This window comes from Phyllostomus hastatus, unplaced genomic scaffold (genome assembly GCF_019186645.2).
Source record: "Phyllostomus hastatus isolate PE091 unplaced genomic scaffold, TTU_PhHast_1.1 phas_scaffold_345, whole genome shotgun sequence".
Classification (NCBI taxonomy): Eukaryota; Metazoa; Chordata; class Mammalia; order Chiroptera; family Phyllostomidae; genus Phyllostomus; species Phyllostomus hastatus.
This window is the reverse complement of record NW_025334024.1, coordinates 24,197,201-24,264,429: the sequence shown is the minus strand read 5'-3', so window position 1 is coordinate 24,264,429 and position 67,229 is coordinate 24,197,201. Positions and strand designations below refer to the sequence as shown.

The 67,229-nt window shown below is 57.0% G+C and overlaps 5 protein-coding genes across 5 annotated transcripts; 3 read left to right on the top strand and 2 right to left on the bottom strand.

The window, feature by feature from the left end:
- The first annotated feature begins 673 nt into the window (after positions 1-673).
- Positions 674-2,815, top strand: CCL17 (C-C motif chemokine ligand 17). The gene is made up of 3 exons (XM_045819141.1): positions 674-790; positions 1,930-2,047; positions 2,525-2,815. Exons 1-3 carry the CDS (start codon positions 721-723, stop codon positions 2,622-2,624), a joined length of 288 nt encoding a protein of 95 aa, XP_045675097.1. The 5' UTR covers positions 674-720; the 3' UTR covers positions 2,625-2,815.
- Positions 2,816-11,834: 9,019 nt separating this feature from the next.
- On the bottom strand, positions 11,835-24,545 carry CIAPIN1 (cytokine induced apoptosis inhibitor 1). The gene is made up of 9 exons (XM_045818492.1): positions 24,441-24,545; positions 20,212-20,386; positions 19,386-19,538; positions 17,937-18,013; positions 16,292-16,460; positions 14,911-14,984; positions 14,069-14,184; positions 13,334-13,415; positions 11,835-12,832 (listed from the first exon to the last, which is right to left on the bottom strand). Exons 2-9 carry the CDS (start codon positions 20,366-20,368, stop codon positions 12,722-12,724), a joined length of 939 nt encoding a protein of 312 aa, XP_045674448.1. The 5' UTR covers positions 20,369-20,386; positions 24,441-24,545; the 3' UTR covers positions 11,835-12,721.
- Positions 24,517-37,980, top strand: COQ9 (coenzyme Q9). The gene is made up of 9 exons (XM_045818491.1): positions 24,517-24,674; positions 26,839-27,007; positions 28,127-28,262; positions 33,076-33,218; positions 33,505-33,589; positions 35,020-35,124; positions 36,398-36,553; positions 36,893-36,946; positions 37,267-37,980. Exons 1-9 carry the CDS (start codon positions 24,605-24,607, stop codon positions 37,300-37,302), a joined length of 954 nt encoding a protein of 317 aa, XP_045674447.1. The 5' UTR covers positions 24,517-24,604; the 3' UTR covers positions 37,303-37,980.
- Positions 37,981-39,799: 1,819 nt separating this feature from the next.
- On the top strand, positions 39,800-45,971 carry POLR2C (RNA polymerase II subunit C). The gene is made up of 9 exons (XM_045818742.1): positions 39,800-39,945; positions 40,118-40,167; positions 42,078-42,146; positions 42,264-42,316; positions 43,526-43,654; positions 44,058-44,109; positions 44,331-44,499; positions 44,638-44,712; positions 45,236-45,971. Exons 1-9 carry the CDS (start codon positions 39,860-39,862, stop codon positions 45,378-45,380), a joined length of 828 nt encoding a protein of 275 aa, XP_045674698.1. The 5' UTR covers positions 39,800-39,859; the 3' UTR covers positions 45,381-45,971.
- Positions 45,972-46,141: 170 nt separating this feature from the next.
- On the bottom strand, positions 46,142-53,993 carry DOK4 (docking protein 4). Its single transcript, XM_045818741.1, has 8 exons — positions 53,655-53,993; positions 49,756-49,863; positions 49,502-49,616; positions 49,107-49,226; positions 48,825-49,014; positions 47,983-48,121; positions 47,680-47,803; positions 46,142-47,561 (listed from the first exon to the last, which is right to left on the bottom strand). The coding sequence occupies exons 1-8, from the start codon at positions 53,718-53,720 to the stop codon at positions 47,443-47,445; spliced, it is 981 nt and encodes a 326-aa protein (XP_045674697.1). The 5' UTR covers positions 53,721-53,993; the 3' UTR covers positions 46,142-47,442.
- Between the last annotated feature and the right edge of the window lie 13,236 nt (positions 53,994-67,229).

The following is a 67,229-nucleotide window of genomic DNA, read 5'->3' as shown; positions in this document are numbered from 1 at the left end:
CGGCCTGGAGGGGGGGGGTGCTGCCTTTGGGGGCATGTGGCTTCCCAATCTGTCAAATGCAAATCTGGACTAAATGATGACTAAAAACTGTCAGACTCTGGCCTTTTCTGTGGTTCAGGGGAAGGCCCTGAACTTGAACTCGGGGGATGGCCCACCAGCAAGGCTGTCTGGGTCTCAGGTCTTTCTCAGAATGGGATGGAGCCGCGGTCCTCCGTGAGGCCGGCGCGTCTCACAGGGAGAGGGGGTCTTTCCACACCCCGAGCCCCTCCGGACCCCGGTTACGCCGCCTTTGTTGTGCCCCGTCCGGCCGTCCTGCTCCCCGGGGCCCCGTGCACCAGGGGGCCTCGGAGCAGGACGAGTCTGGTTGAGGATGACGCTCTCTGTGTGCTTCCAATAGAGGAACCAAGAAATAGCCCTGCAAAAAGGAGAAGTGCCTTGCTGTCCTGACCCCCGGACACACATCCCACCCCACCTCTGTCCCCATTCGGCGGCCCGTTCTGTGGAAAGCCACAAACATTCCAAACCTGGACTTCCACTGAATCATCCCAAATTCTTCGAATTCCACCGGTCCAGGGAAAGATGGGAGGAACAGGTGGTGGGAGGCGGAGCCAGATCCCCAAAGAGGTTAAATAGGTCACCTCCTCCCCTCGGCTGTCATCCTGTCTCCCCCGAGCAGAGGGACCCACGCTCAGAGACCGTCTCTGGGCCACCGCCAGCACCATGACCCCAGTGAAGATGCTGCTGCTGGTCACCCTCCTCCTGGGCGCTGCCCTGCGGGACGCCCATGCAGGTGAGGGCAGAGGAGCGGGGCGGGGTGGGGCGGGGCACCCGCTGAGGCCCCGGCAGCAACGCGCACCTGTTTGTGTGTTACTTGCCCCTCACTTGTCCCTACAGGATTTTGAGGGAGGCATTCAGAGGACAGTAATGACGAAGGTGATAGAGATCAGGAGGAGGAGAAGGAGGCCCCAGCGCCCGCCCGCCCGCTGGGGGACTGGCTTGGGGAGGAACCAAGGCTCCCCTCTCCCGCCCCGAGGCTGTGGCGTGGTGACTGGGGCTGGGACCTGAAGGCGGAAAGTGAGCAGTTCTCAAGGAGGTCCGCCAGCTTGTGTTTAGTGAATAGGGTCTTCCACACCGTGCAGGAATCAGCATAAAAGCAGGAGAATCAGTCCCCAGAGGATGTGAACACAGAGGTTTTTGACATCCACTTGGGAAAGGGAGGCGGAAGCCAGACACGAAGCTGGCGAGCGCCCGCCGCGCCAGCCAGGGGCAGCGCGCGGGCGGGCTCTGGGGGGCCGGCCTCCTTCCACCCTCACTTCTGCGAGCCGCTGCCCCCCGCCCACTTGCTCGGCTCCCGGGGTGAGTTGGACCAGGCGACAGCTCCCCCTGTGGCCAGAGGGCCATCGGGGCTTCTCAGAAAACACACTCTCACTGCCTCCAGTTTACCTTTTGCCAGCGCTGGGTATTTGCCATGCAGATGAGGAAACGGAGCCCCGTTCAATCACCTGCACAATGGGGGCGGGGTAGCACCTGCCTCCAGGTGTCCAGGTGTGCAGTGAGGCCTGGGTGAGCGGCTGCAGGGACCGGCTCCACCCGGAGCCCGGGTCAGAGTGAAGGAATTGGTGCTGATGCAGGGCTGGCACTGAGTGTGCAGACACACACGCAGGTGCACTCGGAGACACACGTGTGCGTGAGTGTGCACCACTCCCCCGACACACACGGACACACACACAGGCCCTCCCAGGCACGCAGATACGTACCTGTACACACACACAGGGCCTCTGGAAGCCCACGCAGAAATACTCTCACAGATCCCTCCAGCAACACACACACACAGACACACGCACGCAGACCCTGCTCCACAGACAGACAGACACGTGTGCACGGCCACAGACGCTCACAGACGCGCCTACCCCTGCTCTTCCTCCGCAGCCCGAGGGACCAACGTGGGCAGGGAGTGCTGCCTGGAGTACTTCAAAGGGGCCGTCCCCGTCCATAAGGTGGCGAAGTGGTACCGGACCTCGGAGGAGTGTCCCAAGAACGCCATCGTGTAAGTCTGCCCCCTGCCGCCCCCCACCCCCTGGTCCTGGGAGCTGAATACGGGAGCTGCACTGCCTGCGCTGCCCCCTTCATCACCCCGGCCCCGCTCCTGTGTCCCGCCCTGCAATGCCCGAGGGCCCAGGCCCTGGGGTCCAGCCTCTCTGTTTGTTTATGGCAACCCTGAGGCTTTGAGAGAGAGGACAGCCCTGTGTCACACGGGCAGTCACAGCGGATGCAGTCTCTTCCCCTGGCCTGGGCCTGCACACCCATCTAGTGGTTTGGGCAGAATGGGGCAGGTGGGCAGAAGGCCCGATGGCCCTGACTCTCTGGAAGGGTCAGGGTCACTGGGGACAGAGCCTGATGCCCCAGATTTCCTCCTGATTCTGTGTGGCTTCAGCAAGTCCTGCTGGGTGCAGGACGAGGCTGCCCAGGGCTCTGCAGGGCCGCCCCACCCTGACGCCCCTGACGGTTCTCTCCCTCTGTGTAGGTTTGTGACCCTCCAGGGCAAGTCCATCTGCATGAACCCCAACGAAACCAGGGTGAAGAAGGCAGTCAAACATTTGCGGAGAAAACAGGAAGACAAGTGATCCCAGCCCCCAGAAGCCCTGATTTCTCCCTGGACCATTTGGAAACTTCCCGTAGCCTTGGTATGGGCTGCCCCAACCCTCAGCTGCCTGAGTCCAGTGGAGGCCGTTTCAGGGACAAAGAGGACCCTCGTCCCCCCTTCTGAACTGGAACCGTGGCAGGAAAGGGCCCCGATTAAAGTCTGTCTTTCCAAGCCTGGGTCGGCCTGTTCTGTCCACTCCTGGCTGTCACACTGGGGAGGTGGGGGAGGGGGGCGGGAAAACATCTGGTCCTCCCTGTCCAGGTCGGAAAGGGAACCGAGGCTGAGGGGCCCCGGGGCCAGAGGCCCAGGCAGGGGTGGGCTGAGGGGGTCCACGGGACGAGCAGGGCAGGCGCGAGCGAGAGGCTCAGCAGACCCTCCTCTGTGCTATGTGCAGGCAGGTGGGGGGTCTGGGGAGCAACATCTGGGTCCTCTCTGGTCTCGTCTGCCCCCTGACTGCTGGTCTCCTCCCAGACCAGCCCCTGTGCTCACCTGTGATCCCTGGCCTGGTAAGGAGCCGAGCACAACCCCCTAAAGCGTTGGATCCGATTCCACAGACAATGTCCAGGACCCTTCCTTGCAGGGTTCTGCTGAGTGCTGGGGAGCTCCCCAGCCTGGGGGTCCCTGCAGCCCCCTCCCCATCTCGCTCACCTCCCATTGCCAAGCCTTTGCCAGGCCTGGGTCCCTCCCCCAGCTCAACCCCCAGACCCGCTGCCAGGGCCCAGGTCCTCTGCCTGCTTCCGGCTGTCTGCAGTCTGAGCCTCGCCTGGCCCGAGTCATCGCCCACTGCGCCAGCCCTCCTCTCCCTCGCCACCAGGCCGCCCCGCCCGGCCCTCCATCCACAGCTGGGAAACAGTGCCTGCCCAGTTCTCATTTCTGCTGGTTCTGCCACCTTTTAGGGGCTACTGCAGGGCAGCCCGCCTTGCAACAACCTGCTCTCCCATCGACTCCTGTGTGGGTCTGTCTCTCCGTCCTGACTCTACTGTTAGGTTGGGGTGGTGCTCCATGAGCCGCCCTGAGGACCCCACAGCCCATGAACTCAGAAGGATGGAGGTTATGGACCACCACCCCTCGCTCTGCCTGGCCAGGCCCGGCTCAGGGCTGGAGCTCTCGTGGGCAGGGGGAGTCAGTCTTCAGATTCCAGTTCTGTCTCATTGGCCGGGGGCTCATGGCTTCGCTCTCTGGCATGCAGTCTTGTAACAGGGAGCAGCCAAGGAGGGTCCCAAATAGGGATTTGTAATGGGGTCCAGAACACAGGGTGTCCAGGAAACATTAGAAAAAATATATGTATATATAGGATGTCCTCACCTCCACCAGTCTGAGCTGGGGGAAGGGACACATGGAGCAGGAACATTGAGAGTTGTTCTGCATAGCAGCAGCTTTGCAGCTAACCTCTGGCGTGGTCAATTAACACATCTATGACCTTTAACTGGTTTTATAGATATGTTAAATGGCAGTAGCCATGCTTTGAGCCAGAGGGATGGAAGTGACTTCCACCCAGGATGTAACTGGGAGGCAACTCCCCTGATTACAGCCTCTTCATGAGAGCTTGGAGATGATTGGCTCCACGCCACAGGGCCATGCCTGCCCAGACTCATTATGGCAGCCCAGTAGAGCTGGATGAATGGGGGAATGCTGGCAGGTGTAACTGATTGTGGGAGGAGTCGGGAATGGGGCTGCAGAGGAGGATTGGCGCTGGGGTTTAAACCCAGGTGCGGCGGCCATGGCAGGGGACTATGCAGCTTTGGGGTGCTCCCTTTTGCCACGTGGCTTAGGAAACAGGAGAGACTTTGCCTGGAGGAAAAGGGGTGAAAGGACCCCTACTGGTGGGCCATGAGAAGGTGCCACATGGCTTTGGATTAACTGGAGATCACGGCGGGGACACGGCTGACGGTGCCGGAACCGAGGGGCTGCCTGAGCCACGGACTTCTACTTCTTTTCCTGAGACACGGTACCCCGGACTGGGCAGGGGGAGAGGGAAGGACTGTGTGTGTTTGTGGGTGTCCTAAAGGACTTTAGGATTTTAATGAAGACATTAAGTCATTACCCCAAGTCTGTATATTTCTTTGAATAAATAATCCCTTTCCTTTTCACCAGTCTCTGGCATTGAGAGAAGTCTTTCCCTGGCGGCGGGCAAGGCGAACCTAGTGGGAGGGGGTCCCCGGAGCACAGGGTGGGTCCATTCGGTAATAGTGTATCGGTCACCGCCCCCACCCCCGTCTGTTCTGTAACAGTGTTTGGCACCCAACGTGGGGCAGTAATTGCCCGTGGCAGACCGACCCCCTCTGTCGGGGGAGAGGGAGACTTCGGAGTTTTCCCAATCTCTGAGAAGTTCTCTGCACTCCTCCTGAGGGCATCGGCCGCCTAACCACGCCCGGAAAGGTGAAAAGGAAACGGAACGGGGAACAGAGCAGAGAAGTGAAATGGTTTGGTTGAAAACTTGTTTCTGAACACGGTTGGGGAATAATGGAGGTGAGGGTAATGGTTTGGTTAGCGTGCGGCTTCCAGGTTGCCCCTGTCTGCTCACGTACAGTTTCGGGGAGTCCAGGTGGCACTAAGGGAACCTGTACTCGGGTTTGGGGAGCAAGCAAACCCCCAGGCTCTGTAAGCCGAGCCTGCATGTATGTTGGGGATCTCCCAGCAAGCCATGTGGGTGCGCCGCCATTTTGGGTAAAATGGAGGATGAGCCACAGGAGTGCCCCACCAGGGAAGATGGGTTGTGCATGGGTGCCGCCATCTTGGGTGACCCAGTGCGCATGGACGCTGCCATCTTGGGTGATGGGTCACGTGAGGGCTCCGCCATCTTGGAACTGGGCAAGGTGGTGGGCTAAGGGCTCTCTTCAGGTTATGGGCTGTGTGTTGCTGCTGTGTGGGAACTGCACCAGTCAGGGTCTCTGTGCAACTGGTTCTGATAGGGAGGGCTCCGGTTCTGAAGGTCGTGAGCTGGGGTCCAAGGGTGACCATCTGATTTATAGGGTGTTTGCAAGGTCTAAGCTTCAGAAAGCTGCAGGTTGTCCCTGCGAATCTAGGGACTTTTACTGGAAGGTACCTATAATGCTAGGGACTTTTGTCTGCCAGATGCTGAGTTTAAGTGCTGAGTTTAAGTATAGTCCTTCCCAGTGTGGGAAAGGAACAGGGATTAAAAGTGAATGATGGTTAAATCTGGATGGGTAAAAATATGCGTAAATGTTGTAAAAGTTTTAAACCTACAGGAAAGGAAACCTCAACCACTTGTTTTCTGGTTCCATGAGAAAGGAGCAAGTTTCTCCCATTGGTTCTGTTTCTGATCAAAAAACCTCTGTAACTGAAGACCTAGGGAAAGTCGCCTGTAACCGGCTGGGGACAATGTCCTTGCCACCCGGGACCCAGGAAGGGTGGCAAGGACATTGAAACACTCACGATGAGTGTTTCAGCCTGAGGCAAAGGAGTGTGTCTCCGCAGAGACACCAGTGGACGCACCGGTACACGAGAATGCCTCTACCCACAGTGCACTGTTCTTCTGGGCTCTGTCTGCGTTTTGGACTTTGCTCTGAAAAGCAAATTGTATGTGTTTTGTATCTTCTCTGAAAAGGAAACTGAGGGTTCCAGGGAAGGTTAAAACTTCCCACTCTGTAGGAAACTGAACAAGGGAAAATGTAAGATATATAAATGAAGAAGGTATATAAAAGGATATCAGAAGGAAAAGGATTTTCCTTCACACATTGTGTTTTTCTCCCTACCTGATCCCTCCAGAGGTTGGCATTCTGAAGGAGTGAGTGATGACATAAGGTTTCTTTGCATAAATCCATTGAGACCAGTCATCAATGGTGGTTTTGTGAACCAAGACTTTGACTGGAATGTCATGCCAGAAAGAGGCATGTCTGGGTTCTGGTCGTTACCAGAAAGCCCTGAGGAACTGGGATTGACTCACAAAGCTAGCAAAAGCCCACGAGAAAAAGCCTGGTACTTGGGTTGGCTGTGTGGTTTGTGGCAGTCTTTCCAGGGAAGGAATGAAGGTTGCTTTCCTGAAAAAATGGCTAAAAAGGAACCTGTAGGCACAATGGAAGTCTCAAGGATTTGAGTGAAACAACTGGTACAGGCGAAGCCAGATGGCGGATGTGTGGCTCTGCTTCTGTGCCCCGAAGGGTGGACCAGGAAGTCAATCTAAAGGTTCCCTTTGTGAGTTCCAGCAAAGCGGACTTAAAGATCATAAGTGATCGAGGCTGCTCTTGGTGTGTTTATGCAAATGAACAGTCAAAATTAAAAGCTAGACTCAATGTAGTCCCTTTAATAACAATGAGGGTGATCTTAGGGAGAAAAATCGTGGTTCAGGGAAAATCACAATGCTCAGTATTAGACATCAGAAGGGTGCAGCTAATTGTCTTGAAAGTCTGTTTTTCATTTGAAAGTTGAAACTGGGTTTGTAATATCACCAAAGATGTTCAATTTATAGACACAAAGGACCTGTCAAATTGCCATTGTTAAATGTCATTGCAGCAAGGGCCTTGCAACTGGATGTCTTCCCAAAAGACAGTCTCATAGGCACAGAGACTGGCCTGGGGATTGTCGTGTGAATTAATCTGTGTGTTCCTCCTTCTGTTTTCATAGGGCGTATGCCTATGACCTCATTACCTGGGTGATTGGTTGCAAGATAGGCCTCACTTAAGGAGCCCATCTTCATCGCCCCCTGAGACTCGATGGTTTGGTTAAACTAAGTGGTTGGGTTGATGAAGGGTTTGGGTGGTCTGTGGCCTTCACTTTAGAACTGATTTTCCCTTTTCTGTCCTAATGGCTTGGACAGAAAGGGCCCAGAAATCTGAAAGGAGGGAAATCCTAATATATTCCCCTCAGCCCCAGTAAAGTGTAATAGGCCACAAGGGTTTTGGATAGGTGTAGCATGCCTTGTACACCTTCCTCCAGTTAAGCCATTCCTTACCTAAGTCCCTGCCTTCATCATTTAGTGGTTATGATTTAATTATGCTTCCAAGTCTTGCCAAATGTGTCACCTCCAGAATATGACAAGGATGCCAACGGTCCAGTAATGCCAGCCTTTGGACATCGAGCCTGCAACTTCCTGGTGACAGCCAACTGACCTGGATTCTTTGAGGTCCTTAACCTTACAGGAAGGACTCCCTCCGTGCTCCTCCCCCCACCCCTTCAGGGTACACCTGACCCAAGGGTAGGTAGGACAATGTCCATGTCCAGCAGGAAGTAGTTACAAGAAGATGAGACCTTCATCCATTGTCCTTTATATGATTATAAAGGGGTTGTATATCTGAAAGGAGGGATTGCAACAGGGTGCAGCCAAGGGGGGCCCCCAAATAGGGATTTGTAATGGGGTCCAGAACCCAGGGTGTCCAGGAAATATTAGGAAAAAAATATATAGGATGTTCTCACCTCCACCAGTCTGAGCTGGGGGATGGGACACATGGAGCAGGAACATTGAGAGTTGTTTTGCATAGCAACAGCTTTGCAGCTAACCTCTGGTGTGGTCATTTAACACATCTATGACCTTTAGCTGGTTTCATGGATATGTTAAATGGCTGTGGCCAAGCTTTGAGACAGGGGAATGGAAGTGATTTCCACCCAGGATGTAACTGGGAGGCAGCTCCCCCTGGTTACAGCATCTGTGTGAGAGCTTGGAGGTGATTGGCTCCACGCCATAGGGCCACGCCTGCCCAGACTCACGATGTTAGCCCAGTAGAGCTGGATGAATGCGGGAATGCTGGCGGGTGTAACTGATTGTGGGAGTCGGAAATGGGGCTGCAGAGGAGGATTGGTGCTGGGGTTTAAACCCAGGTGCGGCAGCCATGCCAGGTTGGGACCACCAGGTTTTGGCGAGAGTCGGGACCAGGTGCTTTGGGGTGCTCCCTTTTGCCACGTGGCTTAGGAAGCAGGAAAGACTTTGCCTGGAAGAAAAGGGGTGAAACAACTCTTGCTAGTGGGCCATGAGAAGGTGCCACATGGCTTTGGATTAACTGGAGATCAAGGCGGCGACACGGCTGATGGTGGCCGAGGAACCATCAGACTGGGGGTGGAGGAACTTGGTCTTTCTCTTCCCAGGATTTTGTGACCTTATTGTTTTTTTTTTCCAAACAAAACTTTTGCCTCTCGCTGCCCTCCTGTGGCCAATTGTCTCATTGCAGGCTGACCTGGCTCACTTTCCCGAAGGAGCAGGGATAAAACTACAGTAATAATGAAGCTGATGACCTGTATCAGCTGGCTTCCCTGTGACCCCGGGTCTCCTGGGCCACGGGTGGGCTCTTCGCCTGCCCTGATCTCAAGCAATATTCCTCAAACAACTGCCTTGGACCCAGAGTCTCGAGGGCACATCAGTCTGAGTTTTTGTGGGAAAATGTTGTCTGGATCCATGGGGCCCAGTTTGGGGCAGGGGGCAGGGAGTGGGAGTGGAAGAAGGATGATCTTGCAAATCTGGGGGGTCAGTGCGGAGAGGGAGCCAGGGAAGGAGAGCGAGGGTTCCTCACTCTGCAGGCTAGAGCTGGAAAGACTCAAGACACGCATTCATTCCAGCACTTTGCACGACCGTCTGCAGAGAAGCAAAGCGCGTTCCTCCCAGCGAAGTCTTCCTCAGAGGCCCACGACGTGCGTGTGGTGCGTGCGTAGACTCGGAACTGCTGTGAGGACTGCGGGGGTGGAGGGGCCATGGCTGGGGATGCGGGAGACGGGACCAGCCCCCGAGGTGCAGGTTTGCCTCAGGGAGGTGCAGGGCTGCGTTCTGGGCCAGTGGGCATGCCCCCTAACACCCCGGGTTTTACGTGTGGGTTTTTCTGGTTTTGGGATAAAATGCCTTATCAATACAAAATACGTAACGTATATGTGAGAAACACAAGCCAACGATGGGGTAAACGCCTGTGTTTGCACATAGCAGGTGCATTGCGGACCCTCCGCAGACCCGAGTGGACACTTCCTGCGGCTCTGAAGCCGCCACTGCCGTCCTACCTGCTGCCTCCAGAGACAGCCCTGGCCCCGAATTTGGGGTTTGGCGTCCTCCTTGAGTCCCTTCGGCCTGACCCGTGTGTGCGTACATAATATATATATGTGTGTACGTGTAAGCCCTAACAATATACCGATGCATCGTGCGTGTTCTTAAACTTTCAAACTTTACATGAAAGGCGACAGATGTCACACCCCCACTCTTCCGCAAATGGCTTCTGTGGCTCCACATTCCAGGAGATTCTTCCCCGTGGATGGGCACGGCTGTGGCTCCGCGTCCCCCCCCCACCCCACCCCCCACCGCCAGGACGACACAGCTCGCTCCCCCCGCCTCTTGCTAAGGGCCATGAGGATTGTTTCCCGCTTCTCGCAATGACAGACCGTGCCCTGGGCAGCTGTTGCCAGCTTGCCTTCTGGTGCGCGTGTGAGAGAATCTCTCTGGGGCACTGGTTCTCAACCTTGGGCGCACTCTGGAGTTCATTGCCTGCGAAAGCTTTGCAAAAGCCTGACACCCTAGATTCTATTGCAAAAGGTTGCCTTCACCGGTCTTTGGAGAGGAGGGGTCCCAGGCATATTTTTTATTTTCGGAAGCTACTCGGGGGGACTGATTCGCAGCCAGGGCTGGGGCTGACACTAGGGGGTATAACTGCCCAAGCCCACCCCCCAACAGTGTGGAAGAGTCCTCGCCTGGCCCCGCCTTCCCTGACACCTGGTCATGGTTCCCTGTGTAGCTTTCCCCACCCCCATGCTACTGAGGGCTGGCTGGAGGGCCTCTCGTCTGCCCAAAGCACGTGAGGCTGCTCTGTGGGACTCTCCCTCCGGCTCCACTGTCTGCCTGTGTCCTGGGAGCCCGTGACCACGGGTTACCACGGGCCAGGGGCTCTGATTTTGCAGCTGAAGGCGCTGCTCTGGGCCTGGAGCGGGCAGGGCCTCACGGGTCCTCTCCTCACTCCGTCCCACACTCCAGCTCCCAGGCCCCGCCCTGGGCCCTCTCCAGCCGTCTCGTGGTTCCGTTTTGGCTGTCTCCTAACCTCAAGGGGGGTGTGGTCTGCTCGCTGCCCACTCACTGACTGCTTTGGAGCCATTTCAGGGGGAAGGGGAAGCCCCAGCTGTATGCGGGCAGGGTCTAAGCAGGAGACCTTAGAGACTTTACAAGAGTTGAGGTTCCCGGCTCCAGGTCCGACCAGCTGACTCGGGACGCCCACGGACATCGGGTCCCTGCACCTTCAACGGTCCTCAGGTGGCTGGTGGCTGGTGGCAGCGGGTGGCTTTCCCTCACCCAGTGACCTCAGCTGTAATGTCTGAGTGGTGGCTGGGACTATTTTTGGCTCTAAAGCCTCCCCTGAGAACTGCCGTCTTCCCAAGTCACAAGGCGTGAGGACTGGCAGTCCCCTCTCACCGCTAATGACGCCAAGAGCAGCGGACAGGAGGCAGCGGCGTCCTCTGTGCCAGCAGGGGCGGGGACCGGAATGAGAATCTGGTCAGCGGGGGCTCGCGGCACTTGCCCAGGCTCTGCCAAGCCCACCCCAGGAGGCTCTCTGGTTTGGGAGCACCTGTCCCCAACCTGCTAGTGGGGATTTCTGCCCTTCACCTTGGCAACTGCAGCAGAAGCAACTCAGAGGCCTGGCAGCTCCAAAAATACTCATGTTTTACCATTAAACCCAGTCTGGGGCTGTAACAGTCTGCTATCGCCACTGAATGAGTTCCTTCAAGTCCAGTGGCTTAACCCCAGGCGTGCACCCTCTCAGGTCCGGGTGGGGGGGGCCGTCCTGGCAGTGAGGATCCCAGACGTGCACCCTTTCAGGTCCGGGTGGGGGGGGGCCATCCTGGCAGTGAGGACGGCCCATGCTGGGCCTCGTTCCCCCTGACGGTGCCTGAGGTCTGCGCCCGGCTCCCCAAGGTGGCTCCCAGTTCTCGGTGCCTGAGGTCTGCGCCCGGCTCCCCGAGGTGGCTCCCGGTTCTCGCCTGTGGACCTCTGCAGACCAGCAGCCGGCTAGAGCCTTGTGGTCCCCCACTTTTACAGGACCGACACTTACGTCAGGCCCACCTCTCTTTGCGCTGACGGCCCACTGGGGACTCTGCACCTGCAAGGTCCCTCCCTTTGCTGCTTAAGGCAACCCGACCACAGCAGCGAGGCCCCGCCACGCTCAGCCCACTCTCGCCCTCGGGAGGGCGCCCACCGTCAGACTGGGGCCCAGCCGCACCAGTGACGAAGTCCACCGGCGGGGATGGAACATGCAACAGCCAACGTAGACTCAAGTTTCAGGGCTAATTCCAAAGAAAACTTTTATTCATTGGTAAGACACAAAAACCCAGGTCTCCCGAACCCACGCACTGTCCCCACCCGCTGGCGAGGTCCACTCCCAGTCCCTGTGGGTAACGAGAACACAGGGTTCCCTGCTGGGAGAGACTTGCTGTGGGTTCAGGCTGCTGCCCGGCTCTTCTGAAGGGGACGGGGGTCCGGTCCTGCAGCGCAGGCCCCCTCTGCGTGTGACAGAGTCTCTCCACAAAAAACAGTTCAGTGCTCTCAGCTGAGCTCGCACGGCTGTGTCAGACCCCCGCCCCACCCCCGACACACGCACGCACGCACACACGCACGCATGCACACACACCCTCTTCACAACTGACAGTGCAGAGGAGGAACACAGGTTTAATAGTGACTGCAGACTGACAGGACAGGGGGCAGCACACCGCCGCAGGGGTCAAGGGGGACGCAGAGGGGCTCCGGCCATGACCACGCAACTCTGCTGGTGCCCTGAGGTCGGAACACACGTGATCTGCATCACCAGGAGTGGCCTGCTGCGCGAGCACCGGCTCTGGAGACGAGCGGTGGCACTTGCTGGGTGCAAGGGGGGTGGGGCCTCGGTCCCAGAGCACCGACGCGCAGCACAGCAGTCTGTGCCCGGGAGAGGGCCCCTCGGCACATACCCCGTTTCCCTATGGCTGGGAAGATGCCAGCCGCCCAGGGTAGCCAGCGCCCCATGGCGCCCTGGCCCTTTGGTCCACAGCAGCACTACACGCCCCCGCCCCCCACGGCCAGCCTCGCTCTGCCTACCAAGGCCCCTCCCTGCAGATGGGTCCCGGCGGGGAGTGGGCAAGTGCAGAGGCAGGGCCGGCCGAGGGGCAGGCGCCGCCCTGGTCGTCACCCTAGTCGTCGTGGAGGCTGCTGGCGCTCAGCAGCACCTGCTCCCCAGGCTTGAAGGCGGGCATCCCCAGGTAGGGACAGCTGGCGCAGCGGAAAGCGTCGCCCAAGTAGCACTGTTGAGAGAAGGGGCAGTCAGATCGGGAAGCTCAGCCCGGAGGCAGGGGCTGCAGGAACGGGACCCCAAATTTTGTAATACGGCCACCGTGGCCGGAAGGAAATGGGTGGGTGTGTCTGTAGATCCAATGGGGCCCCAAACACTACGAGTTTGAAGATCTCTGGTTCCGTGAGAACTACGGTCTGGAGAAGCCCCTTAGGAGACCGTATTTCCACATTCTCAGCAGCTCAAATCACAGCTGAGCGCAGCCCAATGGCTGAGAAACCTCCGGAGGACAGGGACACAAACAAGAAATGAGCCCCCGCCTGGGCACGGGCGCGCTAACCCTGTCTCATGAGACAGCCCCCCTTCCCCGCCGTGACCTGCCCGCCTGCCCTCGTGCAGTGGCTGACTGCCGACACGGGGGCAGTGAGCTCCCACGGCTGGGGCTGGCCTGTGTGTGGCCGAGGATGTGCCCAACACCACTGGGGTCCGGGGACCACCGGGTGCCGACACTCACGTTTCCGCAGGCCGACTTGGGCTGGGAGCTCGTCTGTGCCGCGGACTTCTCTCTTTCCAGCTCTTCGGCCAGGCCACACGTGCTGGGGGGGGGGGGGGAGAGTGGTAGCTGACGGGTGAGACCGCCAGCCCAGAAACTCCAAACCCTGGGGACTTCTGCTGGTCATCCAGTCCCTGCGCCACACAACGGCCCCGCCAGCTCTGCTAACAGTGGCAGGTCCCCGGTTCCCCGGAACTCACTGGTGATGCTCCCCACTGACTGCCCCGGAAGCCGCTCTGACAGGTCCTCCAAGAGGCCAGGCCGGAAGCCCGCCCGCCGGCCCTGCCCTTCCGGGGCTGCACAGACGTGAAGATGCACCTTCCCCGGCCCGGTCAGGTCGGGGCTCCCCGCTCAGCCCTCCACAACTACGTGACGGACTGTCTGGGGGTCTCACAGAGCTGCTCAAACCATCAAACAAGCCAAGAATGACTGGTGCAAGCTTGGAACGGTGACCCCGGGGAAGGGGGAGCGAGACGCAGCCAAGGGAGGATGCAGGAGTGACTGCTGGGGTACCTGCGGTGTTTCTGATTCTGAACCCGGTGACCCTCCTTGGGTGTTCAGGTAATCATTCTCTGAAGTGTCCCTGCCTGACACGCTCCTCCGCAGGCACGACTCACTCCACAACGAACCGTGTGCCTAATTAACTAGAGCACCGTGGCTCCTCGAGCGGCAGCAGCCCCTGGAAGCGGTACTTACCAGTTCTTGCAGGCCTTCCTCTTCTTCCCCTCCCCGCAGGCGGGGGCCCGCAGGGAGGCGGGGTCCGGCTTCTTCAGGTCCTCAGGGTCCAGCAGCTCGTCCGAGTCGATGAGGTCCTGGGGGGTGTTCACAGCTGTTGGTGACTCGGTCGTCACGGTCTCTGCCTCGGAGGGGCCGAGGTGGTCCCGGGCGAGGGCAGTGGGGTTATGCCGTCTGGGTCGAGAAGACCCCGCCATCCCACGGGGGGCTGACCCTCGGGTCCCAGCCGCCCTCCCCAGGGAACTGGCGCACGCCAAACGTGCGCCGGCGGGATGGGGGCGGGGACTGACTCACACCGCCCAGACGGGCGTGTGGGGGGACCGGTGGACAGGCAGCACAAGCCACCACTGCCTGGGCCGGGCGGGAGCAGGCCTACGGCTGGGGTGACACAGACGCTGTGCACTCCTTGACAATGAGCAGACGGCTCGTCTCTAAGTTCTGGGAGCACACACCACAGGCTGCTCCGCCCGCCGCCCTGACTCGGCGGCTGTGGACCGGAGAACGTGACCGCAGGGGCACCGGTCAGACAGGGAGGAGTGCGGCTCTGGAGACCGTGAGTGCTCAGGGCCTTGCCCAGAGGGGCCGGGAGAAGCATCCCAGCCAACAAACTCTCTCCAGGTCTGCACATGCCCGCGGGAGTCTTCAACGTGTCATGTGACGCGCGGGGAAGAGAGATGCCAGGGACAGGCCCGGCCACAGCGCTGGGCTCCCACCCCACGAGCCCCGAGGGAGCCCCCCGCCCCCCGACGGCGCACGTGCACGCCTGCAGCGGGGCTGAGCGAGGGCGCCCGGGGCCGACTCACCGCGCTCTCGTCCTCCATGTCGTTGGCCGAGAGGGTCCAGAGTTTGACGGCCGCAGGGTCCACGGCAGGCTTCGCTGCGCCCCCCCAACAAAAGAAAAACAGCTCTACAAAGAAGCCCTGAGCAAACTACAGGCAAACACACACTTTCCTGCGGGACTCTGTAGCGGGCATACTGGACTGAGTCAGGAGCCCTGTGACGGTCACAGAAGCCACCACCATCAGCACCTGCTTTGTGGCAGACACTCCACGAAGCCTTCCATACCCATCACCCTCTGGGACCCTGCTAACGGCCGCATCACGTAAGTGCCTGCCGCCCTACCTACGTGTGCAGGAGAGACAGCAGGTCAGAGAGTCAGGCCCGCCTCGAAGGCAGGTCTGTCTCCGGTTTTCACCCCACTCCACGCGGCGTTCTCTTCCTTGTCTCGGTGCCCACCCCCAAGCCCGGGGCCAGGGGCGCTCCCCGCAGCCACTGCGGGCGATGGGAGATGGGCTGAGAGGGCGCCAGGAAGCGTCCTAAGTGCAGAGCTTCAGCCCTGCAGACGCCTGCTGCGTACGAGACCACGAGCTCTAGAGCGCATGGGGACAGCGCAACACCGACCGGGGCAGGCCGAACCTCACGCCTCCCGAGTTCTCCCCAGGCCAGGAGGTGGGAAGGGGTGGGGGTGGGGGCGGGGCGGGGTGAGAGCACCCCGGGGGTCAGTGTCAGACCGCCTGCTCCAGCCTTCAGCAGGGCGAACTGCCCACGGAAGCTGGGCTCGCCCACTCTGGACTATGCACCCCAAGGCCAGGATTCCAAAGGGTTTTTTGCAGACGTAGGCTGGGCAGTCAAAACAGAGCGGTGTGAATGTATTTGCTATTTTTGCATCCCTCACGGCTGGGAAATGTCTCTCAATTCAGGCATTGAAGCAGAGACAGGAAGTGCAAAGCACGTAGGGGTGTGCAATTCTCTGAGCAGAAGAAACGTTTTTACAAGTGTCTTAGGATCCTCAAAGTAACAAAAGCCGACTTTACCGGCACACAAGTAAAGGACACACGGGAAGAGGAGCGGGACACTCTCATCCACCGTGACCACCACCAGGAGGCATCCCAAGGACAAACGTCCAAACTCTGGGGCCTGGACAGACCTCACTAACTCAACTGTGTGACTCGGGCCTTCAAAGTCTGGAGGCGCCGGTGCCCTCCAGGGCAGGGGGCTGAACCAGACAACACCCACGCATGGCTCCAGGCTGGGGTCTGGGGACACCCCGGACGGCGGCACACCCGGCACTCTTCCCCTCGCACATGGTGGACTCGGAGGGACCACCAACCCTCACTCTCGTCTCCGGCTCAACTTCTGACGGGCCCTCTCCAGCCTGTTCAGACGGATGTCGTCCAGTCTTACCCGAAGGAGCAGACTTCTTGGCAACGGAAAGCTTAAGTTGACTAGAAGAACCCACTTCGAAGTTGGGCTTTCTGCCTGTGATCTGCACGGAGAGCAGGCTGTCCCCAAGGTGACCCAGGTGCTCCTGGACAGACTGCTTCTCCTCGGCGCTCAGGGGCTCCCGCTGCAGCTGGAACGCAAGACAGCCGAAGGGTCAGGCCGTACCCACGAGACGGTGTCCCGTGCCCCCCCCCCCCCGGGCATCGCGTGCTCAGGTCTGTGTCTTCCGGGCACCAGTCACTGGACAGTGCAATGCACAGGGGGGCGGGACAGCGGGCGTCGCCTCCTGCCTCGTGCAGCCTTCTCACTACTCACAGCCCTGCGGTGGAGTTTTTGTCTATGTTTTTACCTTGAGCCTCTCCCCTGAAAAATCTTAACGCCCTCATTAAATGCCTGTCTCTGAGGCACAAGGCGCCATGCGAGTCACTGCGGGGGTCGCGGTCCTGCTGAACAGGGCCCGAGCCTACAGCGGGGACGAGCCTACAGAGGGGACGCGCGCCACCCTAAAGGCAGCAAAGTGCGTGTCCTCGGAGGAAAAGAACCCCGGGGGAGGGAGATCCTTCTAGGTCCCTTGGGAAGTAGCAGCTGGCAGTAAAAGCAGGAAAATGGGTGGGGGTGCTGTGTCACTGAAACAGTAATAACCTCTGTGTCCGACATGCAGAAAAGCTAACTGAGCCGCAGCCCACCTACGGCACTGAACAGAGTTCCCTCGTTAACAAGACCAAGGGGCACCACCCGAGAGGGACCAGCCAGCGACTGAACAGGCAGTGCACACGTATGGCCTTGTTTACACTGACAAGTGATGCGGGTACAGACGGGGGGGGGGGTGTACCTGCAAATACATAAAAAAGGTCTGGACAGCCAGACGAACAAGTGCGCTGGGGGATCCTCTGCGGGAGAGTGTGAACAAGGACTGGGATGTCACGGTATGTGTAATATTCTGCAGTGTTAGATGGATTTTTATGAGCGTCTCTTGTTCTAGAGTAGAGCACAGAAAGCCCTGGACCACAGACAGACAGGAAGGGTGGGCGGGAGCAAACGGAGGCCCTGGGTCAAGCGGCAAATCGGCGCTACGCTGGCCTCAGGACGTGACGCCGGCCCTCACACAGGGAGATCTCAACTCTGAGTAAGACTACAGAAATATAAACACCTCTATTTAACGGAAACACGTCTACTGAATTATCAAAACGGGAGTTCCCCCTCCAGCCCCCACCAAACATCTGAGGATAACCTCGGAGACTGCCAGCCGGGCCTCTGACGCGCGTCCATCCAGGGACCTGCGCTCCACCCCACCCCCCCCCCCCCGCCCTGCCCACCGCCTCAGTGGCCTGCCCGACCCACCAGCACGGAGGCCAGGACCAGCCGGCCCCCGGAACCCAGCGGCCCCTCCCCAGAGGAGGCTTAGTACCCCCTCCCCCAGGGCTTGTTCTCTGCGGCGCCCCGCAGCTCACAGGCAGAGCACTTCTCAGCCCATTTCCGAGCCTACGTGACCGATCCCCCGCCCTTGGGTCATCTCCCCCGATCCTCCCTGTACCGTCCGACAGACACACAGGGGTCCGGGGCCCGCAGCCCAGGCTCCCAGCGGAGACGGCGCCTCCCGGCATACCTCTCGCACTTCCACAAGGCCGGAGAGAGTCAGGGCCGAACACAGCTTCGAGGCCGTCCTCATTCTGCCGTTGCTGACTGCCAAGAGGGAAACCCCAGTCAATAGCTTTGCAGGTCAGAGCAGGAAAGATAATAAAGGCTCTCTCTCAGCAGCCATTAAAACAGTAATAACCTTTTGTGTTTAATGTTTATGTATTTCAGTGATATTTTAATTTGACTGGCTTATTCACAATTCTCTTACCTATGCTCATAAGTCATGGTAATGGAATATAATAATTCCATTACTATTGTTTCTCATCGCTCCCTGCTTCTTGGAAATGCTGACCCTTTGGGGGTTGTTAGAAAATGACCGAGCATGAGGCTCAGAAACTCTAACGTGACAAGTGCTCTATTCTCGTGTCATGGTCCTGGCAAAAGACACCGTGTTTCGTCACCTGGGGTTGCGTTCCCAGCAAGGAGCACGGGTACCTGCTCTCCGTGTCACGGTCTGTACTTCCACACACACACATCTGACACACTGCAACGTGCTTTTGTTTCTGCTATCTTATTTGATGAAACAACTCATCACCTTTTGATGGAAAGTCCAGTAAAAAAGGCTACAATCCAGAGCTAACTCTTCAACACGTCGCCACTTGGACAAATAAGAGAGGTTTTTATATCCCGGCTTCTCTCACTGGCTCCCACGAGTCAGTGATCCCCTCGTCACCCCCAGACTCCCACCGCCGTTCTCAGGGAGGGCTGGAGGCCCCTCGGCCGCGCCACCCCCGTGGTCATTCCACACCCAGTTCCAGCACCGTACGGAGACCAGAACCCGACACCCTCCACGGAGCCGACCTGAATCCCACCAGCTTTACGTGCACCTGTGTGTGTGTGTGTTGTGTTTCTGCGCAACCGCAGCACACACGCAGGTGAGTGTGCACCGCCACACCCGAGACACAGAACGGTCCACGACCGCAAGGGGCCCCTGCATCCCCCTCACGGCCTCACATGCCACCTCCCCCAATAAGCGCTGACTCGCTCCCCACCCTCTGTCCTTTCGAGAACGTCGTGTGAACGAGGCAGACAGCACGTGACCCTCTCAGAGCGGCCTGCTCGCTCCGCGGAACTCCCCTGAGAGGCGTCCCAGGTGTCACGCACACAGAGCCTGTGCCTGTTTACTGCTGCACAGCCTTCCGTGGCGCGGACACAGCACAGTCGGCCCGTTCACCTGCCGAAGGACCAGCCGTTTTCCGGCAGGCCGTTTCCTTCTGTCTTCCCACCTCCCGGGTCAAGATCACCGTTTCTGCAGACGCGCTGCTTTAGACTTTCATAATAACTTATCTCCTAGGAGAAGGTCCGGCTGTAGGACTACTGATCTCCACACAGCATCTCCTGCTCAGAGAGATGCGGCAAAAACGCCTAAAGATTTGACCCTGCTGAAGTCTAGCCTTTCACATGAGGATGTCCTCACCGACAGCGGTCTCCACCGGCTCCTTCAGAAAAAGACACCCGCCAGGCCGCAGGATCCGGGCCATCTCGGCCAAAATCTCAGCGCTGTGCAGCATGGCGCTTCCAGGAATCACACCCGACAAAATAACATCAAAGCTGGATTCTTTGTGGGCAGCTGGAAGGAAGGGGGACTCTGTCAGCAATCCCCCGGGCCCCACAACAGTCCCCCAAGCCCCCCCAGATCCCCCCCCAGAGCTGCCCGCCTGGCCCAGAAGAACGCACGGCTGCCTGTCCAGCAAATGCTGTCAGACCACTGCTACTGGCCGGGTCACTGGAGCTGCCCAGCTCTCCGTCCGTCTTACTAGTTTCTTTCTTTTTTTTAAATTTATTGATATTGAGAGAGAGAAGAAGGGAGAGAGAAACTTCAATTTATTGTCCCACTTATCTACGTATTCAGTGGCTGATTCTTAGAGGTGCCCTGACCTCTACCTGCAACCTAGGCGTACTGGGACGATGCCCTAACCGACTGAGCTACCCGGCCCAGGGTAATTTCTTATCCTTTAATATGCTCAGGGAAAAAAGCCAAAAAGGAAGCTGGATAAAGAGTAAGCTTTTAAAAATAAATGTGGAGTGCCTAGATAAGAAACACGAGCACGCTTTTACAAACCATCAATACACTCCTGAGTCCACCACATCTCAACCGAAATCAACAAAGGGCCACCCATGACTGTCTCGCGCCACCCAGACAAGAACTCAGTTATTGAGGAATGCCCGAGACACAGCACTCCCAGGGAAACTGGCCCGGCCACCCCACCCCACTGGTAAAGGCACCCCGGGCAGGTACTTACACTGCAACAGCTGGTCGATGTTCTCCACAGACACGCGGCCCTCACTGCCGGTTAGCGCCTGGAGCTCCCCCACCAGGCCCTTCAGAGACTCCGCCGGGGAGGACTTGTCCCAGACCACCGCCACGAACTGGCCAGCTGCGACCCCGAAGCCCGCCATTCCTGCAGCGCTGCAGACCTACACACCACGGGCCAAAAGGAGGGTCAAAGTCGAAACAGAAACAAAAGCGCAATTTCATCCATGAGACACGTCGAGTGGGGTCAGAACCACAGCCTGGTTCTGACCGGGGGATGGCGACCACGTTAGAAAACCGTACTGTCCCGTGACAGTCTGAATTAGTGAGCCCGTCATCCTTGGTGAGAACCTTGCCCTGGCAATCAGGTAAGCAGGCCGAAAGCAGAAAGATCATCTTCCCTTTGATAAGAGACAACCTGGCCTGACACAGGGCGTTCGTTAGGCAGAAGCATGACTCAGCAAGGGAGGCGGGTGGACTGGCAGACGCAGCCCAGCCACGGCTTCACCTTCTGAGAGAGACGAGTTACGACGTTTGGGAAACTGAATGTCTTTCCCTTTCATCACAATATGACCAGTGTATCAGTGATCGATGGTCTCTGCCATGTCTTTCACCTTGAACATCGGCCAGACCGCTCAAAGCCCTTTCCGTGCATCCCCGCAACTGCCCTAGGTGTTCATCCCCTGCTACAGCCAGGAAACTGAGGCCGCTGGCTCGGCCCTGGCCGCACAGCTGCTAAGTGCCATGCGGGTCCACGAAGAGCCGGGGTCTGACTCTAAGTCCATGCAGCTGACTGCGAAGCCCATGCTTTTCACCCACGGAAATTCCCCCCCACCGGCTCACCTTTCTCTTCCACCTGATACTCAGAGGAGTGCAGAATGTGCTCACAGGGAAATCAGGTAAGGAGAGAGCACTCCGCTCGGTTCCTCCTTTCTTCCTTAAACATTAATGCCACGAGTTTCCGACTTCAAACCGCCCCAGTAAAGGACACACAGGCAGAAGCTGTGGCGGGGGCACCAGGCATGGGTCAGTCTTAGGCTGAACATTCTGCCTTCTGCAGGGGCAGCTAACTAAGGACAACCGTGCCACCACAGGCACTCTGGGGCTGGATTTGAGCCAGGCCCACCGCATGCTTCCTTCTTTACAAGGGTTGCCTTCCAATGACTTGCTCTCCTGCCCACAAAGCATGCCCAGGTCACAGCCGGTCACCCCCACCACTGCGGTACTTTGGCCCTGTTGTTCCCCCTTTTCCTAAAGGGGCTAGTTACTACATGCTTTCCTTTCTAGAGCAAAACCGAACTCCTTAGTCTTCTGGATACAGGTCCTCCATGCTCTGGCTCTGGCCCCACGTGTACCTGCCACCTCTCCAAAGGGAATTCCCGCCGTTCCGTGAGACACCTGCCCCCTCCCTAGGCCCTTCCGTGTGGAATGCACACACTGGACTGTCCTGGCCTGACCGCACGTCACCGGGCAAGGACGCCGAGTGCTATCAGACAATCAGGATTCCTTAGTCACTGAATCATGGTTTTCAAATCCCTAAAAAATGCACAATAAAAAACCTTTTCCATGTTTTGTGGTCACAAGACACTGAGAAAGAGTTTCGAACCTAAGGTGAGCAGCTTAGGGTCAATGTCCCAGTTCAGCAGCAGCCGAGGAAGACGGGCATGTGGATGGCTGGGTAATCGGCTGTCAGAAACAAACGACCTGTTTCTAGAATGATGCTGAATGGGGTTCTCCTTCGGGACACAAGAGAGAGACAACAAGCCCCCTGCCCAGCAATGACGGCCACAACCTTGCACAAAGAAAATCCTCATAAAAGAACCAAGGGGCCCAAGCTTAGTTACTTGCTACAGAAAAACAAGAACCCAGACGCCTGGGCCTTTCCAGCAGCCCTTATGGAGGCAGTTTTACGCAGCACAGGTTCTGAACACAGGTGAACCAGGTTCTATCGACCACTAGGATCTTCTAGTTCACAGCTACGTGCCCTGAGTCAGCTACTAGCTTCTCTTTTTTCTCATCTATGAAGGAGGGGCGATACTTTCCTATTTCCAAGGCTGCTGTCAGAAATAAACGAGAAGATGAAAATATACAGAGCACTTGGCAGAGCCTGGCACACAAAGCGCAATAAAATAATGTTCTGAACACAACTCCGAGGCTGCACTTCTTGTCTGCCAGGAGAAACGCGTGGCTTCTTTTTCACTGTTGGAATTCTCCCGTGCAGGAGCTCACTGTAGGACGCCTCGCCCAGCGCTCCAGCAGGGCTGCGCCGGCAAAGCACCGGAATGGAAACGCTTCCCGTTCCCTATCCCCGCAAACTAATCTTCTGTGGCAAGAGGGGGCTCATAAAATACACCGACTCATAAAACATTAACCTCCAAAACACAGACTCGGCCACCACTTTCGGCCAGCATTTTCCTAATGCAGTGGGGGAGAATGTTCTTTTAAATGTCTAAAAGCCAAAGTGATCACACTTGGATGTTTGTCATCATCCGCGTTTTGAGTTGTTTTCAATCTATCTTTAACAATGACAACAACAATAAAAAAAAACAATAGGAAGAACTGTCTGGCACTGAGGTCAACATACTCAGAAGTGTGACTCAGAGCCCAGTTTCACAACTGAGAAGAGGAGGAGGAGAAGTCACTGTCATGTCAGTGGACGTGACTGTTAGGCACCTCTCCTGCCCTCACCGCCTGCCCCGCCCCTCCTCAAAGGTTCCTGGCCGTCAGCGACAGCAGATGTGAGAACAACTTCTGGAGACGCACGTGTTTATCTTTAAGATACCCAGTAAACATCCCATCTTGAGGCATTGCCTCCTCTCCAGGATGAGCGGGGCCAAAAGAAAAAGCTAAGATCGACGTTTGGGTATCAGTTCAAACCAAAAAAACAACTCCTTTTAAGTCAGGTGCATAAGAATATCTGAGAATCCTGACAGTTATCAGAAAAGGAAAATTTAACCAAAACGCACTGCCTGAAGCTTGTGCATGCACACACAGGGACCGAGAGGGGGAAAGGGGGACGATCAGCAAGGAAACAGGATACTCAAAGGAAAAGCAGTGGAAGAGTGTCGCCAGTCAGAAGTGTGTCAAGAGCTAAGGGTCTCAGAACGGATATCCAAGTGCTACAATTTCCACAGAACTTTGAAGATAGTGGGCAACACTCAGAAAAAAATAAAAACTAATGGCGAGATCGGCAGTGAGTGCTTTACTGAGATCCAAAAATATTGATGTGAAACTTAACATCTAGGAGTTTCCCCAGCACTCATGCACGGGAGAGCAAAACCACTGGAAAAGTTGGTAAAGAGTATGCGAAACAGATACAAAGACAAAACTGTAAACACGATTGCAATCTAACTGCAAACACAAATTTTACAGAACGACGGGTTTAGCTCTCATCATCGCCCATCCTTAATCCCAAAGCCATGTACCTCTTCCAACCCCTGTGAAACCGTCCCTGATGACGGACAAGGCAGGGAGGCGCTCTGCACTTATATTTTTTTGCTTCTGGTCCCTGACCTTCCAGAGTCACCCAGAGCTTGCCGCTCAACGTCTAAACGAACGCTGCCAGCCTTTTCTAAATGTGTAAACCCGACACATCACCTGGGGGTATTTGTTAAAAATAAAATGCCTAGACTACGCCCAAATGCACTGAATCAACTCTCCAGGAGAAACTCCTGGGTACACGACTTAGTAACAAGCATCCTATGTGATTCTTCCTATCTGGCAAGTTCGGGAAATATTTGATTACAGCAGTTCAAAACCTCGGAGGTTCAGCAAAGTCACTGGCTCAAAAAGTACAACCTGGAGGTTCCCCCAACGACCGAAACTTCAGTGTGAGGGGAGGGACCGAGGCCCAAGGTCACAGCAGCCGGCTACAGGCAGAAGCCGGACTCAGACCCAGGTCTCCCAGACCCCAACTCAGGACTCTTCGTCCTGACTGTGACGTCCCCGGGGCCGGCAGCGCAGGATAAGAGGCCACCCAGGAAGGACAAGAGGCCCCCGCGCCAAGAGCCCGGGGCAGACAAAACCGGTCCGGCCCCTCACACCGCTTCTCTGGGCAAAAGCCCGCCGTGGTCCTCAGGGAGGTGGCCACGTCTAGGTTCCCGCCAAGGGACGGGACTGGGACTAGCAAATACCCTTTGCTAGGGTCTGGGGATCAGGGTGAACCAGGAGGGGACCGTTGGGGGAGTTCGGGCTCTTGGATCACCGGACAGCGCTTACCTGGTTCTCCCGACTCACTCTCAGCTTCTCCGAAGCTGCCGGCTCCGCGCCTGCACCTCTCGCGAGAGGAGGAGGATCCCGCGGCGCGATCAAGACGGAAGTGGGCGCGCCGCGGTCCCGGTGCTGCCGGTCGCGTCGCCGTCGGCGGCGTGCCCGCTTCCAAGATGGCGGCAGCGGTGTCTGGCGTGCTCGGCCGGGCGGGCTGGAGGCTCCTGCAGCTGCGGTGCCTGCCCGGTGAGGGGGCGGCCGAACCGGGGAGCGGGGTGGCGAGGGGACCGGGTGCGAGGTCCACCCTCGCCGGGTGCGGGGAGGAAGAGGCCATGGTGGCGGCTCGCGAGCAAGGTGAGGTGAAGGGCAAGGGCGCGGACCGGCCGGTGTCCCTGGATTGTTCGGGCGGTCCGGCTGGCTTCTGCCCGCGGTCCACGGCTGTGAGGGCCAGAGCAGCGAATCGGGGCCTGTCACTCCCATTTAGTGGAGCCAGTGGAGCCCGGGAGAGGGCTGTGGGTGCCCAAGGTCACACAGTTCGGGAGTTGCCGAACTCGGACCCAGCCTCCTAACTCCCTCCCCAAGTCCCTGGGCCAGGAACGCTCGAGGGCCGGAGTGGGCAACAGCCAAAGCGAGCACCTATTGCACTGTTTCCTGCCGGTCATTTCCCCACCATCGATAATTCCGTGATATCCTTGTACCACCTATTCCACTATACAGTCGGCATTTTTGTTTATACATCTGAGTTATTAAACATACGGACATTTACTTAAAAGAGGAAACTTCATATCGCTACCATAAATGGAAAACCAGTGTCAATTTCCATAAACGGGATGTATGCATTTGATATGTTAACAAAATACAGAGCCAATAAATAATAAACATTCTCCCATATTTCACCTAAACTCTCATAAATCACAGCGGTTCCTCAGTGTTTCTTTGGAACCTCCCCTGCTGTTTTCAAAGTTTTACGAATATTTGCTCCATTTCTTCTATATGTACCCTAAAATGATGATATTTTACACTTACTGTGCTGTTTCTTTTAAAATTACTGTCCCCTGTGTTAGTCCATAGATTTTTTTAAACGTGTGTCCGTCTGCTGTTTTTATATATAACTCAAAATATGTCCAGTAAAAATAATGCCTGTAACCCAGCAGATCCACTCCTAAGTATTTACACAGGGAAGTGAAAGTGCCCACAAAAAGGTTCGTGCAGATATGTTCATAGAAACTTTACTTACAATAGCCAACACCCAAACAGCCCAGGTGTCCATCAACAGAATAGTGTTTCTTAATGGAGTACACTCAACAATAAAAAGTAACAGCCTACTACTGATTTACACAAAAAATAGGACTCAAGCTAAAAAAATATGTTAAACAAAAGTCTTACACAATAAGGGCATCCTGTATTATTGCACTTAGATGAAATTCTAGGACAGGCAAACCCAGAGTGAAAAATTCAGAACAGTGTGCAGGCAGGGAATACTGGGAAGGAATTAACGTGAGGGAACTTGCTGGGGTGATGATTCCAGATGCGGTTCAGGTCACATAAGGGTATAATATACATTTGTCAAAATTCAGAATTGGCATGTTTAAGACTTTTGTATTTCATTGTATGTGAATGTCACCTCAGTAAAGGAACAGTAAATGAATATTAAACTCTAGTTAATGCTGTGCATGCTGACATGTTCAGAGGCGAAGAATAGTGAGGTCTGCAATAGGTGTGTCACAAAACAAGATGAATCAGAGACTGCAATGGTTAAGTGTAGAGAATCCAGGTGGTAGACATACAGGTATTCATATCACAGTTCTTTCAACCTGCCTGTGTGTTTGCACTTTTTAATACTCCAGTGTTGGGAAAGGAAAAGGTAGTATGAGTCCATCTTAGGAACCACTACGTATTTTCCAAAAGCCCTTGCCTCCAGTGAGTGAAGGGGGTGTTGCAACACTGCAGATGAGAAAGCAGATCGAGACACCATATAAACACTGGGGAGTCAGTACTCTAACTCCCAGTCCAGGGCTCTTGCTGTGATAGATAAATATGAAACATCTTCTAGTCACTTTCACTTTTTGTTTCTGCCCCACTCACATCCGACTAAGTAGAGATTATTGCTCTTAATTTGCATACTTTAAAATTGTGCTCACTGGGATGAAGTGGTTTGTCCCTTACCGCACAGCTAACAAAGGCACAGGCCTACAAGCCAGCTCGTCTGTTTTCTTGTTCATTTTTGTCTGTGCATCATGTCTAAGGGTTGCCAGTTTACCCATGATTCTTGCCTGGGCCCCAGCACTTGGATAAGTGGTTCTGGAGGGGTCTCTGCCCTGTTCTTCCCCTTCCCCGTCCCGTGTACCACTCTAAGCCTCAAAGGGCCTTTTCTGATTCGTGTCCCTGACTGGTCCAGTTTCTGTTTCAGTGTCCCGCTGCCGATCAGCCCTGATGCCGCGTGCCTTGCACGCTTCAGCTCTGCAGCTCAGGTCCTCCGACGAGCAGAAGCAGCAGCCTCCCCCCTCTTTCTCTCAGCAACATTCGGAGGCCCAGGGGGCAGAAGAACCCAATGCGGAGTCTTCTCGTCCACCCCCCAGGTAGGCACCAGAACCCAGTCCACCCATTTCCGGCCACTCTGCACGCCTGGCTACATCCGTTCATCCTCTCTGCTCCCCGGCCCTGTTTTCACCTTTCATCGTTTTCAAGACTACCTTCGAAAGGAAGTTACTATTTTTTAATGAAAATGGTGCCTGTACATTGTAAAACATCTAAACAGTTAAGGCAGAAGTTACCAGAAACACAAACCCAGAAATAACTCTGCTAACACTTTTGTTAATATCCCTGTAGATGTTTCTCTGAGCGTGTTCCATATGTAAGCCTGCGTCCATAACAATGACTAGTTACACTGCACGCTACACATGCTGTTCCAGAGCCTGTTTTTTCCCTCAGCAGTACGTTTTTAATTTCTTTTCACAGTCTATATTCTTATAATAACTGCATAATGTTCCAGCAAAGGACGTCACCAAAATTTATTTACCCTACCTTTTATCGACGAGTATTTGGATTTCCTGCGATACAGTGTGTGATTCTCCCAGCAGTGGCAGCACCGAGTGGAAGGATGTGCTCTGCGAGTGTGACATTCTGTTACAGACCACGTGGGGCCCCACTGCCCTCCAGAAACAGGATAGCAACTTACACTTCCATTAGATATTTTTCCTTCTTACCTGCCACTGAGAAGTTCCTCTAGCTCTGAAATTCGAGTATCCCGGTCACTCTTCTGGTTTCCTGATTAATGTACACTTCATTTCAGTTCAGCATGTATTTTTTGAGGATCTTCCTTGTGCCAGGCCCTCTGGATAGTGTAACCATTGTTTCGGACCCCTTGGATTTCCATCTGGCACAAATACAGATTAAAAACCAGTGCTGAGGGCTGTAAACAGGGAAGTCCAGAGTGCTGCTGGAAAACGTGCCTTCCCCGTGCGCGACCTCCTTGCCCGCCGCTGCCCTTCTCTCCCTGGCCACGTGGGAGGGGGAGGGGGGTAGAACTTTTACTGTGCTGGCATCGCAATTCCAACACGGACACAAAAGTGAATGTTCTCCCAGCGTGTGCTCAGAGGAGTCACCGAGCTCTGGTTTCTGGTCAGGCTCATCTCGCATGCGAGGCAGCAGGCAGTGAGACGAGGTGTCCCCATGTCCCTCTCGGATTTGGGTCTCAGGTACACAGATCAGAGTGGCGAGGAGGAGGAGGACCATGAGAGTGAGGAGCAGCTGCAGCACCGCATCCTGACGGCAGCCCTGGAGTTCGTGCCCGCCCACGGCTGGACGGCAGAGGCGATTGCAGAAGGAGCCCAGGTGTGCACGCTGAGGGTGGGCAGCTGGCGGAGACCAGCCCGGGGAGACGTACACTAGCCGGGGCAGAGGGCCTTGCGCGTCTTCCAGCCCAGCGTGGAACCCCTCTCCGCCACAGGGTTTTCTCTTTCGGGGGGTTTCTTTCCCGGTAAGGTGGAAATGGGTGCATTTTAAAACTATTTTTTGATATAAAAAAAGCGTAAGATGGAGTTGGTTTTTGGGAGTTCGGCTCTAAAGGCAGCTGTTTAGGCGAGAATTGCCCGTGATAAAAGCCACCACACTCATTGACTCCGAGATGCCTCTGCTTGTGACAGGCAGCATTGTCTCTGCCTCATTAAAAAAAAGGAAAATGCTGCCTTTGAACTATGACACATCAGTGTGCAATTCACACCGATTTTTAAAATGGTAAATACGTGCATCTTAGACTCGAGGAAACGTGGTGTGTGGAAGCTCCCAAGGATGCACCGCTTGGGAGACCAGCGCACTGTGTGTTGCCCACTAAGTCTAGGTCAGCGTTCCCTCCCGCGGGGGACTAGACTGCTGCTTTGAACCAAGCAGCGGGCTCACGTTCAGGCAACGTGGCACAGAATCACACGGCACAGCAGAGGCCGTCCCTCGGGAGGCCCGTGAGGGCGGACCCTGGTGGGATTGCAGAACCACGTCTCCCGTCCCAAGCCTGCCTGCCGCAGGGCCCCTGCTCGTGGGATCAGACGACGAGCAACTCCACTGCTTGACTCGGATTTAACGGTTGCTTCTCGTGTCTCTCACTCTCTCCCAAGAGCACGTACGGTAGCCGAAGGCATGTGCATGGAGGGTGCGTGTGATGTGACCCCACGGCGTGCTCGCTGTGGAGACTTTGACCAGTACAGATATAGAAAAGAGCAAAAAAAGTCCCTCCATGATCCCGCTATAAACATTTTAATGCCTGTTTCCATTTTTTTTAAAGAACTTGTCATTTATTCACCATTTATTCTGTAAACAGTTGTTGAGCAGATAGTGTGCACCCGGCACTGTGCTGGGTCCTAGGGACGTCGTCATGGTCAAGGCAGACATGGTTCCGCCCTTGCTGAGCCTCCCGTCCAGTGGCATTAAACACACACACACACACACACACACACACACACACGCTCACAGAGTGGGTGTGGGCTGTCAGGAAAAGGTGCTGTGGAGACGTGCAGTGGCGGGACCTGATCTTGGGGGCGGGGGTGGGGGCGGGGGCGGTGAGAAGGTGGTCGGGAAAGGCTTTGGAACTGCGATCTGAGGAATGCGTTAGGCTTCAGCGGGGCTGGCGGGGCTGGGGACGGACAAGTCTAGACAGAGGAGCACACGTGCGAAGGGAAGGAAGCCTGCTGCCGCAGAACCGAGCGAACCATCGCGCGGAGAGGGAGGGAGAGCGCCGAGCCCAGTGGGGCTGGGGGAAGCTCGGCGGGGGGTCCTGGAGGTCGTGTTGGGGAGTTCGGCTTTGTACTAAGAACAGTTGAAGGTCTGGGATGACATTTGACATTTGAAGACCTTCGTTTTGGCTGCTGGGTGCAAACTGGATTGGAGGCACGGAGTCACTGGGGCTGCTGCCAGCTACCCAGGAGGAGTGAGGGTCTTCTGGCCCAGAGCAGTGGCCGTGAACGTGGAGACAAGTGGGTCGGTTTGGCAGTAGAATGGCATGGGGAGTGGTGACAAGGCGGCACCAGAGTTGCCAGCTCACCTGCGTGGTGCTTGTTGGTGCCCTTTCCTGGGATTAGGACCACTGGGTGAGGACCAGGTTTGGGGCAGCACGGGTACAGTCTTTCGTTGTTGAATATGAGGGGTCTTTCGGTCAACCAGTGGGAGAGCTCAGGCATGCAGAAAGGGGCTATCTGGACTCGAGTATGTGTTCGGGCATTATGTGTGTGCATGTGTGTGTGTGGCAATTAACCCATAGAGGTGAATGAGATTGCCTAGGGTGATATGGGTGTGCCCTGAGTATAATGTGAAGGGAGAGAAATGTAGGCCCTCGAGAAACTCTGGCGTTTAAGGGTGGGGTAGAACAGGAGGAGCTGGCAAAGAAGACTTCGGTAGAGTAGCCTGGTGTTGGAGACAAAGCAGAAGAATGTGGCCCGAGTAACTGGACACTGGTTACTGCCAGGAGCGGCAGCCACCTGCGGGCAGGACCTGGGCAGAAATGACCCGAGGGTGGAAGAGGGAGTGGAAGGTAAGGCCGTGGAGAGGCATTGGTCTGCAAAGGGCAGAAGAGAGTGATTGTGGACCAAGCAGGGGAAACAGAGGGAAATCCAAGCATGTCTGAACACTGTTGGGAGAGGGCAGAGACAAGAGACACGAGAACGTGGCAAAGACCGAGAGCACGAGGGTCCGTGAAGGGAACAGTCACGAGACCCGAAAACCGAGTGGAAGGACTGGCCCCCAACGCGGCAGAGGGGAGGCTGCCGAAGGCTGAGGTTTCGTTTCCAGAAGAACGTTGAGGAAGTTCCCGGGGGGCGGCTTCTGTGTGCTCTGTGCAGTGGGCATGCTTGTCCTGTGAACCCGAAGTCAGGGACGCGTGGAAGGGGACACGGGGTGGGCGGGAGCAGAGGACGTTGGAAAGAACTACAGAGAGTTGTGAGACCAACAGAGGACAGAACTATGGCAGGACTGTGTGGGGAATTCCGAGTGTACGGGACATTCTGTGGTTAACCAGCTTTTTCGCTCCACACTCCCACAGACAGCGGCTGCATAACACCCGATTTACTCATTTGAACTCAATTGGTAAATATTGGAGTTTCCAGTTGTTTAGTATTTAAACCTATTTGAACAACACTCTTAAGTGTATTTCTGGTTGTTTTTTTTTAGGACAGATTTGGAGAAGTGGATTGCTTTTTCATGGAGTGTATACATCAGGAGACAGAAACTATACCATTTATTCGAATGGAGAATTTAATAGTTTGACAACACTAATGATAATAAAGAAGTGTTAACTCAGTGTACAGTGGGTAAGCAGGTGACAGAAAGGAGAGAAAGAACACCAAGGCATTATGGGGGTAGCAGCTGCAGGGAGTAGCTCCCATCCCCGGGGCCAGGGAACAGAGAGAAGAGTTGGGATCATTATAACTAGAAGCTAGATGGGGCGTCCCTGTGGAGGTGACACTCAGATCTCTGAGGAGCAGGCATTACGCAGCTGGAGTCTCTGAGTTTGGAGGAAGGGCCCCTTGGGGCTGGCACCTGACCTCTGGCGGGGGAATGGGGGAGTGGTGGAGCCATCAGAAGCGCAGGGAGGGGACGATGGCTTGATGACCTAGTTCTGCGAGTGTCGGAGAACTGCAAACTGGGCGCATCACACAGACCACTGGGAGACAAGTCAACAGGAGGACGCAAGTCTCTTCTTCCTCCTGCAGTGTCGTCGTCTCCCTCTGTCCGTCCTGTAGGGACCCTAACAGGGGGCCAGAAACGTGGTTTGCAGAGCCCTGGTCCCCGCATCCCAAAGCTGAGAATGGAAGGGCAGCCTGGAGCTGATAAATAACTTGATAACTGGCTCAGAGCATTTGTGTATGGTGTAGGTTCCTGTTACACACGTGTTCGAGGCAGGGTGGCCTGGTGGTTAAGAGCTTTAAGCCTGAGTTTCCTCGTCTGTACAATGTGGGTGATGATAATACCCACCCACTGGGTGCACACAGCAAGGACACCATCACCGCTATGTGGGTGCTGCGCATCTCAGATGTTCAGTGAACATTGCCAGTTGCCCTCCGAAAGGGCTGTGTCCTTGCTCCAGAAGAACGGCACTGTCTCCACTCCCGCCAGGACAAATTTTGAGTTGATATATTTTTTGTTCCTTTCTTCCCTGTGTGTCTGCTGCTGCAGGGTCCTGCCTCCAGCAGATACTCAGTGATTGCCATATATCGGGGTGCAAGGGGTTTTTGTGTCTTTGTTAACTTCTTAACAGCCCGTTAAGAAAAGCTTTGCCCTGACCAGTGAGGCTCAGTTGGTTCAGCGTCATCCTACAAAGCAAAAGGTCATTGGTTTGATTCCCGGTCAGGGCACATACCTGGGTTGCGGGTCGGTCCCTGGTCGGAGCATGTGCGAGAGGCAGCCAGTCAGTGTTTCTCTCACACATTGATGTTTCTCAGCCTCTTTTTCTCCACCACTTTCTCTCTCTCTAAAAATAAATAGTCATTTTTTTTTAAAAAAAGCTTCGATGCCATTTTTAAATAACTAAGAGATCTGAGTTCCAAGAGATTTAAGTTAGGTGAGTCGGTGAAGGAGAGAGTGGTCTTCCTGAGCCCCTTCGTTTATTAGTTAGGACACCAGGTTACGAGCGTCGGGCACAGCTCCAACTGGCTCAAGCGAGAAAGAGAGTGTTTGGCTCATGTAGTAACAGGTGAGTCCGGACGTAGCTCGGGCACAGCGGCGTTCTTAGGTCGCGCTGCTGGGAGCTGTCCCTCCAGCACGTCCACTTCGCCCTCCTCTGAGCTCCGTTCTCCACAGAGGCACCCCGTGCAGGACTCTGAGTGGCTCGGCAGCCGCAGCGGACAGAGAGCTCCTCTCTCCCGTCAGTACCAGCACAAGCTCGAAGGCGGTCTCTCGAGGCCCACGCTTGGTCGTTTGCACGTCTTCGAGGTGGCCACTGTGAAGCCCCGTCGTGCAAGTCTGTGCCCTGTGCTGTGCGACACATTCAGGGGCTGACAGAGTGTGGTCAGCGCCACCCATGTCTCGGGTCAAGAATGGAGAGTGCGGTGGCCCTCTGGCCCTCCACGCCGCTGCTGCTAGAAGCGGAGGCCCTAGTGACGAGCAGGCAGCACATGTCCACCACCCTTGCCGCCACGGTTCCATCTTGTCTTCCTCTCTCTAGTCTCTGGGCCTCTCCAGTGCGGCGGCCAGCATGTTTGGGAGTGACGGCAGCGAGCTGATCCTGCATTTCGTGACCCAGTGCAACGCTCGGCTCACCCAGGTGCTGGAGGAGGAGCAGAAGCTGGTGCAGCTCAACCAGGCAGAGTAAGTCCTGTGGCGTTACTGCTCAGGGTGGCAGGTAAGGACTGCGGGACGTAGGCCCCCCAGGCCCCACCAGGCATCCACAGGAGGCCAATCTGAAGAGAGCTGTCCTGCTCCCCACGGAGCAGACCCGCTGCTTCGATGGGACGGGCAGGCAGCCGCCTGGCTCTGACCGCTGTGGTCGGGCTGTCGTCCGGAGCCTGCCGGGCCCTCCTCCCTAGGCTAGCACTGAGCCCGTGCCTGTGGCCCAGTGACCCAGAGACATGCTGTTTTCTTTCCCCCACTCCAGGAAGAGGAAGACAGACCAGTTCCTGAGGGACGCAGTGGAGACCAGGCTGAGAATGCTGATCCCGTACATCGAGCACTGGCCCCGGGTACAGAGTCCGCGCCCAGGCGAGGGCGGCAGTGTGTTCGGGCTGACGACTGGCAGTGCCTTTCCCTCGGAGGGCATCGCACTGTCAGAAGTTAGCTCACCGGTCCCCAGAGACCCAGGGGTGCTCTGTGCTCGGCAGGGCTGGGCCTCAGATGTGGGGGTGCCAGGGAGGGTTAACTCGGAGCCAGCTGCGTCCCTGGAGATGCGAGTGGCCTGGGCACTGGATCGCATCCTGGGTGGGGCCTTAGTGGCCCGAGTGTGCCGGCAGGTCCTCACTGAGGAGGACTCCACGGAGGAGAGGGGAAGGTCAGCGGGTTGTGCTGGCCGTCGTCATGAACAGGCCCATGGTGTTCCAGGTCTCAGGGGACTGGACTTCTTTTCAAATTGTCAGTGTGATGCTCGAGACCAAGGCTTTTCTTTCTCCCCTTTTCTGAGGCTTCCTTGCTCCCGCTTCAAAGCATGCCCCCGTGTGAGCCGTCCTCTCAGCTGAGAAAGGCAGAGCACATCAGAGAGGAGAGGAGGGGCGCGCAGATCACCTGGGGCCCCCCACCAGCCGGGACACCGCCGAGCACACGGTTCAGGCGGCCGGCTGACGGGCGTTTGAACTCCCCAGGCTGGGGGTGCGGGGAGTGCAGCCAGGAGTCACCTCTGCCCCCTGCCCGTGCTTGCCACACTTGGTTTTCAGACCTGTGGCCTTGACTCACCCCCCTCACCGTCGGAGTGGTAAAAATGAGTGCCTCCCGATTCAGCACATCTCCTTCTGGGCTCCTTCACTGAGAGGAAGCCTCCCAGCCACTCCACGACCTCGCTGTCCAAATCCCACAGGCCGCGGCCGAGGGGTTACAGTCGGTAAAGCGGCAAAACCGTGCACGGCCAGGACTTGTCCGCCCAATGGAAGAGTCTTTGGGTTGTGCCGTTGCCTGTAGTCGTTGGAGGATTTTGGTGTCGGGTAACAAATCAACTTGAGTTAAGCAGAAAATGGAGGGGGTGGTGAGGAGGAATTTAGTAAGGCTGCAGCAGGGTATCGAGTGCAGGAATGTTACTGGGCCCTGGGAATGGCTTAGAATTTGGACCTGGAAACCAACCCCAGACTCCCCTCAGCTCTGCTGCTTCCTCCATCCTTGTGCCCACCCCCATCCTTGCCCTCGGCTCTCGGAGAGACCGGGCCAGACACTCTGCTGTCTGCACTCCCGAGTCCACATGCTGGGTGGGCATTGAGAGTCGGGTTGGGCCGGGAGGCTGGGGTTGGCCCCTGGCTCCCATCAGCTGTGGTCAGGGTGGTTCGCTGCCAGGAAGGGGTGGTGGTGGAGGATCTCAGAACGAGAGCCGTGCAGGCCCCCTGCAGGTCTCGGTGGGGAGGTGAAGCACCGGCCCCCCGTGCACTGTTGTCACCTACGTGCTGGACCTGTCCCTCTGCCGTTCTCTCCGCAGGCCCTCAGCATCCTCATGCTCCCGCACAACATCCCGTCCAGCCTGAGCTTGCTCACCAGCATGGTGGACGACATGTGGCATTACGCTGGGGACCAGTCCACCGACGTGAGTGCTTGCTCGGGCCGCAGGATGCCGGGGAAGCTCGGGCTAAGCACTTCTTTAAGAAGCTGGTGGAATTCCTCCCATCACACATCCCTTCCAGGGTCTGCGGGCCATGCCCTTTCCGGTGGGGAGAGGCTGAGGTGTGAGGAGGGGCTTCCAGCCAGCCAGGTGGGGCCTCGGTCACCTTGGTTCAGGGCCCAGCGCTCTGGCCACAGACCCCTGGTCCTTCCCTCCGACCTGCAGCGGTGACCCCAGACGTCAGAGGCCTTGGGACCGGGCTGCCATTTTATAGTCCTTTCCGCCTGCGGGCTCCTGAAACTCAGGTTCTGCAGCAGCGTGTCTCTGCGCATCTCAGCGTGTGGCTTTCGTGAGGCTGATTTTCTTAAAAGGCATGGATACACCATGGCTTTAAAAAGAAGCTCCCGCCCCCAGCCCATCTCCGCCTGCTTTGCCAGGAGATCAATAAGCCTTTAAACAGGCACCGGAAAAGCATGTGACTTGTTGATGCTATTAGACCTCTGTTAGGAAAAAATTTTTAAAGTATACCTTCATAACTAGAAATTAATATCCATGCTGGGGAGGCAGAGAGATAACTCCCACCGTAGTTCTAACAAAGTGCTTTAATAAGCTGCCCTCCGGTGGGAACATACTACCAACAGAGACGGCAGGAAAGTGAAATTAGAAAGCAAAGAAATTAAAGGAATAAAACACCCAGCAGCTGAGCCAGGGCTCTGAAGGGCAGTTTGCCGGGGGAGCCGGGGCTGCTCACAGACTTGACCACTCAGCTTTTCCAGGTGGTCTGACCCGGCCATGACCCTGTCTCAGCCCTCGCTTTCCTCATGAACACCCCCAGGTTTGGTCGCACCTGGCTGACCGCAGAGCCTGCCAGGACTTAGATGTGCTAAGACGTTCCAGAAAGGACCAGATGTAGCAAAATCACCTGGGGTGCTTAGGAAACCTCAAGACTCCTGGCGCTTAGTGGAGCCCCGCCGACGCTAAACTCGGAGGTTGGGCCAGGAGCTAGCATTTGTGATCTCCTGGGTGATTCTCGTGCACAGCCCCACCCGAGAGCAGTGTCATCCAGAGGCCCACGTGTACATGAGGGAGGAGATTGGGGGTGTCCACGAGGGCCTGCGGCTTTGGGTAGCTGCGCACTGCCCAGACCACCCCCGCCCTCCCCTATCCCGCTATGGCCCCGTGCTGCTTATTCAGTGCATCACCGCTCCCAGCCCCAGCAGGAGTGGTGACCTGGCCGCCTGGGCGGGTTTCTTTGCAGCTCAACTGGTACACCCGCCGAGCTGTGCTGGCCGGCATCTACAACACGACAGAGCTGGTGATGATGCAGGACTCCTCCCCAGACTTCGAGGACACTTGGCGTTTCTTGGAAAACCGGATTAATGACGCGATGAACCTGGGCCACACCGCCAAGCAGGTAGTGGGGGGCTAGCCATTTGGGAAGCCCCCTCACTAAGCGTGCCGTCCTCCTCAGGTCACAGCGGGGCGCTGTCTGTTCTCTCGCCCCCTCCCTCTTGGTCTCAGCCAACAGCCCTGAGGGCCTTCCCAGGGAGCCTGGCCGGTCCTTCCTCATACCCGCCTGCCCTTCTGAAGAGCCGCACTCGGCCCCTTCGTGGTCGTGCCATCCATAGGCCCTTCCTCCAGTGCCCAGGGCTCTCGACTCTGCCCGTTGGGACTCGCAGGCCTGCTGGTTTGTCCTGTCTGTCTCCCCTTGGGGCTTGTGATGGGGACTTAGAACCTGACTGACTCTTTCTAGGTGAAGTACACCGGAGAGGCTCTGGTGCAAGGACTCATGGGAGCAGCAGTGACGGTGAGTGCTGCCCAGATCATCCCCACCCTCCGCGACTCTACCCTGGCCCTGTGCTTCTTGTTTAATTTGATGGATCACTGACCCAAGTAGCTTTGTAGCCTTAAACTGGAAAGCTCATGACGAGGCTGACAGTGACTCAGTCCGAGTCTCCTGATTCCAGATATCCTACCTCTTTAGTTTTATTGGCTGGCTCCCAGGACACGGGTGTGCCAGACCTCTGTACCATAGCCATGTGGGCCACCTTACAAATCCCGATCCTTCCCATTGGAGTCCCGGGGTGGGCAAGGCCTGACCATTCTCTGTTTGCGTCCCTTTGGCAGCTCAAGAATCTGACAGGTCTAAACCAGCGCCGGTGAACAAGGAGGGGCATGAGCTAGAGTGTCCAGAACAGTACCTGCGAATGTATTTAAAGGCACCAGAAAATAGGACGTGCCTTCCACGGACAGAGTATCAATGAGAAAACACTGAAGGACTCCTGAGTCACCACCACCACAGCCACCTGGCAACCACAGGGCACCTGATCATACGGCTGCAGCGCGGGGTTGGGCCACTTCCGCTCCTGATACCAGGCCTGACCTCCTGGTGCCTTTCCGCATGGCAGCCGTGTGACTGAAAAACGAGGCTCCCCTCCAAGCATCTGAACCTCAGAAACGCAGCATATCCCTGCCACAGTCTCACGGGCATTTTGATCATATCGCGACCTTCCTAGAAACACTCTCTGGGACTCCCAAGTTGGAGTTCGAGTCGGAAGCCACCGAAGTAGCAGCTGATCCACAGCCCAGCGCAGCCCAGCACAGGCACGTGCAGTGCACCCAGGGGTGCTCCTTGCAGCCCTCTCCCTCCAGCATTCTGACGTGCTGCACCAGGGACCCCTCCGAAAACTGCCGACCTGCAACCCGTGCCGGCCGGGCAGTGGTTCTCAGCCTGGCCAGAGGTGATCCCAGACCTGGTGTCGCATTCCACCAGCATGCGTGGCAGGATCGTTAGTGAACTCAGAGTCTGTAAAAATAATAATAAATATGTTTGAATTCGTTTCCTGTTGTGTAGTCAGTTTTCATACAGACCACGGCAGGCATGCAAGACCCCAGAGAGACACAGCAGTGTTGTGGAAAAGGCTCGAGGCTAGCGGCCAGGAGACCAGAGCTCTGGTCCTGGTGCTGCCTGATAGTACTGGGCAGTATGACAGTCTAGTCCCTGGGCCCCGGCTTCCCATCAGTGCAGTGTGAGTGATAGGCCTTCCTCTTCACCGTTAGCAACTCTGGCTGCTCTTGTCTGTTGCTAACCATTTCAGTGATACAGTCTTCAGCTTCGGTGATGTTCTTGGCCTCTGCACTGGTGGGCTCCCTTTGCAAGTCTGGTTAACTCTTGTATTGGTCTGCTCAGGTTACTATAACCAGACACCATCGACTGGGTGGCTTAAACGTGACGTTTCTTAAAGTTATGGAGGCTGGGAGGTCCAAGGTCAAGGTGACAGCCAGTTTGGTTCCGGGTTAGGGCTATCTTCCTGACTAGCAGATGGCTGCCTTCTCTCTGTTCTCACATGGTGGAGAAAGTACTCATGTCTTTTCCTGTTCTTACGAGGGCACTGCCCTCGTGACCGCCCAAAGACCCCCATCTCCAAGTACCAGCCCAGTGGGAGTCAGAGCGTTCTGGGTGGCCATAATTCAGGCCATAGCACCTGTCTGCCACTTCGCTGGCTCCTCTCTAAGCCCACTGCATACTGTTGGGTGAAGTCACAAGCCAATAGGAATTTCCAGTCTCTTCTGCAGGGCCTTCCACTGGTCCCTGTCGGCACCTTTCCAGTTCCTTTCATCTCAGCACCCTGTCAGCTTCCCTGCTGTAGCTCTTGCCAATTTCATTCTCTTCTGTATCCTTCCCAGCATCCTATTCTCTCTCAATGGCCTTCCTCCCTCTCTCAGATGTCACTCCTTGCTAAAGTAAACTCTTCATCTCTTCTGATTAGTCTTCTCTGGCCCACGAAGTCTAGCCCCTTCCCTCCGAGTTCTAATGTAGGGCCTCTTTTCTCCATGGGAGCAGCTGCCACCCACCTTTCTGAGGCCCATTGAACCCTCTCCGCGCTGCTGAGGGGACTCTGGTCATTCATTTATTGCACGTTCACCCAGTGAGACGCACACTGGCAGGCACTGGGGGTGCAGAGCTGAAGAGCCACTCCCCCTCCCACCCACTGCAGCTGCGCAGTTCCTGCAGGCTGGAAAATACATGACCCAGGCTCGAGGGTGGGAGGGAAAGGGCACATACCTACTGTTCGAGTATACTTTGCCACAGTATACTTTCCTTTTCCTATAAATGTACAAATTTCATTCTTTTTAAAAAAAATGATAGTTTTCTTATGTTGGTATATTTCACCCCGGTCTCTCGATGGACAATTTTTATTTTTTAAATTATTACTTACTGATTTTTACAGGGAGGGGAGAGAGAAACATCGATTCATTGATCCACTTATTTACGCATTCGTTGGTTCCTTCCTGCATGTGCCCTCATCCTTGACGTGTTATTTGGATGACACTGGAACCAACGGAGCTACCTGGCCAGAGCACTTTAGGTTATTTTTTGATATTACAAACTGTTGCAGTGATCTTCCCTGTAAATGTATCCGCTCACAACTTAATTAAGTATTTCTGCAGTATGAATTCGTGGGAATGCTATTGCTGAGTCAAGTGTGTGTGCATATTTTTCAAAATCGTCATCCAGTGCTTGGATCGGGTGCTTTTAAATCAGGCGGCGGGTGGGAACGGCGGACCCGGAGCAGTCCCGGCCTCCGAGCAGCAGGTGGCGCTGTGGGGCGCGCCTTCGAGGAGGCGGCGGGGACCAAGCTGACCGACTTCCGGTAACTTCTGGTGCCGCGGTGCGCAGCGGGGCAGACGCCGGAGTCCGGCCGGGAGGCGGTTCGCAATGCCCTACGCCAACCAGCCCACCGTCCGAATCACGGAGCTTACCGACGAGAATGTCAAATTCATCATCGAGAATACGGACCTAGCGTAAGGCTACTGAAGGAAGCGGCTGGTGGCTCGAGCCCCGGGGGCCGGGGCGGGGGGATGGGGTCGTGTCTGCTGGGCCCCGTGTCGTGGCTTTCACTCAGGGAACCGGGAGGCTCGGGACCGGCATGTCGAGGCTGCGGGGCCCTCACGCCGTTCGGTTTTCATCCCCCAGGGTGGCCAACTCTATTCGGAGAGTCTTCATCGCTGAGGTGCCCATAATAGGTAAGCGACCCCCGCCTTCTCGTTGCCAAGCTACCAGTACCTTCCTAGACTCACCCCCGCCCCGCCCCCCCCCCCGACCACACTCACCTGGCGCTTCTGCCTCCAGGCTTTGGTTTGGGCGAGGGGTGAGGGCGCAGAGACGACACCAGGGCCGCTTCTGGCCACCGCCCTGGCTCCCACCGGCCACTCAGGCCCGCTCTTACGTTTGCATTGGTGAAGAGCGTGGGTGCGGGAGTCTGCGAACTTGGGTTCCAGGCCTGCTTTTACTTCTTGTGTCTGTGAAACTTGGGCAAGCTTTTGAACTGTGGGCTGTAGTTTCCTCGGGAACGTCGGGACACCGGTAGTATTCACGAGGGTGATAAGAAGGATTAAGGGAGGTCATCACCTTTAGGTGCCTGGCGTCTAGGGAGTGTTCAGGCCCTGCAGATGTCTTTTTATGAGTGTTTCTTCAAGTGCACTTACGGAGCATCTTCAGAGCCAGGCAGTGGCTGGGCACTGGGAATGCAGAGCTGTGCAGTACAGGGTTCTCACCCCCTGGAGCCCACAGCGGAGCTGCAGGGCAGAGGTGCGTCCACAGGCAATGCTCGTGCAAGGTAGCCCTGGACCAGCCGTGCTGGAGAGGCAGAGCCCGGTGCTGCTGTTGCTTGGGGGGGGGGCGGTTCTGGCTGGCTCTGGTTCCGGCTGTACCACGCCAGGTATTTTGCACATTTACAAACATTCTGCAGGTGTTTTCTGAGGGTCCACTTAGAGGGTTTGGGTCAGGAAAAAGAAACGTCAGAGCTGCTGCATGGCACACAAACTCCAGGGGAACTAAGCAGGCCAGTGGTCCGTGCACGGGAGGACGCGGTGGTCTAGCCACCTCGTCCCCCGCGTCACTGCAGCTCAGAGCCTGGCCTGCTGGACCTCCCTTGGCCTAACCACTCCGTGCCTCTGGGCCTCTGCTTCAAGAGTACAGTGAGGGAGTTGCACTTGACCATGCAGCCCTAACATTCCAAATCGAAATGTTACCTTTTCCACAAATTCAGTTCTGCAAATAATTGAGAGCCTGCTACTCTCCAGGCCACAGCTGGGGATGCGAAAGTTAAAACCCCTGAAGACCCTGCCCCAGGAGCTTTCAGAGCTTGAGGGAGAGACAAGACACACACACAAACGTAACACAAGGCGCAGTGTGGCGAGTGTCTAAAGAGAAGTCTGGGCAGATTTTGTAGGGAGGAGCTGTGCCCGTGTCATGGGTGCTCAGAGGGTTGTAGCCTGTGTCAGGGGGCGTAAGGGCATGCCAGGGCGGGTGGCAGGGGCGGAGAGATGCAGAGACAGAGAAGGTTGGCTCTCGGTCCTTATTTGATGTGGGTCGGGGAGGCAGTAAGAGGCATGGAGCAAAGCAGTCTGGGGCCTTGCTCTGTCTGGTCCTTCTCTGGGCTGTTCCTAGCGTCCACACCCCACATTTGGCAGATGGGCTCCAATGCTGTTTGTTTACATGAAGGTGTGAACGAATGAGTGAGTGAGTGAGTGAGTGAGTATGTGTTTAAGTCAGGTGTATGCGAGCGTGTGGTTCTTCCCCTCCTAATAGCTCACTGCTGGAAGGGATTGGATTTTATACGTAGTACGCCTTGCCCGTTAAAGGTGTGCCATAAACGTTGGTTGATTGAGTGATGATAGAGTTAAATAAGGCGCTGTTTTCGTCTGTACAGGGAACCCCCAGCATGAAACCCTCCTGGGGGTGGGAGTGTAGTTCTCGCTCAAACTCGGGTCCCTGGGCTCCAGCCTAGAGCTGTGGGAGTCAGAGGCAGGCCGCCTGGCCGGGCCCCGAGGGCCAGGAACCTCGGGTGGCTCCCGACCCTGGAGAGCCACTGCTCCCAGTCTTCCGGAGAACCCGGTGGCTCAGCTGCGTGTCTGCTTCCTTCGCTTTTTAGCCATCGACTGGGTTCAGATCGACGCCAACTCCTCAGTGCTTCACGACGAGTTCATCGCTCACAGGCTTGGTGAGTGCCGGGTTTGGGAAGGCGAAAGGGTCAGAGAGCAACCCTCCTCACTCCCAAGGGGACTTCCAGGTTGGCCTGGCCGCTGGGCCTTCTTCAGAGTGCTTTTCTGTCTTCCAGGATTAATCCCCCTCACCAGCGATGACATCGTGGACAAGCTGCAGTATTCCCGGGTAGGCTGGGCGCCGGGTGGGCTGTGGGGCGGGGGAGGCGGGGCCTTCAGTTTTTAGGGGTGTTCTCCTCCCCTGCTTCCAGCCCTTAGGGAGACAGTATGGAGATAGTATCCAGGCCTGGGGCCCGCACTGTCCTCAGTTCTGAGGGGCCTCCGAGCGGTCAGTTTCACGGGCATCGGGGAGTCAGGTCAGCCCATGACGTGCCTGTTCACGCCAGCCGGGGGCTGCCCGTCCTCAGAGCCTGGTCTGTTCAGGCTCTGCTTTTCAGAGCGTCTCTTCCTGGTGGCGGGGGCCTGGGACGCTGCAGGGAGTCCCCGGAAGGTTGGGGGCGGGGAGGACAGGACAGGGGTGAGACCTGTCCCTGGACCAGCGCCCGAGGGACTGGGGTGCTGGCCCCTGCTGGGTTTGTGGCTCACCCCACAGGCGCACCAGGTGCATTTCCCTCGCCGGTGTGAAGGGAGAGCAGTTTGCTTGACTACATTGTGGTAGCTTCTTACTGGGGACTGGGGTGTTTTAAGAGCAGCAAACTGGGGGCAACTGTTGAAGCTGAGGAATGGTCTCTCACACTTTTTGGTTTTTGTGAATTTATGCAGTTTTTCGTAATAGAAACTTTTTTAAGTTTATTTGTTTATTTTTAGAGGGGAAGGGGGTGGTGGAGAGAAACATCAATGTGTGGTTGCCTCTCACATGCCCCCTACTGGGGAACCCAGCCCACAACCCAGACATGTGCCCTGACTGGGAATCGAACCAGCGACCCTTTGGTTCACAGGCCTGCACCCAATCCACTGAGCCACACCAGCCAGGGCCTAGAATTTTTTTTTTTTTTAAGAGAAGGTCAGTAGCTTAGAACTTGAACAGTACTATTTCTACAGTTCCCTTTGTTTTGTCTTAAGTGGTGATTACATTTCCCGAGCCCGTCCACTTAGCCTGCGGGAGGCCGAGCTGAGCATCACGGTGGTGCTGTGGGGAGGAGCACTCCCAGGGCCAGGCTGAGACGCGTGTGCAGGGAAGCGTGGGTGTCGGCACGCCTGTGTTGTCCCTAGACTGGGAAGTGCCTGCCTCTGAGGAGGCTGCCAGGGCGACACAGCTCCCCACAGGGAGAGCCCAGAGGCCGGCCGGCCCTTGCGCACGAGAGGCAGCGGGAGGAACCGGGAGCTCGGGGTCCGCCGGCTCCCCACAGACTCGCTGCTGCTTGTCTCCCGGCCGCAGGACTGCACGTGCGAGGAGTTCTGCCCCGAATGCTCGGTGGAGTTCACTCTGGACGTGCGGTGCAACGAAGACCAGACTCGTCACGTCACGTCTCGAGACCTCATCTCCAACAGCCCCCGGGTCATCCCGGTCAGTGTCTCCGGACAGCTCCCCTGCCTGCAAGTGGGCCGGACGGGGTGGACTCTGACAAGACGCCGCCTCTCCCCGGCTGCCCTCTGGGGCCTGGCAGTGCTGGTTCTGCGCCCTGCAGGGCAGGGCGGACGCCGTACTGGTTCCCCGTGCCCCCTCTCACCCCGGGACCCTTGTGAGAGGCTGAGTCCTGTTTGGGCTGAGCAGGCGGTCACAGAGCCGCTAAGCGGGGGTGGGAGAATCACCGGCACAGACCGGGTCCTAGTAGGCACTTCCGCCACCTCGTTCCCGGCACCCTGTCCCCAGTTCGACAGGTTGTGACCGGAAGTCCTGGAAAGTCGTTTCCAGAAGTGGTGCCTGGGTGATGGACAGCTAATGGAGGTCTGTGTTTGGGCCCCTCCAGGTGACATCCCGGAACCGAGACAACGACCCCAACGATTATATGGAGCAGGACGGTGAGGGGCTGCAGCGCGTGTGTGGGGTCTGCCCGAGCCAACGCTTCGTGGGCCACCGGGGAGGCGGCGACCTGACCAGGCTCTCGTGCCGCCCGGTCCCCTCCTCCGCTGGCCTCCGGTCCGCTTTCCCGGGTGTCTGGGGCCTTCCGGTGGCTCTCGGGTCAGAGCTGGGGGTGCCGCGCCTCTCCTGGCCGGTGACCGACTCCCACCCCTCCCCGCAGACATCCTCATCGTCAAGCTGCGGAAGGGCCAGGAGCTGAGGCTGCGCGCCTACGCCAAAAAGGGCTTTGGCAAGGAGCACGCGAAGTGGAACCCGACCGCAGGGGTGGCTTTCGAATATGACCCCGACAATGCCCTGAGGCACACGGTGTACCCCAAGCCAGAGGAATGGTGGGTCCCGGCTGGAGTATGGTGGAGGCAGGCAGCTGGGGTGGGTGGGTTGGGTAGGTGGGTGGGCATCCCCGCTGTGGGCACAGGGACCCTGGAAACAGCAGTAGTGACCCTGTGCTGCCCTGTGCTTGACCCCAGGCCAAAGAGCGAGTACTCAGAGCTGGATGAGGATGAGTCACAGGCGCCCTATGACCCCAACGGCAAGCCCGAGAGGTAAGAGACCGCCTGGCTCGGGAAGGGGGAGTGTGCGAGAGCGTGCCGCTTGGGTGCAGGCTCTGGGTTGGGGAGACACTGTCCCCGCGCCCCCCTCCCGTGGGCTGAGCAGGGCTGAGGACCACCGAACTCACTGTGTGCACATTCCACTTCAGTCACCGTGGGGAAGGGGGGCCTCCAGGTATCCAAGCCCTCCGGATTCTGGGTTTCAACCTCCCAAGAAGGGGTGGACCTGGGGCCAGACACTGACTCGTCTTCTACTGATGACCATGGAGATGCCGCGCCTGCGACCCTGCCTGTGTGTTTTCCCCTTTCTCAGTGTGGGATACAGCCGCACAGAAGTGTTTGGGGGTTTCACTGACTGGAGTGACCTGGGGGCTGGTTTTGAGATGGCAGTAGCGTCGGAGGGACGTCACCCCGGGGTGGGTGGAGGTCAGGTGGGAGGGAGTCAGACGCCACAGGGAGGGCGGGGCGGGGCGGCCTGCCCCTTGGGGAGGCTTCTCACCGGCCCCTCGCCCCTCAGGTTTTACTACAACGTGGAGTCCTGCGGCTCCCTGCGCCCTGAAACCATCGTGCTCTCCGCCCTCTCTGGACTGAAGAAGAAGCTGAGTGACTTACAGACCCAGCTGAGCCACGAGATCCAGAGTGACGTCCTAACCATAAACTAGCTGCGACTCGCCTGCTCCGGCACGGAGGGATCTGGGCTGCGTCGCAGGTCTGTCCATAGATGCCTCACTTCCAGGTCTGGGCAGCGGTCACTTACGTTCCTTGGCAGCCATCGGTACCCGCCAGAGGTCACGGTGGGGAAGGCAGGCCCGTCCCAGCCTCGCTTGGTCAGAGAGAGACCGCCGGGGTGACGCTGGTATCCGGGGCAGGGCAGTCTCTTCTCGGACACTCAGCATCCCTGGCCCTCCCTGCTTGCTGATTGCCTGTCCTCTGCCCGGAGCCCAGACCCTCTCCCCCGGTGCCGAACCGGCCTGTAGGGGTCGCACTGCTTCCCTGTTGAAAACCACTGAGCTGGACCCTCCTCCTCTGGTCATTTCAGGTTTGGTTTTTGTCCAAACGTTGGCATTTTCACAGTCGTACCTTAGGTTTCTGGTGTTAGGGGTGAGTGCGCGAACGCTCCTTCAGGCTGCCTGCAAACCCAGGGCCCTCCTGCTGACACGTCACTCAGGTTCCCGAGTGTCCTAACTTGAGAACAGTGTTAGACCCTGGTTGCCCCCCACCCCGCCCCCAAATAAACCCTGTGTTTCACTCTCTGCTCCTGAGTTAGGACTTCACTGCCAGCGGTCCGACTGTTTAGTTTGGGGTAGATGGGAGGGGGAGTGTGAGGGTCTGTGTCCTGTAGGGAGGAGACCAAGGCAGTCAACTAGGCAGTCTGCGGGGAGGGGTCTGGAGATGACGGCAATACAGTCCAGAAAGGAAGTGATATTTATTAACAGTAGAGTTTTTATTTTTGGCAATAAAGAGCACAACATAATCTCCTTCATGCGTCATCGTGCCACTAGCTGAGCCAGCCAGCTCTGCCTGCCTCCCCGAGGCCTTGGCCCAGGCTCCCTTCGGGCTGGCGTGTTCCTCCCGGAGGTCCTCCCCCCGGGGCAGCTTCAGGGTGGGCGGGGCTGGCCGCGGCCCCTCCCGGCTCCAGGGTTCTGCTGCGGGAGCCAGTGCTTCGTCGTCCTCCTGCCACAACTCGGGTAGTGGTTATTTACATCAAGGTAACAAGGTCTGTTTCCACAAATCAGAACCCTAAAGTATTTATTTAAAAAAAACAAACCATACACGCAACCATAGGTTCGATGTGGATAGAAAGATAGCCCTTCTGCCCAGTAGTCAGTAAATACCAGCACTAGAAAATCAATTGCTTTAATTGCATTTCAGCAGGGAGCCTCAGCACCATGTGGGGAGGGGGGGCGAGGAAGGGCTGGTTTCTGAGTGCTTTCTGGCCAGAGGGCGGCCAGATGCGGGGCGGGGCGCCTGTGCCGGGGCACTGCCCGCCCCGGGTCAGTGAGGGGGGGCAGCAGGGGAGCTCCCCACAGCAGGCCTGCCGCGGCCTTCCCTCCTGGCCTGGCCCGGGGGCAGGGCAGAGCTGGGAGCCGGCCCCCTCCCCTGGCTGAGGTCTCGGCACTCACCCCCACAGGGCAAGCTTCTCGGCCTCCAAAACAGGAAGGGGCCTGGGCAGACATCTTCAAGCCAGACTTCCACCTGAGGTGTCAACCAGATGTCATCAAGTGGCACCTCCTCGGGCCACTCTGGCCCCGGAGGACCCAGGAAGCTGCCTGCCACCTTAGCCCTTGGGCGGCCCGGGCAAAGCCGGCCCAGAGTTCTGACCGCCTCCCTCCGGCCCGGGCAGTTCACACAAGTCCTGGCAGCGGGAGGGCTGTGCCACCAAGGACATCCAAAACCAGCCTCGACTGGCCTGGTCATGGGATTAAAAACTGGGGTGGCAGGGAGGGACGGGGGAATCTCATTAATATAGAATATGTCATAAGCCATATATATTAAAATCATTAACAGTATATAGTCCCATGGTAGCTCCAGCCCCTCACATGCTCAGGTGGTGTGGCCAGCCCTTGGCCTTGGTCCGGCCTCACCCACGGGGGCAAGGAAGGGACAGCGGGCTCCCCTTCTCCAGGCTCTTGGCCAGCAGCCCCTGAGGCCGCCCTCAGCACGCTGCGGTCGGCCCTGCAGCTGGGCAGCCTCAGTCATCGTCCGTGCACACCAGCCCTCCTGTCACTGGGCTGGCGTCTTGGCCTCGCTGCCGTCCCCCTGGCTGGGCTTTGGCTTTAGCAGGATGAATCTGTTGAGGAGGTCCGTTTCTGAGCTGGCCTGGGCTGCCCCACACGCCTCACCTGTGGACACACGGGCAGGCTCGGGACTCCAGTCCAGGGGGAAAGACCCCCACCCAGAAGGCCCCGTCTCCCACAGCAGCGCGGCAGGTGGCTGTGGGCACTGCAGGGACGGACTCACTGGTGTAGCTGGAGGCCTCGGCGATGTTCTGGGAGCCGGTGATGTGGTGCCAGTAGGCGCTGCGGGGCAGCATGGTAGTGGGCGTGCAGGGGTAGGAGTAGTGTTCCGTGCCCTTGTTCAGCAGCTGTGGGCCAGAGGAGGGTCCCTCCCATCAGCCCTGGGGGCGTGGCTTACCCAGGGCAGCCCAGCCCCAGACCCTGCCTGCCGCCTCTACCTGTGCACACTGCACCTGGCGCGCTGCAGGCACTCTGCCTGCCCATCAGCCTCCCCTGGACCCCGGGCCCGAGACGCCCACTGCCTCACCCTCACGTTCTTCTCCATTTCCAGCAGCACCCGCTTGTGCTGCTCAGCGATGGCCAGGGTGGCACTGTGGACCCTCTGGTAAATCTGCTCCCCCTCCTGCGTCTGGAAGGTGTAGAGCCCTTCGCCAGCATCGCACATCCTGGGGACACAAGTAGCAAGGTGGTGGGCACTCCACCCCACACATGCACGCACCTGATGGGACTGTCCTGTACCCTGGGCCCTCTGGGAAGCCGGCAGGGCTGCTGCCTGGGGTCTGACCACACGCAGTGTGAGCGGACTGGCAGCATTTTCCATGGGCCAGGGAGCGATCCACAGGAATTGGACCATTCAGTTCTCTCCACCACCCTCTCCGGTCCCTGCACTGTTAGTTTCCTCATTAGTGGGGGTATCTCAGACCACGTGACAGTGAGGAAACAGGCATGCAGAAGGTGTAAGTCACCTCACCAAGGTTACAAGGGGGATCACCCAGAACTCGAGTCTAGGCCAGCTGGCTCCTGAGCTCATGCTGCAGGTACCTACCCCTCCCCACGACCCCGTGAGGTTAGGTGTTTTTCTCATCCCCTCTGTGACAGATGAGAACAGGCCCTGGCTGGCCCACGGCCCCAGAGCCGGTCCGTGCCAGGGCCTGCATGCGATGCGAGGCCAAGCATCTGATCGCAGTAAGCCCCTCCCCGCCCTGCCTGCCGTCAGCCTCCATTTCCTCATCTGTAAAGTGGGAACACTGTTCCCTTTCGGGTTGCAACGCTGATGGATGCCTTAAGCGTCAGCACAGTGCCTGGTGCAGGTGAGTGGCAGCCACCACCATGGCCGTGTTGGGGTGGGAGGGGGGGGGAGGGTCCTACCGGCCCGCCTCAAAGGTGAAGCGTGTGGCGTCCCTGCCATAGCGGCGCAGTGAGCAGAGGGGCCACGAGACGAGCTTCACGCGGGGGTTGTGTATGTCCCAGAGGTAGATGTTCTCGTGGGTGATCTGCAGCTTGCACTCGCCGTACACGTCCAGGTTGGGGCAGGGCAACAGGAAGACGTTGAAGCGATCTGCAGGGGGTGGGGACGGAGGAGCCGGCCTGGAGCTTCCTGTGGAGAGGCCTCGGGCCCCCTCCCCACCCTCTCCCAGTGCCAGGCCTCACCTGTCTGCTCGCACTGCACCCCCGGGGCCAGGAGGTCCGGCTCCCCCAGACTGATGTCGTTGAGCCTGGAGCCCAGGCACTCCACAGACAGGGTCTTGTACCACTCCTCCGCCTCCAGCTCTGGAGAGGACAGCACCTCGTCCCGTGCCAGCACAGGGCCCCTGCAGCCCACCGCCTCGATCTGCTCAGCCTGAGCTGCCCCACCAAGCCAGGCGGGGAGGGCGGGGCCAGCGAATCCCGCCTGTCGGCCCCGCCTCATCCTGCTGCCTGCCTGGCCAGAGGCACCCCCAGCCATCCTCCCAGCCGGGACTGCCCTGCTCTGCCTTCCCCCTGGCCCGCCAAACCCCAACTGGCCCAGGGGTGCCGGGTGGAAGTCTGCAGCCCCTGGGGCTCACCTGAGTCGCAGGTGAAGGTACGGGCTGAGTCATCAGTGAATATGATGGCCACCGCCTGCCTCTTGGTCTCCTTGGGGAGCCGCGTGACACACTTCACGTTGCTGATCTCAGTCACCTGGGACAGCATCCACACGGGACTCAGCCGGGTTACAGCACCTCCCTCTGCACAGCTCACCACCCCCAGAGGGCGCTCTTGGACCCCAGGACTCCGCTCTGCTCACAGGTCAGGGGAGCTAGGGCCCAGGCCCCCTAACCTTGGGGCAGCCTCGGAGGCACACTGACTTCTCATCCGGGTACTTCTCCAGCCGCTGGGGCCCCTTGCTGGAGGATTTCCGGAACACCAGCCAGCACCGGCGGTAGATCTGTGGGGCAAGAGGGCAAGGGGATCAGGCTTCCCTGGCCTGCCAGCCACCCAACAGGGCCCTGCAGTTACCCCTGCTTACCGCAGGGGGCAGCACCACACAGCCTCGCCAGGAGGCCCCAGCCCAGGGGAAAACCTGGCAAACCCTGGGGGAGTTCTCCTCCCCAAACTCACTTCTTGGCTGGCTCTGGAAGGCTGCTGTTCCACAGAGGGTGAGCTCCAGTTACAGCGAGCTCAGCTCTGAGTGTACAGTTGACCCTTGAACTACACAGGTTTGAACCATGGGGTCCACTTATACAGGGGTTTGGGGGTTTTTTTCCAATAAATATACAGCCCACCTTCTGTATCCTGGGTTTCACAGAATTTTTTCCCCCATCCTCACCCAAGGACATGCTTATTGAATTTAGAGAGGAAGGGAGGGAGGGGGAGGAAGAGAAACATCAATGTGAAAGAGAAACATGGATCAGAACCAAACCCACAACCAGGCATGTGCCCTGCCAGGGTATCGAACCGGCGACCTCTTGGTTGATGAGGACGATGCTCCAACCAACTGAGCCCCACCGGCCAGGGCTCCGCGGGGGTTTTTGTCTGTGGGTGGGCATCTGTGGATGTGGAGGGCCTGCTGCCTGCATTGTTCTTATGCCATTTTATGGAAGGGACTTGAGCACCGGCGCACTTGAGTATCTGCGGGGCCCTAGAACCAACCTCCTGCGGGTACCGAGGGACAACCGAGGAGTCAAGGCTTTCTACTTCGAGGGAAAGGGGGCTCAGCACCCCTAACCCCCACGTCGCTCCACTGTGATGTAAGCAGCCAGCACTGACCAGGGGCCCCGTATGTGTCCTTTTTGGTATCAGGGCTCCACATGGGTGACCTGGGGTCACTCGAGGTCGGTTCTGTTCTGTCCACTTTATAGACAAGGAAGCTGAGGCACCGAGCGGTGACGTAACAGCTAGTAAACGGTTGAGTTAGTCTCCCAAACAGGCTGTCTGGACCCAGAGCCACACCTCGGAGCCCCCTGCTCACCGAGTCCCGCCCAGGGCTCCAGCAGCACCAGCCGCACAGAGAGAGCGTCCTGGGGACAGGGGTCAGACCCTTCTCCACTCCCCCCTCCCACACAGCACCACAGCCTGGGCCCTGGAGCCGGGCTGGGCTCCTGACTCCAGCACTTCCCTCACCCTCCTGTCATTCTCCCACCACCCTGGGGTGCAGGAGGCCGGGGTGAGTTGCCTGTTCCATTTGGGAAACTGGCACCAAGAACCTGGGGTCACACCAGAGCACAGTGCCTTCCCTGGCCAGGTTCCCTCCTTGTCCAGCCACTGCCAGTGACCCTGTGCCCAACACCACCCAAACCCGCTACCGCTCCTGGGACTCCTCCCAAGGGTCAAAGTGCCAGGGAGGGAGCAGATCATTCCCTAGGGCTCCAGGGGCAAACTGGTGGGTCAGACAACTTGAGGGGGGGCCCTGGCTCCCTGGCCAGGCTACAGACTCTTCCTTCCATGCCCCCCCACCCCCGTCTCAGGCTCTCACCCAGCCCTGAGCCTGGCTGGCACGCACCGCCCCTCTCAGTGGGCACTCCAGGGCCTGCAGACCCCCAACCTGCAGAAATCTCTGATATTCCTCACACTGGCAAACACTGGGGACACCAAGGGGTGGCCCAGAGCAGAGGTGGCAAGGGGGCTTCTGGGCCATAGCCCCACCCCCTCCCAACCCTGGTCTGCTCTGTAGGCTCAGGTCCTGGGCAGGCAGAGTCCCAGGGTGCAGGGGGCCTGGAGGGCCTGGCTCAGCCCCGGCCTATCGACCTAAACGGCAGCAGGCCTCAGCTCTCAGCCAGGAGCTCCTTTAAGGGCAAACACGGTGTTTTATTCTCAGAATCCCCACTCACATCCTGGGAGCCTCGTTAACAGAGCTCTGAATGACCAGATGACAGACCGTGAATGAATGGATGGATGGATGAGTGCCCCAGATATGCCCTGCCAGGTAGGGCTCCACGCTGCTGCTGCTGCGTCAGGGGCAAGAGGCCTGGGGCCCAAGCACCGGGGTTGCCTGGTTACAGGGATACACACACTCACAGAGCCCCAGGGAGCCCCTGCGTGGAGGGCTCTCCTTACCCCCTTCTCACAGGTCTGGCTTTGATTGCTCCTTCAGAGACCTGCCAGGCTCTGCCTGGGAGGAAGGCCCTGGCAGGTTGGGGGTGGGCTCCTGATCCCTCCGGCCCCTCCCTCTCTGCCCTGTGGGTGAGACGTAATGGCTGTCCTGGCGGCGACCACAGTCCCTGGAATCAGGTCTGACTGGGGAAGCTGACTTCCCTGAGTTGTGGGGTAGGGGGAACCTCAGACTGGGCCTGGCCATGTGCCCGGCTCCCCACGCCCCTTCCCTTGGCCGTGTCCACCTTGGAGGTTCCCCGTCTGCCAGGACAGGCCTCAGACTGGGCCCAGTGGCTGCCCCAGGTGGCTTGCCTTCCAGGTAAGCTTCGTCCTGGGCAGGGCCTCAGCCCAGCTGGCCCCTGGGGACCTGCCAGGCCGGAGCCCAGGGGGATGAGGAGCCACATGAGGAGCTGGGCCCCCCACTTGGCCCCCACCGCGGCTCAGCCTCTCTCTGCTCCCTCAGGGTAAAAGCAGAGTGGCTAATGGCCACCAGAGCCCAGTCTCCTGGGCTGGGGCCCAGGTCAGGACACAGATCCACACTCAGATGAGGCTGCAAACATGCCCACCCCCACGGGGCCCTCAGGCAGGAGGGGCACCCCTCTCCAAGGCCAGCGCTGCTCCGTCTGTCCTGCATGCAGGCGGCACCCAGGCCAGGGAGCTGGTATGGAGCCCTGCTCCTCCCCCACCCCCCTCAGGCACAGCCAGCAAGCCTTGAGCAGTCTGATCCCACCCAGACCCCATCAAGGCCATGGGGGAGGGACGAGGGGAGGGACCAGGGACCGGGGTAAAACACTAGACTTGGGCCACCTCAGTCACCAGGGTTTCTTTCCTTCCTGCTGGGAGGGGACAGCCACCAGGTCCCTCAGCGGAGGTGGGGAGGGTCGGCAGAGGGACAGGGGCAGCCAGCTCCTGGACAATTCTACCAAGATCTTTAAGCCGGTCCCCGGGGTCCCTGCTTATGCCTCGTGAGGGGTCTTCACCAGCAGGGGGTGGGAGAGGGTGCCCACCCAGGTGTGCCTGAGGCTTCATCTCCAAGCCCCAGCTCCAGGCCCAGCACCCAGCGCAGTGGGGAGCACCTCGGAGCCAGGGCCCCAAGTTCTCATTCATAAACCACAGACACGTCGGCCGCTGCACCCCTCCCGCCAGCACGCGCCCCCACAACCAGCCACTCTCCTTTTCAAACACTTCCTTCACGGGAAAAGCGACACCCGAAGAGAAATAAATACCTGTACGCAGAACGCAATGGGAAGCGGGGGTCGATAAGGCACTTCAAAGAGAAGAGGCCGGGGGAGGGGGGAGTGGAGGGGAGAGACGTGGAGAGGAGCACAAGGAGGAGCAGAGGGGAAGCGAGAAGGGGGTCTCCGCTCCCCGCTCCTGGCCCCTGCCGCTGCCCTGGTGACAACTTCAACAATAGCCAAGGAGCCTGGGCTGCCACCGCCGGCCCAGCCGCCGGAATGCCCGCCAGTCCTGCTGGGGCGGGGGCTGCAGCAGACAGGGCCGGGCCCAGGCACACGCCAGGCAGCCCGCCGGCCAGGGGCCTGGCGACCACAAATGCACGGTGGCGCTGAGCGCGCACCCCGACCTGCCGGGTTCCAGACCAAGTCCCCGGCGCCCGGCCCCCGGCAGTGCCCCGGGAGGGTGGCTCACCCCAAGCTTCCTGCTCTTCATCCTCACGTAGCCTTGCTTGACGATGTCGCTGAAATTGGTCGCCATGGTTTCCCCACCTTTTCTTGGGCTCAGGGCCTGGCCGAGGCGAGGCGGGGGACGCCCAGGTGGCCTCAGTTTCGGGCTCCTCAGATCACCTGTTCGAGATCCTCCTGCGGGGCTTCCGCGCAGAGGCAGAGCCGGCCGCTGCTCACCTCGCCCGCCTCAGCATTGTTCTAGCAGCTCCTTCGCCCGGCGCCTGCTGGAAATGAAAATGACAGGGAGATGAGACAGTGACATCTTTCTCTTCCCTGGCTGTCTCGCTCTTTTTTCCTTCCTCTTCCCACACTCCTCCCTCCCCTCCTCCCCCTCCTCCCGCCCTTCTTCCTTCCCTTCCCTCCCCACCCCTGGACGCCAGAACCATTCAGGAAAACCGAGGTGGAGGCAGCCGCGAGGAAAATGGTCCAGCCCAGTCCCCTCCCTCACGGCTGGGGCTGGCGGTTAACCCCTTCCTGGGAGGATGGGCGCTGGCACCGAGGCGGAGGTAAGGGAAGAGGGAGAGGTGGCTCGGGAGCTGCTGTCCGGCCTGACCTCCTGCCTCAACTTTGGGGCAGACGTAGGGCACCTGGCCCCCTCCGTGCGCAGGAGCCCCGCGGAAGCCTCCCAGAGACAGAGGGGTCCCCAGGAGGATGGCACAGAGGTTAGGAACAGTTCCCTTTGTCAGTCTCAGCAGCCGCCGCCCCGCCCCCAGCCCCCAATCCCGCTACCCACCCCATCCTACGCTGGTTCTCTGCAGCCCCAGGCAGGAAGCTGAGAATGTCACCTCCAGCCCACTGGGGCCCTGCTCCAGGCTCCTGGAACTCTTTAGCAGCTCCTCTGGGTGGTGTTGCTTCCTGGGTGGGAGGGCAGAGTCCAGCGGGGCGGGCCCCCAGATAAGACTGAGGAATGTGTGGGCTGGCCGGAGGTGGCCCCGTAGGAGCTGATGCCTCGCCCTGGCCCTGGTGCTGGGGAGGCCCTGGGCCAGGCCCTGTGTACGGTGACCCCACGCCCTGAGGGCGGCAAGACTCGATTACAGGGAGAACTAGCAGTCACCTGGGCCTGGGGCAGAGGGCACAGCGAGACGGCAGGAGGGATGCCAAGGGGAAGTTAACATGGGGCGGGAAGTGTGAGTGCCAACAAGGGCCGCCCACAGTCAGATAACGAAGACTCAGATCTGGGGGGGCAGGTCAGGGTCTCAGTGACGACCCAGTTCAGCACCCATTTTACAGATGGAAAAATAAGGCTGCCCAGAAAGGCTCGGCAGCATGGCTAAGGTCCCACGCGTCACACAGACAGCCAGGGACAAGTTTCTGAGCAGGGGATGGACGCAGGCCTGGGGGTGGAATGTCGCAGGGGCACCTCTGGCTGCTTGCCACCACCTAAGCCCTTTCCTCTGTCCAGGCTCGGGACAGGGCTGCGCCAGCGGCAGGCCCCCCCGTGTCCCCAGGGTCGCTGGGTGGGAGTGAGCAGCATTTCTGGGGTCAGCGGGGCACCAGCGCTGCCAGAGCAGAACCTGGGGCAGGCGCGCTGCCGGGTCTACCCACAGCTGGGCCCTCGTCAGTCTCCTGGAGGCCTGTCTGTGAGTCCCTGACAGGGAAACAGATGGGACCAGCCCAGTGGGCACACGCAGACGAGGGGGGCGAAGATGGTCATGCTCCCCTGCCCGACGGGTGCCCTGACAGCCTCTGCAGCAGCCCCTCAGCCGTCTCCCTGCCCCTTTCCCCCCTCAATCCCAGCCCCCTGGGATCCAAGCCCCCCGCCCCGTGGCACACCCAAGTGGTCTGCTTTCCTCCTGCAAAGTCTGGTCTGGGGCCCCCTCGCTGGCACTGGCCCCCAACAGCCCTGCCACACCTGGGCTCTGGCAGCCAGAGATGGGCTCGTTTTCCCAGCTGTCTCCACCACCTGCCCCAGGGGCTGCCTTGCCCCGGAAGCAAGGCCCGACTCCACAAACTTCCCCTCAAGACCACAGCAGGCTGGCCCCTGACTCTGGGGCTACAGCATGGAAGGTCCCTTCCAGGACACACCCGCAGGAAGACCCCAGGATCCTGGGTCCATTCAAGGGGGGCCCTGGTTGGGGAACAGCCAGGAGTGTCAATCCAGCGGGCCAGGTAGTTTGGGTAAGCCACTTAGGATCTCCGTGCCTTGGTTTCCCCGTTAGTAAAAAAAAAAAAAAAAAAAGGATAAATCCAAATGAGAAATGAGAAAATAAATCCACAAGGCACCCGCCTGCCCACTTTGGGACCAGGGCTCCCACCTCGAAAACGAGGGCTATTTGCACTTCGAGAGCTGCTGCCCAGCCGCAGGCGTGAAACCGCCACAACCCGGCCGTGACCCACCCGCCTCGCGCAGGCCTCCCTTCAGGGCTCCACCGGCTCCCTTTCCAGTGACCCAGCTCTCAGGAGCACCCCCACTGTGTCTGTCCATAGGTCCACCCCCGTCCCAGACCCCAGACCCCAGAATCAGCGCCACACAAACCAACCAGCAGAAAGGCAAACTTCTCTGGCCGGCCGAGGGCCTGCCGGCTCACTGGGGCCCTGCGTCCCGCACGCAGCTCCTCGTGAGGTTCACGGGAGCAAGCCCCTGCCTGCCACCTGAAACAGGGCAGCGAAGGGGACCAGGGAGGTAGGGAGGGAAGGGGGAGGGCCAACAACGGAACCACAGACCTGACAGGCAATGGGATCAAGTGGGGCTGGTGGGGGGGGGGACCTGGAACCAACCCAGCCCCCAGAGGGACTGCCCTTGGGTTAAGCTAGAGAGGTGGCCCCAGGCGGAGCCGCGCAGGCCCCGTGGGCACAGAGGAGAAGAGCAGGGCTCCGCACGCCAGGAACCGAGCTGAGGCCGCCCCGGCCCTGCTGCTGTCATCGCTGGGGCCATGTTCCCCGTGGCTCCCAAGCCACCACCGCCAGCTCTGCCTCCTGCCAGCCTGCAGCAGGAAAGACGGCCCCACCAATTCAAGAGGACCGGAGGTCTCGGTCCTGTGAGCTCAGCTCTGAGCACCCGGAGAAGCTAAGCAGGGTGACCGGCAGCCCCCTCCACCCTGTGGGGGGCCACAAGGGCCTCCAGTGTTTCCTCCCAGCCTGGCACCCTCGCCGCGGAGGCGGTCAACCAGAGACAGAGCCAGCCCTGGGCCAGGCCACCACGGGTTCCTTCACACGCAGGGCAGGACTGAACTGCCTTCTCCCCAGCCCCCCCGCCCCCGCAGGGGCAGTGAAGGGGGACTCCCTGGTGCCCAGCTGGGGGGGGAGGGGCGGGGCTCTCCTGCCCACCTGCCCCACAGGGCAGAGGCACTGAGCGCTCCCTCCCTGCACCTGGATTCTGCCCGGAGGCTTTGGCTCCAGAACAAACGCTACTTGCTGCTGTGGGCAACCAATGGCTGAGCAGGAGCAGCTGCCTGCCTGGCTGGGCCTCCCCACCCCCTGACAGATCGGATCTGATCGGGGCTTCAGGGACATCCCTACCTGGACGCCTGGCTCCCTGTCGTCTCCCTGTCTCTGCCCCACAGCGCAGATCCCGTGGGCAAGGCAGGGTTCTCACCGGCACCAGGGACATGCCCCCACCCACCTGTGGTCTGGCCCCCTCTCCCCCAGTGTCACTGTTATGGGGGCCAGGAGGGGTCCCCCTTCCCCCTCTCCCCAACCCCCACCCGTGCAAATCCCTCAACGGGGCAGAGAGAAACCGTGGAATGAGGGACAGCTGAACAGCTCCTGTCTCCTGGGCCCTGAAGTCAAGAAAGGCTGCACCTCTACGCCACGGCCGCTCTGCTCGCTCCCACTCCCCAACCACCTGCTCAGGGCACCTGGCCACAGCCACGCTGGCTTTTCCTCCTTCTCCGTGGGCCTGACTCCGTGCCACGCAGGACCGCTGCGGCTGTTCCCTGCCTACAGCGCAGTTCCCTCAGAGGGTCCCAGGGGTCTTTCTGCCGCTTCCTTCGGGTCTCAACGCAAAGGTCACCTCTTCAGAGGCTTTCCCTGACCACCCTGGCCCAAGGAGCCCGCCATCGGCCTGAGCGACAAGCTCCGGTTTCATGGTCCTCGCCACACACGGCACTAGAGGATTTTCTTGTCCCCTCACCAGTCTCTTGGCTACGCGGCGGCTCGGTCTCCTAGAACGCCCTAGAAGGCAGGCTCCCGGGTGCTAGGCCTTGTCTGTCTGGGTAACTGCGCCATCCCAGCGCCTAGCGTGGCGCCTCATGCAGGGTGGGAGCTCGATATTTGGGGACTGAAAGCATAATTCTCTCCAGGATTTGTCCATATCCTTTCGCCCACTCACTGCCACCTGGCCGGACTGGGCTCAGCTCCCAGAGGTGCAGTTTCCAGAGGTGTGTGAGCAGGGCGGGCCCCACTCCCCGGACCCTGGGCGTTCCCAGTGCCGATCCACAGCCAGCACTGTTACTCCTGCAGGGCCCCAGGCCCGCAGTTTGGTTCAGAGTTGCCTGGGGTGGGGGTGGTGAGCAGTGCTGACTGTGTCCAGGCCTGCTGGGCGCCTTTCCCCACCCCTCCCCACCACCCCTTCCGCCACCTCCCCCAGGGTGGTTGGGTGAGGTCATGTCCAGCCCCACTGCCCTGGCCCAGAGGGAAGGGCTAGAAGTAGCCAGCTTCCAGGCACAGAGACCCAAGCACCCGACCAGGAGGGGGCACAGCTCCTGGTAGGGGCCGCACAGGAGCCAGGACCCTCTGAAAGGAGCAAGAAAAGAATCCACGCTAAACGAGCCCGGCCTGGGATCGCTGCCCCGGCCGGCGCCCTGCTGGCCCGGCGCTGCCTGACAGTCAGACCCTTACAGCCCAAACCCTCCCTGCAAGTGTCCCGGCAGCCGCCGCTGCACAGAGCTGCACAGAGGCGGGCTGCACAGAGGTTCCGCTCTGTTCACATCTCCCAGGTGCCCAGACTCCATCCTGTCCCGTTGCAGTGGCGGAAAGCATTGAACTGGAAGCGGGGCACCCAGGGGGAGGAGGTGGACGAGACCCGGGCTGGGGGAGAAAGGTTCAAGAGCAGCAGTTTAAGTTACAGGGTGGGGACCATTTGCAGGTGGGGGTGGGCAGTGGGGGCAGGTGGGGTAGAGAAAACAGTCTCTTGGGATTTGGTGGAACTGAGAGGGCAGGAAAGTGGGGACGGCCTGGGATGGGTTGTGCCCCTCGGTGACGGCAGGTCCAGGAGCAGGGAGCACAGGGCCCGCCCCCCCGGCCCCGGCTCCTCGGATGGATACATGTGGGGTGGGGCTGAGGCTGGGACGTGACCCGGACCCCTCCGCGGTGGGGGAGCTCAGGGGTTCTAAGTTCTAGGGCCTGGGCTGTCTTTGGGGAGCAGCTCCCCCCGCCCCGCCCCCGCCCCCTGCCCCGGAGTAGGAAGCGCCCACAGTTCTCAGGTTGGAGTTGCTGTAGGTCTCCGGGGCTTGGCCTATGGTCCCCTTTCCCGTCTCACGCCCCCTAGTTACCTGGGAGCTGCGGCCTGGGCAGGGGTCGTTTGCAAGGCGGCGGCGGGCCAGACTCCTGCACGCGTCACGGCGCCCGGGGGTGGCGGCAGGGCGGTGGCAGCGGCGCCGGGCTTCGGGTGGGGACGGCCAGGGAGGCGCGGCCGCCGGGCTCCAGCTTCGGCAGGGACTGGGGTGAGCTCCCCTGTCCCGCCCTCCGCACCCTGCCCCGCCCCTCCCTCCCGCCACCGAGTGCCCGGCCCCCGCCGTATTCCTCCGAGCCGCGGGACCCGCACGCCACCCGCCTCACCTGGTGCGCCTCCTCGACTCCTTCAGATCGCCCACGGTACCCCGCTCAGCCCCACCGCCCCTTTGTGGGCCCCAAATCCCAAGCTCACATCTCTTCTCAGCCCTTGAAAACTGAACCCCACATCAGCTCCCAGCCCCCCAGTCTCAACTCCCAGCTTCTTCAGGAATCACACCCACCCACTGCTGCCCTTCCCCCAGAACCCCCTGTGACCTCCTTAGGGATCCCCCCAACCCTCCCCTCCACACACACACACACACACACACACACACACACACACACACACGGTAGCACATGCGCTCCTCCATCTCGGACATCAGACATCGTCTCCCTAGAAGTCTGCCAGCCTCTCCTCCCCCTGCCCCCGGCCTCCCCACCCTCAGAGCGCCCAGACCTCTGTCCCCCTGAGACTTTGCCCTCAAGTCCAAACCCCATTCTCCCCCACCACCCCCGGCACACACACTCACTTCGCTGCCTCTGAGGCCCCGCAGGTGCTGGGTCACTGCCCTACTGGGATCCCACTGCACAGGCCTCCTCTGTCGGCCTTCCCTCTCTGGCTTTCCCGCCTGCACCTTTGTACTCCGGTGGTTCTCACAGTGCGCTCCCTGGGCCGGGGGCATCAGCACCACCTTGACATTTGTTAGAAATATCAAGGCAAACTCCCTGCCCCAGCCCAGACCTCTGAAATCGGATTCTGGGAGGAGCACCCAGAGATCTGTGTTTAAAAGCTCCCAGGTGTTTCTGACACCCACTCACCACTGTTTTAGACCAAATATACGGAGCACAACCGTGGTGCAGGTGGCTCAGGGGACGGGCCTGATGGGGCAAGGGCCGGAGAATCTCAGCCCCCGACCAGGGAGTCCAGCCCTGCGCCGTCCAGTCACTGGGCCTCCGCCTTGCCTGGACTGGCTCAGGGAGCTTCTTCTTGGGCAGATGCTTCTCTTCCCCTGATGATTTCCTGGATGGTCCCAGGGTGGTCCCTCTGACCACAGAGGGGGCCCCAGGGACTCCTGGGGATTTCCTGCCCAGAGCCTGAGAAACCAGCCCCCCACTGGTCCCAGCCCCTGCAGGCCAGGCTGGCCTGGGTCTCGACCTCCTGACCTCCCCTGCCTCTTCCAAACTTGACCCCACCTGCTTTGCTTCAAACCACAGCCCGTAAAGCCCCTAGCACCTGATTCATCAAAGCAAATTATTTTCGCCACCAGAAAGCTCTGGAGGAGTTTTGGACAACCAAAAACAAAAACAAACAAACAAAAAAAAACCCCCAAAACAAAAACATTCTCAATAAAAAGTAATCTTTTCTAAATGGGTTTCCCAAACTTCTTCATTCCCTCATCCTCATATTATTGCTCCATCCACTCTCAGTCTGTACTATAGTCACCTAAATATTCTTTAATTAAACTTTTTGGGATATTTGTCTGGTAGATTCCCAGACAGTTAGAAGGTATAATACAGAGAGATCCAGTGTACCCTGGAAAACCAGAGTAGGCTATCAGAGCCCCAGATATTGACATTGAAACGGCCATGATATTGAACGCTTCCATCACCACAAAGCTGCCTCCTGTTGGCCATTTATATCCATACTTCCCTCCTTCTCTCACCCCTCCGTAACCCCTGGCAACCACTAATCTGTTCTCCATTGCTACGCTTGGGCCATTTATCACTATTTGGTCATTGGTCTGGTCACATTTTCCAGAATGTTACAAAACTGCAATCATCCGTGTGTCATCTTTGGGGACTGACTTTTTTATACTCCGCATAATTCTTTGGGGATCCATCCAAGTTGTCACGTGCATCAACAGTTTCTTCCTTTCCTTGCCGAGTAGTATTCCCTGGGATGGATGTACCACAATGTGTTTCTTTGCACAGCCCCCCAAGGACATCTGGGTTGTTTGCAGTTTGGGGTCATTGTGACTAATGCTGCTATAAACACTCATGTATAGGTTTGTATGTGAACCTAAGTCTTGCTTGTTCTGGGGTAAGTGCCCGGGAGCGGAGTCACTGGCAATTGCATGTTTAGTTAAAAAACTGCTGAACAGCCCTGGCTGGTGTGGCTCAGTGGATTGAGTGCCGGCCTGTGAACCAAAAGGTCACTGGTTTGATTCCTAGTCAGGGCACATGCCTGGGTTGCAGGTTAGGTCCCCCACTGGGGGGCATGTGAGAAGCAACCACATGTTGATCTCCATCTCTTTGTCCTTACCTTCCCTTCTCTTTAAAAATAAATAAATAAAATCTTTTTAAAAAACTGCTTAACTGATTTCCAGAGTGGCTGGACCATTGTATCCACCCGCCGGCAATGTACGAGTGACCCAGTTCCTTTGCATCCTCTCCAGCATTTGTTATTGTCACTGCTTTCTCTTAGCCATTCCGATGAGTGTGTGCTGCTCTCTCTTAGTGGTTGTAACTGGCACATCCCTCGTGGCCGATGCGGCTGAACACCTTTCTGGGTGCTAATTTGCCATCTTCATATCTTCTTCAGGGAAATTTGTCCATGTCTTTGCCTCTGTCCTAATTGGATGATTTGCTTTTTCACTCCCGAGTTTTGAAAAATTTTTAAAATATATTCTAGATGCTAGTCTTTTTTTGGATATGTGGTCTACAAATAGTTTCTCCCGGTCCGTAGCTTGTCTTTTCAACGGCCTAACAAGGTCTTTCACAAAGCAAAGGCTTTTCATGTCAATGACGTCCAGATAATCCGTTTTTTCTCCTATGGACTGTGCCTTTAGTGCCGTGTGCAGGAATTCTTTGCCTAGCCCTTGACCCTGAAGATATTCTCCCATGTTTCATTCTAAAAGTCCTATAGTTTTATGTTTTGCCTTTTAAAGTCTGTGATTCATTTTGAGATAAACTTTGTAGGAAGTGTGAGGTGGGAGGCTTAGGTTATAATGTTTTGTTTTGTCTATGGATGTGCAATTATTCCAGCACCGTTTGTTGAAAAGTCTCCCTTTCTTCCATTGAAATGTTTTGGCAGCTTTGTCAAAAATCAGTTGAGTCTATTTTGGGTTCTCTGTTCTGTTCCATGGATTTGTGTATCTGTCCCTCTGCTAAAAGCACACAGTCTTGATTCCTGTAGCTGTATAGGTCATGAAACCAGGCAAACTGATCCCTTACCTATACCTGCAGAAAAGTTTCATGGGATTCTGGTAAAAATTACTTCAGTCTTGTTTATCAGTTTGGGAAGAACAACATTTTCACTATACTGAGTCTTTCTGTCCAAGAACACAGTATGTGTCCATTCATTGGGATCTTTGGTTTCTCTCATTAGCATTATGGAGGTTCATGCAAATCTTACACATATTTTGTTAGATTTACATCTAAGTATTTTATTTAATTAATTTTGGAAATTTTAAGTGCTATTATATTTTTAAATTTTACTATGCATATGTTCATTGCAAGTGTGTAGAAAGAAATGCTTTTGTATGTTTACCTTGTACTCTGCAACCTTGCTGAATTCACTTATTAGTTCTAGGAGTTTGGGAATTTGGGAGTAGACTCCTTGAGGTTTTCTTAATCGATAATCATGTCATCTGTGCATAGGTACAGTTTTTTTCTTCCTTTCCTATCTGTTTGTCTTTCATTTCCTTTTCTTGCCTTATTGCACTGGCTAGCACTTGCAGCATGTTGAAAAAGAGTAGTGAGAACTGCTATAATTGCCTTGTTCTTGATCATAGCAGAAAAGCATTCAATTTTTGAGCGAGTGTTCTATAAATATCAATTAGATCCTGTTGACTGATGGTGTTGTTGAGTTCTTCCCTATTTTTGGCAATCATCTAGTTCCATTGATAGTTCCGAGAGAGGAGTTCATGTTCAACCAATATTGTAAATGTGTTTCTTTCTCCTTCAGTTCTATCAGTTTTTGTTTCATACATATTGTACTTACGGTGTTTGGTGCATTCACATTTAGGATTGCTGTGTCTTCTTGATAGACTGACCTTTCCATTATTATGTTTCCCTTTTTGTCTCTGTAATTTTCTTTTCTTTAAAGTCTAGTCACTCCTGCTTTTCTTTAGTGCTTGATTAGTGGTTGCATGATATATCTTTTTCCATTCTTTGATTTTCAAACTTTGATTATATCTGAAGTCTCTTAGAGATAGCATATAGTTTTTTTAATGTCACTTTTTTAAATTTATTTTTTAAATGTATTTTATTGATTATGCTTTAATGTCACTTTTTAACCCAGTCTGCTAATATTTATCTTTTTATTAATCTATTTAGACCATTTGCATTGAATATAATTTTTGATATGTCAGAACTTCAATCTCCCTTTTATTTTTTGTTTTCTGTTTGTTCTCTGTTTTTCATTTCTGTGTTTTCTTTTTCCTGCCTTCCTGTGAGTTACCTAAATATTTCTTGGAGTTCTATTTGATGACCTATTATGGTTTTGAGTGCATCTTTTTGTATAGCTTTTTAGTGGTTGTGCTAGGTATTACCAATGTCTTTATAACTTATCACAGTCTATTGACATGATAATTTTGCCAGCTTAAGTGAAGTAGAGAAATTTTACTTCCCTTTAGATCTCTTTACCCTCCCAAGCTTATAACTGTCTTTAAGATTTGCTCTATATGCATTTAGAACCATACCAGAGAGTATAATAATTTTTGTTTTAACCATCAAACATAATTTAGGAAATTCAAGAGGAGAAGGAAAGCTTATGCTATTTTCTTTTTTTTTTAGATTATTTATTTATTTATTTATTTATTTATTTATTTATTTTTTAGAGAGGGAAGGGAGGGAGAAAGAGAGAGAGAATCATCAATGTGTGGTTGCTGGGGGTCATGGCCTGCAATCCAGGCATGTACCCTGACTGGGAATCGAACCTGCGACACTTTGGTTCACAGCCGGAGCTCAATCCACTGAGCTACGCCAGCTAGGCTATTTTCTTAAAAGATTTTATTTATTCATTTTTTAGAGAGAAGGAGAGGGAGAGACAAAGAGAGGGAGGGAAATATCACAGTACAGGAGAAACACCAATCAGTTGCCTCTCACATGCCCCTAACCAGTGACCTGGATCACAACCCAGGCATGTGCCCTGACTGGAAATCAAACTGGTGACCTTTCAGTTTGCAGGCCGGCACTCAACCCACTGAGCCACACCAGCCAGGGCACCTATGGTATTCGACCATATTTTTGCTTACCATGTTCTTTCATCCCTTCTAATGTTCCAGGGTTCTTTCTTTTACAGTTTCCTTTGCAGAACTTCTTTTAGTCCCTTTTTTAGGGTAGGTATACATTTTCTTAATTTTCCTTCATCTGAAAATTTCTAGATTGGCCCTTCATTCCTGAAGATCATTTTCACTGGGTATAGGATTCGGGGCTGACAGTTCTTTGCTGTCAGCACTTTCAAAATATTTGCTACTTCCTTCTGACCTCCATGTTTTCTGATAAGAAGTCTACTGTCATTCAAATTGTTTGTTTTTCCCCTATGTGTAAGGTGTTGTGTTTCTCTGGTTGCTTTCAAGATTTTTTTCTTTCAAGATTTTAGTTCTCAGAAGTTTCATTATGATACATCTTGGAGTATATCTTTTTGGGTTGTCTTCTTTGGAATGTATTGAATTCAAGCTTCTTGAATCTGTAGGTTTACATCCTTTACCAAATCTGAGAAGTGTTCAGCCCTTATGTCAGGTACTTTTTTAGCCCTACCTTCTTCCTCCTCTCCTTCAAGAATTCTGACGACACAAACATTAGATCTTTTGTTATAGTCTCACAAGTCCCTGAAGCCGTGTTCCTTTTCTCCCCAGCCTCCTTTCTCTCTGTTGCTCAAATGGGGCAACTCCCATTGTTCCATCTTCCAGTTCACTGGTTCCTTCCTCTGCCTCCTTTATTCTGCCGTTGAGCTCGCCCACTGAGCTTTTAATTTCAGTTATTGTGTTTTTCCGTTCTAAAATTCCATTTGGGCCTCTCTCTGCCTCTTGTGCGTTTGCCAAGTCTCTCTGTGTCCCATGGGCTTCGGGCATCCTTGTAATTGCTCGCTGAAGCATTTTAATCACAGCCGGTGTAAAATCTTCGTCAGAGAATTCTAACATCTCCAGCATTTCAGTGTTGGGATCCACTGATTGTCGCTTTTTCCTTCAGTGTGAGGTCTTTCGGGTTCTTGATACGAGTGATTTTTCAAAATCCAGACCTCTGCATATCACAAGACTCCAGATCTAGTTTAAGCCTTCTGTTTGAGCTGGCATTTTCTGCTGCTGCTGCAGCAGTGGGGTAGGGGGGCAGGGCGGGCACCACCTGGCTACAGCCAGGTGGAGGAAGAAGGCCAGGTTTCCTATTTAACCTCTGTTGACACTTCGTAGGGGCAGCCTCATTCTGATTGGGCGGGGGTGTTCTCTACTGACTCTGCAGTGGGCGTGGCCTCATTACTGCTGGGCGGTGGCGCAAGTCCTGACTCTCCAGTAGACCTCCTCGGACCCCCATCCTATCACGGTATTTCCCCAGCCCCAACCACTCCAGCCACGTCATGAATTCTGCCAGATTCAAGCACCTCCTGTGCTATTATTTGCTCAATACACGTCTTTAAATCACATTTTTCTATTTGCCTTGAGAACACATTACATAAATAAAATACCTTGAAAACAACATACACACATGCATGACACGCGTGTTGGCTAGAATGGCTTGCCTGCAAAGCTCTAAGGCTTTGATTCAAAAGGCGTTCAGTGAGTGTCAGGGAGGTGCTAGGCCCACACCGCCACCCAGCCGAGACTCTCTCCTTAACAACAGTCAGAGGGCGAAAAGAAAACTGAGTAGGGAATCGCTTTCTCGTGTCGATTAGGAGCGCTTTGTGGAGTGGGACCCACATTGTTCTCCCGAGGATGGTGTGGGTGTGAGTCCGCACTTGGGGAAACGCTGTTCTAACCTGTTGAACCTCACCGCAGCAATCTGGAGTAGAAATCACAATGCCCATTCCACAGGGAGAAAAACTGAGGCCAGTAAGTAAAAGGATCTGTCTGAGATGATGCAGCCACACCAGTGCATGAACAGGAGACCACGGAGTCTCTGTTTCTTGGCACCTTGACGTAACCTAGGACACAGACAGGGGTCTGAGTCTATGTCAGTCCCTCGGGGGGGGGGGGCTCCCACACGGTCCTCCCTGCCCCCCTGCCTCTCCATCTGTGCAGGCTTGACAGAGCGAGAGCTGGAAGAGTCCCCAGAATGCCGGGTAGAGAATCCCAGGCAACCCCACCACAGCCATCAGGCTAGTGAATCCGTTTCAACGCTGCAGGTGAATAGCTGGTGTCTAGGAGAGCCCAGGGCGCCTCTGCTGCACGGGAGCAACGAGACCGGGCCCGCCTGTCAGTTAAGATGAGGCCCCGCACTGCGTCCCTCCCCCAGCCAAACAGTGACACAAAACAGCCTCCCGGAACCTGCACATCAAAGGCACTGCCCAGTGACCAGGAGAGGGGTGGGGAGGAAGGAGATGGGGCCCTCTTGCTCCCTCCGCTTCCTCCAAAGGAGGCTGAGACAGGGGAGATTTCCAACAGATGCAGACAGCAGGTCTCAGGAAGGAGGGGACATTCCAGTCCCGCCTCCCAGTGTGTGGCCCTCTCTGGCACTTGTCTCTGGGCTGCCGGGCAGAGCACAAGTGTGATCTGCCCACAGCAGGTCTGGGAGCGTTCCCTGGGCAGGCAGGCCGGCCAGCAGTGAAGGGAGGTCCCGGACTCAGGCCAGCCTCCTCTCCCTCACTGACTCAGTGATTCATTCAACAAACATCGGAGCGCTATCTGTGCCAGGTGCTGAGCGCTGGGGACACAGTGGTTGATAAGAGCAACCTGTGCCCTTGAGGAATTCATGGCCTAGGGACAGTGGCGTGCGTGGATCCAAGAGCTCC

What these genes read in the sequence shown, in the direction of transcription:
- CCL17 (XM_045819141.1), top strand. Translation starts at nt 721, where the DNA reads ATGACCCCAGTGAAGATGCTGCTGCTGGTCACCCTCCTCCTGGGCGCT. An exon ending in CCTGCGGGACGCCCATGCAG is followed by an intron (nt 791 to 1,929) that starts GTGAGGGCAGAG and finishes CTTCCTCCGCAG; the next exon opens with CCCGAGGGACCAACGTGGGC. An exon ending in TGTCCCAAGAACGCCATCGT is followed by an intron (nt 2,048 to 2,524) that starts GTAAGTCTGCCC and finishes CCCTCTGTGTAG; the next exon opens with GTTTGTGACCCTCCAGGGCA.
- CIAPIN1 (XM_045818492.1), bottom strand. Translation starts at nt 20,368, where the DNA reads ATGGCGGGCTTCGGGGTCGCAGCTGGCCAGTTCGTGGCGGTGGTCTGG. An exon ending in GCCTTGTGGAAGTGCGAGAG is followed by an intron (nt 16,461 to 17,936) that starts GTATGCCGGGAG and finishes CTTGCGTTCCAG; the next exon opens with CTGCAGCGGGAGCCCCTGAG. An exon ending in CCAAGTCGGCCTGCGGAAAC is followed by an intron (nt 12,833 to 13,333) that starts GTGAGTGTCGGC and finishes TTCTCTCAACAG; the next exon opens with TGCTACTTGGGCGACGCTTT.
- COQ9 (XM_045818491.1), top strand. Translation starts at nt 24,605, where the DNA reads ATGGCGGCAGCGGTGTCTGGCGTGCTCGGCCGGGCGGGCTGGAGGCTC. An exon ending in GTGCAGCTCAACCAGGCAGA is followed by an intron (nt 33,219 to 33,504) that starts GTAAGTCCTGTG and finishes CCCCCACTCCAG; the next exon opens with GAAGAGGAAGACAGACCAGT. An exon ending in ACATCGAGCACTGGCCCCGG is followed by an intron (nt 33,590 to 35,019) that starts GTACAGAGTCCG and finishes TTCTCTCCGCAG; the next exon opens with GCCCTCAGCATCCTCATGCT.
- POLR2C (XM_045818742.1), top strand. Translation starts at nt 39,860, where the DNA reads ATGCCCTACGCCAACCAGCCCACCGTCCGAATCACGGAGCTTACCGAC. An exon ending in GTTCATCGCTCACAGGCTTG is followed by an intron (nt 42,147 to 42,263) that starts GTGAGTGCCGGG and finishes TCTGTCTTCCAG; the next exon opens with GATTAATCCCCCTCACCAGC. An exon ending in CGATTATATGGAGCAGGACG is followed by an intron (nt 44,110 to 44,330) that starts GTGAGGGGCTGC and finishes CCCTCCCCGCAG; the next exon opens with ACATCCTCATCGTCAAGCTG.
- DOK4 (XM_045818741.1), bottom strand. Translation starts at nt 53,720, where the DNA reads ATGGCGACCAATTTCAGCGACATCGTCAAGCAAGGCTACGTGAGGATG. An exon ending in TACCTTCACCTGCGACTCAG is followed by an intron (nt 49,227 to 49,501) that starts GTGAGCCCCAGG and finishes TGTCCTCTCCAG; the next exon opens with AGCTGGAGGCGGAGGAGTGG. An exon ending in CGAGGCCTCCAGCTACACCA is followed by an intron (nt 47,562 to 47,679) that starts GTGAGTCCGTCC and finishes GTGTGTCCACAG; the next exon opens with GTGAGGCGTGTGGGGCAGCC.